We start from the raw sequence: 63111 nt of genomic DNA, 5'->3' as shown, positions 1-63111 counted from the left end.
TTTTACGAGCCACAGAGGCTAATTCGCATGCGCGCGCACACATGCGGGCAACACGACGAACAACAAGCCGCGCGGGCAGCTACTTTCAGAGTAACCAGAAGTCGTAGACTATTGCTCGATCAGCGCTTTCTCAGATGCACCTGATACAGCTGTTCACCCTATCCTCTGTTCCTTTCCCGCTCTCGCCCATCACGTAGCCTTAGCGTGTGCTTTGCGATCATGAGGAAGAGTACCCATCATGTAGTGCCTCTAGACGTAAATCATATGACATACTTTTTATTTTGTTCAGTTGTTGTTTATAGATCCGTGTGGTGGCGTGTTGAATTCCTCGTGTTTACAGCGTTGGCTGTCGCGCGGAACAAAGGCTCACCGGCGGCTCCCATCGAAGAGCGCGCGTTCGCACTGGCATTCAATAAAATAAAGAAGGCATTGAATTGATCACCTGCCGCATTTTTGTGTTGCGCGTTGCAGATTGATCTTCTCAACGTCATGCGGAGGCGCGAAAGGCATGGAGAGGAGGGAGAATCGTTTCTTAAAATTTGTGGCACAGAGGTGGCTTGAATAGCGCAGCGACGTGTGTACAATCACCGATCGCGACGGCATTCTGCCCACGATGCACGTGTTCCTTTGAATTTTTTGAAAAAAAAAGTGTAGGAGGTGGTTTAGGGGCCATTTAAAGTACAAATGTGTGGACGGACGTGCGGGTCTACGTGTTTCACACTTTTGTTTGTATTGTTTGTGTTGGAACGCGTTAGGCAGCATAAAACAACGTGCAGGTCTACGCGCACCTGTTTTTACTTGCGTTTAGCATTTTTTTTCTGCAGGTGCGTCATGTACAAGGTCGCTTCTACTATGTTTCTTGTGAGAACGGAGCCACGATTCCACGTGCACCATTGTTTGTGCGTTCGTAGAGGATCTGATTGGATATGTTTCAACGTGGCTTGGTCATGTGTATCTGTGTTTTAAATGCGAAGCATTTCTTAGCGAACTTCGAATACACTCAGCGTATCTATCTATCTATCTATCTATCTATCTATCTATCTATCTATCTATCTATCTATCTATCTATCTATCTATCTATCTATCTATCTATCTATCTATCTATCTATCTATCTATCTATCTATCTATCTATCTATCTATCTATCTATCTATCTAGCCGCCCACGACTTTTAGCACTCCTGGCCGTTTGTCTAATGGGATCAATACCAAACTTGGTATGATATTACATTGCTGTATGACGAGCATAAGTGACTAGACATAACATAAAAATTACGACATTTAGGACATGAATGTCATGATTTACCTGTCATGCGCTTGCTGCTCTTGCGGTGGTTTCATTCACACGATATGTTGCAAAACTGGTATGGTATGACATGACGGCATGGCAAACACAAGCGATGGACCCTAACATCATAATTATAACATGTGTGTCATGTAACAACACGACTACATGCCATTCTCACGAAGCGCTTGCGGCCGTTTCGCTAGATTCTCATGACCAAACTTGGTATTACGGGACGTGAATGTATGACGAAGGTATGTGATTGGTGCAAACATGATAATCATGAGATGCGTGTCATGTAAAACATGACTACGTGCTACGCTGATGATGCACTCGTGGCCGTTTCGCTCGCTTCACATGTACCAAATTCGGTATTACGTGACGCGAACGGACGACATAGGTAAAGGACATGTCCAAACATGATGATTATGACATGCGTGTCATGTAACAACATGAATACGTCCCACACTCCTGATTTGCTCGTGGCCGTTTCGCAACCTGCACCTATGCCAAAATTTGGTATTACGTCACGTGAATAGATGACGAAGGTATGCGACTGGTGTAAACATGATAATCATGAAATGCGTGTCATGTAAAAACAGTAATATACGCCACACTGAAGGCAACAACACACTTTGACGTGAGCCGGTGTGCGTTCGTGGTGGCTTTCGTTTTATCACGTCACGCAGGCGACGTCACGCGATGCGCCGATATCCCCCTAGTAGAGATCAGTGTATCTGCTCAATGACATTCATTGTAGTTCTGCATCCCATATGTTCGCAGGCGCACGTCACGCTGCCTTGCTTTGACGCATGCGCGTTTGAGAGCACACGGTGTCCCTCCGTTACGAAGAGAGGCAGACGCGGTGCTGTCTAAGTAACGTCTTGGCGCGAAAAGCAGCATGTAGCATTTCGCGCCGCTTTCCACCGGACTGCGCCGACGGACGCTGGTCGCACCGGTCACGCCTGGCGTCACACTATAGAGTGCTCGGGTTTTGATAGCGTAGCGTCGCTGCGCCCAGCCTGCGCATGCGTCAACGTTGCATAGGAGAATATTGGGCCTTTCTTGACCCGCTCGCCATTGTTGCGCTGGCTCCACATGTACCAAATTTGGTACCATGGGAAGTGAATGGACGACGAAGGTAAATGACACGTTCAAATATTACATTCATGATATGGATTTCATGTAAGACATGACTACATGCTACGCTAATAACACGCTCACGGCCGTTACGCTAGCTCTATATATACCAAAGTTGGTATCACATGACGTGAATAGATGACGAAGGTAAACGACACATCCAAACACGACAATCATGACACGGGAGTCATGTACCACATCATTTACGTCCGCCTCGTAACGTTGTGCTGATTTTAAAGCGACATATCAACATTTATCATTCGTGCTTCGCAAATAATCGATTCCCACTGTACGTGGGATCTGCCATTTTTTTATTCAATGAAGAAACTCGCTAGCAGACGCTGCCTGCGTCGGCGTTGCGAGACAAAAAAGAGGGGAGCATAGGAGAGGAAAGACTGTAAATGCCGCTGAGAAGGATGCCTAGAGAAGAGAAGGAGATCATCTGTGAGGAGAAATAAGGGGCGTGCATGCACTTCAGTGTGCATAAGCACACCTGATTGAGCTCGACCATAAGATGCTTCGCATCTAAACTACATTGGTTGAATAAACAGCCACTATCACTAGCACGAGTTCTGGGCCCGTGGTCATCGGAAACTCTTTAAAACATTGCTGTACGCGCACAAGTGCGCTCTTGAGAAAAGTCGAGAATATCGGGAAGATACTGATTTACTTAAAAATAACTGTTCGATCCTCTTGCTCATGTGTCTCGCGTTGTTTCTCGTGTTCCTAACATCATAATCATCATCAGCCTGACCACACCCACTTCCGGACAAAAAGGCCTTTACCATGATAAGGTTTGTCCCATGACCCACTCTGCCATCTTCTTGTCTTTTAATGTTACAGCTATCATTTTTCTCTCAATCGCTCGCTGCATTGTTCCCAAATTAAGCTCAACCCTCTTTGTAAGCCTACAGGCTTTTGCTCCGTAGGTAAGTACTCGCAAGATGCAGCTGTTATACACCTTCCGCTTGAAGGTTAGTGGCAGGTTAGTGGCAGATTACCATTTATGATTTGAGAATGCTTGCAGAGTTTGATTCACCCCATATCTATTCTTCCAGTTATTTCACTCTCATGGTTCGGCTCCATGGTTAATACTGTGCTATGTAGGCATACGTTTTTACTACTTACAGCATCTCTCCACCTATCGCAAAGTGCTCTTTTCTGCCGAGACTGTTGTACATTGGTTTAGTTATGCGCATAATAATTTTGAGACCTACTTTTCTGCTTTCCTTGTGCAGTTTTGTACGTTGTTTTAGTGATGCGCATATCAATTTGGAGACCCACTTTTCTGCTTTCTATGTGCAGTTTTGTAATCATGAGTTGTAATTGGTCCCCTGAGTCATCAAGGCAATTTCATCTGCGAATCGCAAGTTACGAAGATTCTCTCCAATAACTCTTGTCTCTAACTCTTCCCAATCTAGGGTCCTGAAAACCTCCTGCGAACATGCCTTGAACAGCATCGGAGAGATCATCTCTCGGCCTTACACCCTTTTTTATTGGCATTTTGTGGCTTTCTTCATGGAGAATTATGGGGATGTGGATTCACTGTAGATATATTTCAGTATGTTTATGCAGGATTCTTCGATGCTCTGATTTCGTAGCGCTTGCATTACTGCTGATGTCTCGACTGAGTCAAACGCCTTCTCGTAATTCATGGAGGCTACATGTGCATAGGTTTGTACTCCGCGCAAGTGCCTATTACCTGATTGATAGTATAAATATGGTTTATTGTGGAGTAGCCTGCACGAAATCCTGCTTGGTCTTTTGGTTGATCGAGCACTAATGTCACCTTAATTCTATTCACTATTATTTTTGTAAATAGTTTGTAGTGGGGGTCAGTAAGCTGATATACCTTTTTTTCAAGTCCTTGACGTCTACTTTCTTATGAATTACGGTGATGTTGACGTTCTTCCATGATTCTGGTACCCTTCCCGTCAAAAGACACTTCGCATATAAGTTGGCTAGCTCTAAGAAAATTTTCCACTACCTTTCAGAAGGTTCTTTATTAACTTAACCTCACTAGCGGCTTTGTCTATTTGCATTCCTTACAGGGTTTTCCTTACTTCCCCTGTCATTACTGGTAGAATGTCGACTTTCTCTGGATTAATATTGTTTCTCACGATATCATCCTGGTTGTTTCGGCTTCCCTACAGCTCTCTGTAGAACTCCTCCGCCATCTCGACTATCCCATCCATCATGATTATCACATTGCCTTCCTTGTTACTTAATGCATACATCCAATTTTTGCCTATGCTCAAGTTTTCCTTCGCGGCTTTTAGGCTACTGCCGATTTTTTACAGCCTGCAAAGGTCTCTCCGAAGTATACCTCCCGACATCGGTACTTTACGCCTATTCATTAACTTTCAAAGCTTATCTAGCTTTATTTTGTCGGTTGCACTTGAAAATTTCATGGTGTGCTGTCATTTAAGATTTTTCGGCTCCTCAGATACTTCGCAATTGTAATGTCTGGTGACTCTACCTCCAACTTCCATTGCACACTTTTAGGTGATACTAGCAAGACTATCATTCATTGTGTCAAAGCTAAGGTCGGTTACCTCGTCTAGTTTTTCGTATTTATTATGAAGCGTAACCATTAATTTCTGTGCTTTCGCTCTCACCCCTACTTCAACTATTGGCTTTTTGCGTATTAGGTTTTGTCTTTGCTTTTTTTAAATATAAGAGAATACGAGCTAGTAGCATTCTATGGTCTCTGCATCGGATCTCTTCGACTACCTAAACATACTGTACAATGCCTGGCTGTGCACAAAGAATGAATTTTATTTCATTTTCAGTTTTGCCATTAGCACTTCGCAGCGTCCACTTATGGTTAGCGCGTTTTCTGTAAGAAGGTATTCAAGATACTTAATTTATTACGTTCTGCAAACACTACTAATAACTCTCCTGAGGCATTTCTAGAGCCGATGCTCTGCCCCCCCCCCCCCTGCATAATCCCCGGCCTGTTTCTTGCCAAAGTTGCCCATCAGAACAGTATACTGTGACTTTATTAATGGCTTATTCTGCGTCTTCATAGTTGCATTCAACCAAACAATCATCATGGCTCAATGTAAGTGCGTAGGCGTGTACCACTTTAATCTTGTACCTTTTGTTAAACATAAGTATGATACTTGCAACCCTCTCACTGATGATATAGTATTCCTGTATGTTGCCCGCGATACTATTGTGCATAACAAACTTCACCATTAGTTCTTTTTTTGCCAATTATTCCACGTTAGCATAGGACGTGTCCCACCTTCAGCATTGTATAAGCCTCACCTGTCCTCCTAACTTCACGGAGCCCTATTATATCCTATTGAATACCCTCTAATTTCTATAATAGGACAGCTACACTAGCCTCTCTAGATCGCGTTCTAGAGAGGCTAGTGTAGCGTTGAAAGTAGCCAAGTCCAGACTTCCATGGCGCCCTGTCTGGACCCAGATATTCTTAACACCCTCCACTGCATAGCAGCTCTGACCACCTCTTTGTCTAGTTGCTTTGTAGCTGCTGGAGCTGAGGGCCATGGATTATTTGCTGTAGTCATGGAAGGTAGTGGCCAAGCACTGCACCAGAGTGGCCAATCCTGCTCTGGTGAGAAAGTGCCTTACTGGCAGGTGGTTGCCAGTGAGGCCGCAGCCCAGACCTCTTTCTTTTTATTCAAATTATTCTTTATCACGCGTTTTAGGTAATTATACAATTGGTAATGGTCCGGCGTCTGCATTCGAAATGAGTTTTGTCATTGCATGCTAAGCTGCTGCGCTAATTCTAAGTAGGGGGTTCTGTCACACTTTTTGAGCACCGTAGTACACTTAAAAAAAGGCAGTGCTCCTTACTAACTTCGAGGTAGTAAATTTTTGTCACAATATTCACTACATAAATAGTAACTCTAGGTAGTAGACCACAGACATTTACTACCTCTGGTTGCTTCTAAGGTAGTAAACGTCTGTGGTATACTACCTTCAGTTTCTACTTAGGTAGTGAATGTTGTGACAACAATTCACTACCTCAAAGTTAGTAAGTAGCACTGCCTTTTTTTTAAGAGTGTACAGCCCCTGACCGCCTATAAGCTCTCAGCTTCATCTGACTCTGCACGTTAAAGAACCCCAGGTGGTCTAAATTTCCGGAGCCCTCCACTACGGCGTCTCTCATAATCATATAGTGGTTTTGGGACGTTAAACCCCAAATATCAATCAATCATCTGACTCTTAGCTCGCTTAGCCTTCTTTTCCTAACTGCTTGAAAGCTGATGTTCTCTTAAAACATTGTCCCCGTATCTCTATGTATTCTGCAAATGTCGTCGAAAGACGATAGTCTTGCGTGTGAAGAGAGTGAACAATTATTTGATGTTCTGCGCAAAAAAAAAATCGGTGAATGGTATTTTGGAGGTGCTGCGTTAGAGTGCCTCGAGCGTGCGGCGGAGGCGAACGAGCGCATTATGCCACGTCACACGTGAGACATGAGCGCCATCTGACAGTCTTCTTGCAAAACAAAGCACGTGTTCTGAGACGAGTGTGCGCGCCCGTCTCAGAGGTGATAAGGTGAGGAACTCAAGGCGATGAGTAGGGGCCACCACCATCGCGTCTAAGCAAAGCGTTGGAAACACTCACATTTTCGTGCAAGCGTTAAGTGGTCAGTGCAGCGTGATAAGTGCTACGGTTTCTAAAATTACTTATGTATGCATTTTCTAGTAAAAGACTCACATGCAGGATATATACGTGTTGTTATGGTGCCCCAGACATGCGCAATATTTGCTTATTAATTGACAATTGTGCAAGTATGAACGCTAAACCTTGAGCAACATTGGTGGGCGCTGCGGATGAGGTCGGCCATTTCAAATACCTAGGGCCGTTAAGAGTGGACAAACAGACAAATGTACAGACAGACAGACAGACAGACAGACAGACAGACAGACAGACCAAAATGTTTGCGTCGAAGGTACCCAAGAAAGATTATCGTCTTTAAAAATTGGTTTTAAATCTGCATGTTACACCGCAATGTCGTCGAAAGACGATAGTCTTGCGTCTGGACAGAGTGAACAAATGGTTTATTTGATGTTCTGCGCGAGAAAATCAGTGAATGGTATTCTGGAGGCACTGCGTTAGAGTGCCTCGAGCGTGTAGCGGAGGCCAACGAGCGCATCGAGGCACGTTAGCTGGCAGTTATCTTCGAAAACAAAGGCGTGCAGCCCGCGGAGAAAGATGCGCGCCAATCTCCGAGGCGATAAGATGTAGAACGAAAAGCGAAAGGCAGGCGCCACCACCGTGACGTTGTAGCAAAGCGTTGGAAACACCTTTTTGAGCATCGCGTTGCACTGTCAACGCAGCGCGATAAACGCTACACTCCTTAGAGTTACTTGTGTGTCCTTCTTTAGTATAAAGGCAGGCATACAAAACTTCGAAGCGTTGTTGTGGTGCCCCAGATATGCGCAATAATTGCTTTTATATGACAATCGCACAGCTATGAATGCTAAACATTGAGCAGTATTGGTGGGCGCTGCGAATGAGGTTGGCCGTTTGGTGCCAGCTGAAGTATCGTTATGACGGACAAACAGACAAATGTACAGACAGACAGACAGACAGACAGACAGACAGAATAAAATTTCTCTGTCGAAGGTCCCCAAAAAAGACTATCGTCTTGAAAAACAACCTCCCCCCCCCCTCCTCATGGTTTCGAACTTCTGACCTTGCGATTATAGGCCAGCTTAGTGCCCTGGATGACCCTTTTTTTTACGCGTTTATTCTCTCTTAACCTCTTGTTGTCTCACTCAAATTTGACATTGTTGGTTTCAAAGTGTCCGCAATGTCCAAGTTTTGCTGATATCGAGATCTATAACACTGCTAGTTAGACATTTCTTGTTACCTGACAAGTTTCCCACACCTGTTTTGTGAAAAATCGGCTACTTCTATATCATTGTTACGTTGAGCGTATACGCCATGGGCCGTAGGAGGGGATGAAAATAAACGCGAAAAGTTTCTAACTGGTAAAGAATAGACAGGCGCTGCCTTTAAGGCAGTATCCTATTTTGTTTGCATTTGGGGTAGGAATCAAAACTCTCTTACATAAATATATATGTAGTGTGTGGCCTCAGTTGGGAGTCATATATACGTACTAATAATTATGTCTACGTTTAGTTTATTAACGTTAAATAGTTGATGACATGGTAAAGAGTGAGTAATTTCTAGTTCTAGAAAGCGGCGGAATGCAAAAAACAACATACGAAAGAAATGACGTTTTTGCATCACTCAACACACAGCGTCAGCTTGAATTGCTTGACCATGTTGACTCTCGGCACCAGAGTCATACACAACAATAAGTCCACGTGACTCGTTCCGTGTTTCTAACAGCTGTGTTAAAGTGCGGGCAAGTGCTCCGTAATTGTTGTATGATCGCCTTGGTGATCATACAACATTCAGGGTGGGGAACCTGTGGAAATGCGGAGGAAAAAGTTAAGATTAAAAATGTTCCGTAGCATATTTTATTCCAAAATGTATATATAGAGATAAGTACAAATTTCGACCGCATTATATCTCTACACCACTTGACCATTCTAACAAAGTTAGAGAATATAAGAACACATTTTTCCCCGCACAATCTCGCAATGAAATCATCTTACTAATGATGTTGCCATCGTCACCTCTAACACTGCCTTTTACTCTTTGTTATGATGTTTTGTGCACTTTATTTCATTGTCATAATTATTTCTTGTGTGGGGAGTCCAATGCTTGATACACTGTTATCTTTTTTTTCTGTTATGTTACAAGACCTGTGAATATGCATTTATTATAAGTTACGTAATATGTAACCCCCCCCCCCCACCTCTGTAATGCCTTTTGGCGCTGAGGGTACACTAAAAAATTAATAAATGAATAAAAATAAAAGATTAGCTCTTCTTCAGAGCGCTAACGTTTCTAATTGATGTTGAAGCGTGTACATTGTTTACGACGTGCTAACATTGTTGTTGATGAACATTTTTCGTTCAGGAATTTTATATTACTTTAATACTGGTAGCGTGGTCACACAAAATATTGTGCAAAAGAACTAGCCAGAGTCAGGTCTAGGCACTAACCTTTCCTTAGAGACCTTTAATAACAATAAACAAGTCGAATAGCTGCCGAGGAAACTACACGTCATTATAGAGGAAAGTGAGTAAGCTTTCACGTCATTATAGCGTTTCACGCTCTTAGTTCTGCAGAGAAAGGCGAACCTATTATCCTGCTCACACAAACTTCAGCGCGGTAACACCTCTGGGTGTATTTAACAGCGCTTATCTCATGATCCCGTTGACCTACTCTTTCGAGTGTTTTCACACAATGGGCTGTGCAACCTGCATGTGACACGACAGGAGGTCGGAAATTTCAGCACAATAATTTGTGAGCGGCAAGTATGCGCGCAGTTTTGTTGGGTGCCTCTGAGTCGTATACGTTTCGTAAACAAGCGTCATCCACGATGGTAATCTTCATTATACGTACAGCAAACGTAGAAAAAAGTAGGACCAAAAAATAACTGTGCTCGACACGCAGTACTTGCTAGGAAAAAATAATGAATGCAAAACACATGAATGTGTCCCGTAGTGACCTAGTGCTATCCGTTCCTGAATTTCATGTGTACCAAACTATTTTTGGATCTTGAAACACCAGCTATACTGCATGGCTGTAGTTGTCGAGCCAGTTTAGCGTTAGGTCGTAGGGTATGTGCGACGCGGCTGTCCTCTTTTCGAGACCACTCGATTGCGTTCCCAGCGGGTAGCATTGTTAAAACTGTGCCAACCGAATTTACATAAGTTATGCCTGCTTGTTTACCGATGATCTCAAATAATAAAATACGTATTCGATTCAGTTGTGCTATAAGTTGTGTTCCACGGCCCGTCCGGTTCAGTGAATAAGTTGAGATTGTCACGGCACAAAATGCTGTGTGGGCTGTCATCTTCGTTGCGGAGCTCTTCAGAAGCGCACAAACAATGGTGCGCACGACGCGTTCGTGGTTCAACGACCGGCAGAAGCAGGAAGCACGCGCATACATGACTGGGTGAACCGGAAGCTGGGCACGCTATAAGCTATGGTGAGCAGCGAAAAACGATCACGCATATCATTAAGTTTCTCGCATTAATCCGTGCAGGGTTTCAGTTTTTGCTTACCTCCAAGTGGACAGGAGAGGGAGTAATACCATATAACAGTGCGCTTCCTGCATGGGTCAAGTCGGAAGTGAGAGTGAACATGGCAAGGGCGCCATATAAAAGACGGCAGGGAGCTTGAATGGAGGCGCAGTGCATCTCTTGGATACTCCATCAGCAGCGATGATCATCACCATGATCCGAGGAAAAACGCTGTTCTGGGTAAGTATTGACTACCGTGATTAGCAGGAACCACAACTGAACACATTTTCTATGAAAAGCATATAGAATGACTTGACATGTCGTGGCCATCAATGTTCGATCTGACCACGCTTTTTGTTTTCCACATCAAAGTTACCTGTTAGCACCGAACAAGGATGCGCACAGGACCAGGAATTATTGCAGTAAAAAGTGCATAGACACTTGGTTCTTGAGCCTTGTTCAAGATTTACCATAATTCCTATTAGTTTGTTGTTCATTTTCTGCATTGTAACAAGCGCGTTAATTTTCTGTAATGACTACTTTTTGTAATATTATATTTACAAAATATAGTTAAGTAAGTAACACCTTAAAAGTACTTCTTGCCATTCAAATTTTGTGTTGTAGGTCAGCGCACAGAACACGAAGGGAAAAAAACAAGTGTTCTTTTTTTTCTTCGTACTTGTAGCGCTCAGTTGTAAGGAAGGTGTAGGGCCAAGCCTATAAAAATTACTAATTCATGGAATTAAACTTTCGTCATTTAGAGTCCCGTCGCAGAAGATGTCAAAGTGAAAAAAGGTGTTTCTGCAAACGAAATAAATGTTGCGAGAGGCTAAAGGGAACAATCAACACTGGACTTCTAAGAAACATTTTCGCAGAGAAAATTTTCCAGTATACAATTATCTGTTTTGCTTCAGCTCGACGAATGCAATGCATTTGTTAATGTGTAAAGTAAAAAAAATTATCTCTGAAAGTAATCTTGCCAAACCTGTTTCGGCCTACAGCTTGGCATATCCGATTACGAGTGGTAAAACATGAAAGTTTTCTATATAAGGTTAGTTATGAGTTTTTAGCTAATACTGATTCTTTTACTTTTCTTGTAAAAAGCATATGAATGTTACACTTCGGCAGTGTCGGATTTGTAGGCAGAACATATGGCGAGGCAAAAATATTTAGTTTTAAAGTCCTTTTGTAATTGTTTATCAGGAGGACGTTGTTACTTTTGATTTATAGTCGTCATGAGGCTTTTAAATTATGTGGCAGAATTCCGTGCGCAGCCGCTCAAGCGATTCCGTTTTTTCAAAAATCTATTAAGTCGTGCATAAAATGTACTGTATAAGGGTCGCACGAAGCGCAGTAGCTCGTCGGTTGTATCTATGATCGGTTGTTATTGTTTCTTTTGCTGCCTTTCTTCCGCATGTACATTCTACGAACATTCCTAACCTGATTCCGAGGAGTCATGACTACGTAGCTCTGTTAAGTATGACGATAGTTATAGCACGAGAACAAAACGACGACACAGAGACAAGAAGGACACGAAGGACACGAGCGCTAACTTCCAACCTTCGTGTCCTTCGTGTCCTTCTTGTCTCTGTGTCGTCGTTTTGTTCTCTCGCTATAACTATCGTCCTGCCACACCAACTAGCCCAAGCTGCAACAATTCTGTTAAGTAATTTGTTTTTCACCCTGCGTCACTTTTGGATCTAATCTTTTTCCTGGTGAGATAGCTCTGGTAATTCATCTTTATCTGCTCAAAAATCCTACATGCCAGTTCTTATTAGTGATCAGATGCAGTGCTTCTCGTGTATGATACTAAAGCATATCCTGTTTTGATATTTTCGAAAGTAACAATTTATTGTTTGATCAAGTTTCTGACTTCACGTGATTGGAGTTTCGGGTTCCAAGTCATCACGCTCTGTGTTTTTCGTTCCAGAACTCTGTTCCTAAGTTTTATAGTTTTGCTGCAGTAAACGTGAGTTTGTTCGATTCCTCAAGAATAGTTGTCAGTTTGGCCATAGATAAGTTGTCTTGTTGTGTCTTTAAGCCTTTTTAACGTGAAAGTTATACGTGCCCCATCATATGCGCATATTGACCATCGGCTCCAACAATATGGATGCCAAAATCATCATTACGCACTGAGGCCAAAGCCTGCTGCCAATATGGCAGTAACCAATAATATATATAGCACTCTTTCATTCGAATGCATGCTATTGTCACCTCGTTTGGTCAAACAGCAAAAAATACCATTAAATCGTCTTGCCACACTGCAGTGGCAAGCATTACAGGCTATTGCTGATGTACCTTGCAATGAATATAGGCGTTGTCTCTTTCTGAAGTTCAAAATTATCTGAGTTGACAAGCTACGTAAGTATCAGCCTGTATGTTCTTTTAAATGTGAAACGACTACGGTTGCTACTCATAAGGAGCATCGAAAACTTAATAACCAGCCAATCAACTCGCTAAAAGCAATAGACTAAATATTGGGCATTTCTGCGACCACGCACAAACTTTTTCCTACTGTGTTCCCTGAACAGTAAGCGAATCTAAATTATGTGGTGAAAACATACCTCATTGGGCGATGATGCAAGCTCTTACCAACAGTTTTTGAAGAAACCCGACGTTTCGGAACCACTTTGGTTCCTTCCTCACGGGAGACTGCAGGACTACAGAGAAGCGGCGTCTTCAAAGCATTCGCGGGGTGGATAAGGATCACCCTCTCTCTGTCGTTTTGCCGTGTAGTGCAGGCCATAAACTGTGTGTTTTTGTTGATGTTTTTCACATTGCTTTGTGTGTTTTTATCTTACATTGCAACAAGAACATGAAACATGAAACATGCAACATGAAAGTTCTTGTGATGTTGCAGCTGTTATTGTACGGAAATGGGGGGCCAGGCTAACTGCCTATACGCAGCTTTAGTTCCCCCCCCCCCCTCCTTGGTGTTCGTTGATCTTTGGTACCTATGTGGCTTGAACTTCACATTTCAAACAACGACATGTGACGTCGCCTGCCACCAACATTTGTGACGTCAACATAACGTCACTATGATGCCCCATAATATAAGGTCTCATGACGACGTCATCCCATGACATCATTGCATGGTCGAAGACATCGCTAAAAAGGGGGCAGTGCTGAACGAAGTGGAGTACAGAAAACTTCCCTAATGGTGCGTGGGGAGGTCGATACATTGACTAGTAAGAAAAGGCAAATTTTTGTCGTCACAACGTCTTTAGCGCAAGCGTGAGAGACCGTGTGAATTTATTTTAGATAGCGTTAATAGCTCTCTGTTCATTAAATGCTATACGTAAACATGCCAAATGGAATAAAAGAAAGTTCATCGGCAGTGCCTTTTTTTTTTACTCCGTCAACACTCCATCTAGCCAATTACGCCTGCTTATTTACGAACTTGATTTTTCTTACATTGCAATTTTTCTTTCAATTACGCGTCATAGTCGCCCATTGCTGCTGATACCTTATTTTAGAGTTTATTGCCTAAACGACCTAAGATATTTTACCTACATTTATAAATTATCTATACTGAACATTGATTGGCAGAGTTTTGTTTCCTTTAGTTGGTTTTCTTGTAAATATTAGCTGAAGATTTGTGCTTTCTTTGGTTAATATATTTTTTGCTACGCGACGAATCCTACTGTTTCATTTGTAATGGGGCTGAATTTAGAAATGTTCATTGAGAAGTGTGTCTTGAGGCCGACGCCTACTGGGGTGGGCCCTGCTGCACGGGAAAATAAACGTTTGTTGAAACACAACAGTGATAATCTCGGTGGCACCCAGGCCTGATACTGCAGGTAACGCCTAATAAATAATGAAACAATGTCATGCTAGAGTCTTAATAGGGTTTGAGTGTTCATCTCCCTATAGCTGCGCGATAAGCTTTTTGAGGGGGACTAGTATATGTATACCCATAATGAGCAGCATTTTATGTGCAGGCAACCCTTGCTCTGGCCCTCACAGTGTTCCACTCTTGTCGGGGTGGCTTCCATGGTGGAGGTGGAAGCCTCATCATTCTGACCGCGGGAGGCGGCCATGGAGGTGGCTTTGGCGGTGGATTTGGCGGTGGTTTTGGCGGAGGCTTCGGTGGTGGCTTCGGTGGTGGCTTCGGTGGTGGCTTCGGTGGTGGCTTCGGTGGTGGACACGGAGACACCTATGTGTCAGGTCCATCCTACGTGGTGAATACTATTCATCGCGTGAGTAAAATTGGCCATGGCGGACACGTCCTCGGTGCAGTTGGACCATGGAAGCCCTGGAAGTCCTGGTGGTAGCTCAGCTTTGACTCGCCGAACACCGAGACCAACATCAAGCATCAAACTTTGACGGCGTGTGTTCCTACTGGTGTTCATGGTTAATTTTTTTCTCGCTGTGTATGTCGAGTGAAAGAACATTTAACAGGCATACATTTGAACTAGTAGGAATCAGAAACTTCGTGCCATATTCGCTTGCACTCCTTTTCAATGACCGTCTCTTGCGTGTTTTATTTCATTTCTACCCATCCAGGAGTCGCACATGTGAAACCAGCCTGCTGCCTCACAAAGATAAAAAACAAATTAAAAAAGATGGGCTGGTTCTGCGCTTGTTTTCATTTAGCATTTTCGCCACTTATCTTTCGTTAAATGCTCAATTATTGTGCAACTCATACCTGAAGATTATGGCGTTTCACTGCTTCTCGCTTTCACAGCAATAATTTCTTGTGAATTAAAGACACATTTTCACGTACTTATCTTAATCACGCATGTGACCTTTCTTCCACCAGACTTCGAAATGAGCAGGCTTCATCTCTTTCGATTATTGCAGAGTGAAAATAAACTTCATAAATACTAGGTAATGTACCTGAGAACACCGATAAGCTCTTTAATAACTCTTCCATATTTTGAAGATGCACATTCAATTGTACATATGGGCTCATTCACTTGAGGCTGGTCACAGAAAGTTGAATAGCGAAACAAGACGTTAGAGTACGCTGTGCAGCAAGATATTAGCGCTCAGTAAAGGCGATGAGCCACAACTCACGCTAACTTTGAGTTTTGCATTATGTTGCTGTATCTCCCTTGTCATTGTTTCAAGAAAGTTTGATGCAACCTGTATCGTTACAGTCTGCGTTATACTCCAGAAGAAAAAAAAAAGGATGCGATTGTTTTTGGCGAGTCCTGACTTGTCACACACATAGAAGTATTTTGAAAAATAGCCGCTAACTCTATTTTAGTTATCATTGTGTTTTCTTCGGAGTATTGCGGGAGGCTTGACTCTCCAAATTTTGTTAACGTGTTCTTAAAGAGAGGTATATACGTGACAAGTGTGAGCGTAGGCAAAAGAAAAAAAAATATCCGACAACGGTGCACTGCTGCTTTTCTGCTTCATCTTTCAAAATCAACGAGAGAGTCAATTAGAGTAGTTTTCAGCGTAGCATATGACGTAAAATAGAAACAGAAGAAGCAACAGGGTGGAAGATAAATTTCATCTAAATTGAACAAGGATGACTAGCTCACCATGGCCATTTCTCTCTTTTATTTTAAGCGAAAGCAGAAAACCTCATGGTCATGTAAAACAGAGGTTACCTATCAAGCTTGGTGTTGGAGCTTCAAATCTAAAGTAAAAAAGGCTGGAGTCATTTTATTCGTCCCAAGTGGAGCTGACAGGCGCACTCCCGTTCGTTCTTGTCGGTATTTTCAAGTTCTGCTCCTTTGACGTTCTCAAAATGCATGGTGGACTTATACTTGCCACTCAATGCCGCGGCAACCCGTGGCAACCCAGCACCTAGATTAAAAGTACGTAATGATATATCAGCTAGAGGCATGGTACTCGACTGAAACTTTCGGCATGTTATTTGGTGTTGCATTGCATCCAGGATCAGCCGAACTTCGATTGCCGATGTCAGGTGACGACGTCACATAATAACGTCATTGTGTGGCGTCACCGCTCGTTCGGACGAGCTCGCGTTGGTTTTCATTTCGAGGAAGGACACAAATGGGTGGCGCAGGATAAAGCACGTGTGTCATTTACAACTCCGCTTTAAAGATAGGTCCTCATATGAAAATCTTCAATGCTCTTGAAGGAGATTAAAAGTACAGCTGTGTTCAAAAGTTCCCAGGTTTTATCGCGTGTAATACTAAGGCGGCGTGGTCTAGGAACCTTTGGCCGCCCCGGTGTATGTTATAAATGTTCTTAGTTATAGCCTGACGATAAAATCAACTTACATACGGTGCCTGATCAGTGTAATAAGTCCATGAACTAAGCTTTTTCATCGGATACAGCAAGAGCACGCACTCACGAATGCTGTCTGTGACAAGACTCCAATCAATGTTTTGACAAGACTCTAATCAATGATACTCCACTTTCCCTAATAAGTTTTGTTACTAGCACTTGTCCGACCCACTGAAGTATTTTAGTGGGTACTGCATCGTGCTGCTGAGCTATGTAAGCGGTATCAATCTCTAACTCGGCGGCTGCTTTTTGACGCGAGGAAAGTTCATGCCGTTCGTGCATTTACATTTAAATACCCACAAGGCGCGTCACGGGAGGTCAAAAAAGCCCACCTGTACCCCAATTCTCATAAAGACATTCACTGTGCACCGATTGTCTTATTATCTACAATAATAAAGCGGCAGCCTTAAATGCCGCCTCAAACGCAAAATTCATTCATCGGCGTCAACGTCTAGCGGCGTCGGGGATCACTAATGCAAACAATTTCACACCAGCATGAAATGACACCAGCATGAAATGATGACACCAGCATGAAATGTCTTGGTTACGTCACTGATCTCCAAATTCGTGCTGTTATTATGACACCATAAATATGTTGCTGGGACGTCCCGGCACGTTGGGTAGATGTATATGCTTAACTTGGGTCTCACACCCACCATAGGGGATTGGCGAAAAATCGGGTAGCTTAACAAAAAAGAAATATATATATATATATATATATATATATATATATATATGTTAACCAAAAAATATCAACAAAAATATTAATTTTTTTCGTAAATTATTCCTGACAAAAATTTAGATGAATTAGTTCCTACTGAATGAGCAATAAATTATTGATATCAAATAAAATTTTTCAGTAGTCTACATTGGTGAACTGAGAAGCTTTTAGAATTGAGGTTATTGAGTCAATCTCTTTTACTGTGCAATGAAATCTTGCACCGCCTCGCACACATTCCCGTTGCTGTGCCCTAGGGTATGTGCACGTAGGGATAGTGACGTTATGAAAGCTAATCCAAGGACTCGTAACGGAATTCATAGTGATACCTTTCTTAATGATGAAAACTTTCTACAAGAGATCAAAAAGTGTTCCACAGTTTCCTCTTCTACACAATAGGAACACAGCGGGGAAGGAGTCAAGCCTGCTCTAAACAAATAAATATTGAATGGAGAAATACGACAGCGTAATCGAGTGATTAAAACTTCCAGATGTCGGTTATGACATGAAGAGGTTTTCCAGAGTGCCATTAGATGGTTGAAGTCTGGAGAATTTTTTAAAGATGGTGTAGAGAATTCTGGCATTCATCATTTGCCGCTGAAATCTAGATGCTACTATAAAGGCTGTGGTAGGGGTAATATTCATACTTGGTCCGTGTAACGCCGCTTTCACTAGTGCATCAGCCGTTTCATTTAGACTTAGGCCTCTATGCCCTGGCACCCATACTAATCGCACCTGAGTTAAGTGATTCGGTAGTAAGGAGTCGAATTCGCTTAATGCTTTTGAATAACCGGATGCTGTGAGCGCACTGCAGACCGACAAGGAGTCCGTTATTACTACGGCGGAATCAATTGATGTCGGCAGTTTTCGAAGAGCCAGCACTACAGCTAAACTTTCTGCGATAAAGATAGGTGTGAAATCTGGAATTTGGAGGGAAAAGGACCAGTGTGGAACAGGGCAGTATATACCGATGCCACTCTTTTCGATTTTCTGGGAAGCGTCCGTCGCAATGACGATCTGTGCCTGCATTCCTGGCAGGTAGTCTTGTAAAGTAGCTCTCAACATATTATTCGGTAGGTGTTTAGCAATGTTAGAGAAAATGTCATCAAAGTATATTTTGAAAGAGCTTGTCGAGATACAAATTCTATAATGTTGGGTCCTATGATGATACCATCACATGGCATCGTGGCTTGGTGAAAAGTGGTCCGATCAAGGAGGCAATGCAAAACCAGGTGAGGTGTTCAATCTTAGAGGCAGTACTAAACCACGTTAAATGAAGAAAGCTTTCGAATGGTGGTGGCGCACGATCAATACATTGACTGAGAAGGAAACAAAATGAGAAAGAAGTCGTCTTAAAAGAAGCATAAGGGACTCTCTGTCCTTTTTGTTTAATTCATGGGTGCGTCAATAAAGTCAAAGTACTAATGACTGGAACATAATCTCAGTCCAATGCCAACGGGGCATAATCTTTTCACGCGACGAAACAACACTATGCAACTCGAATCCGATCGCAAGATCCTAAGTGTATATTTAGCCTAATCATCAAAGTAAAAGGACGTAGTAATGAAAAAAATGATACAGAGAAAACAAACAAGCATATCTAGCATATCTAGTGCACATTAGTTCATATTGGCATACCTGAAATACTGGCGTTCAAGAATAACAAATGAATCTGAAATGAAATGGTCGACATTTCCAGATCCCTCCAAAGTGGCGTGCCTCATATTCATAACGTAGCTGTAGCACGGGAAGCCCCCAAATATTTTTGGTAATTTACAAATAATTTTCCCGATAAAGTACGTGTATATAAAGTATTAGGAGCAGGTACAAAATGTACTGCTCTTTTCATGGTGAGAAATAATTCTGGCAAAAGGTTCAGAAATTTTCTGTCAGGTAAGATATTGTATTGCAAACTCCATACCCAATACTTTACTGCATATTAAAACTTTGTTATGAACCATATCTACCTGCAAAGTTTTATTTTGCTCCCCCTGAAAACTACATTGTATGACTGTTTTGGAGGAATGCAGTTTCACATTTGGATCAGTGAAACTTGCAAATGTATCGCGTAGAAAAAGTTCTTTTTGCAATATTATTTTGAGAAAATTTTGTGCGTAAAACATGAAATGAATCTGCTTTTCTTTTTTTTTTGCCAGAGAACCTAGAATGGTAACCGGCACACCTGAGACGCTTAAAATGACCCTCACACCAGCAGTGACAACAACAGCACTACCATACTTCCCCTGACGAGTCAAATGAGTGGAGGATAAAAGCATTCCACTGGCACCTTCATTGTATTCCAACCAAGTGGATCTCGACCCACGTGTGTATAATTGACGCATATTATAGTCATAAAGCGCATAAATCACACAAGAATTTTTTTGCATTCTGCTATTTTTAGTCAATTCTCGTTGATTCGAAGTTCCTCCTGTGGTGCTCCATCCATCACATTGATGTTTATAGAGTCTTTCGAAGAGAGGTGGTGAGAGTCATGACCCATGGCTGAATTCATGTTTCGCTTCGGGGTCTCGGCACGTAAAACTACAGAAATAGAATATATAAAAGAAATCTAGTGTTCTTTTAATAGCAACCCCATGTAATTGTTTGTATTTATTATTATGGCTTGAATGTCGTTTTATCTATTTATTCGTCCTAGAGCTTTGTGACATACATACCCTTTTTTGTCTTTCAGTTTCACTTCATTACATACTGCCTTGTGCAATGAATCTGTTAGCCTACCCACCCGTGGATTCAGATGCATTATTCATACATTTGCGTACAATATTCTTTTGACAATAATAATTAATTTTTTATTTATTTTTATTGGCACCAGAAGGGGCCGGAAATACAAAAGCACCCGTGCGATATTCGCAGTGGAAATTACTTAACGCAGTCAGTGTCATCTGCTTGAGAGCCCCTGAATCCAGACTAGACTTTTCCGTGATTTCAGGAATTATAACGTGTATACAAGAGTCTTTTTATTGTACCACAAAGGAGGTGGCAGTATGTCTGCAAGAAAGAAGCTCGCTCACGTGAGCTGATTCGTCCATCTGATGCCTACACTCAGAAATAACACTCGTATTATCATGAAGTGCCGCTGCTAGAAGCTATGCTCTCTATAGTGTTTACTTACGATGGCTTATTAAATTACATCGCAGAGCCTTGGCTTTTTATCACACCATTTAGACAAGCTTTACGATTCTTTTTGCTTCCGAAATTTTCTCACTACGATGCAAAGAGTGGCGGTAGCCTTCGTTTACATTTAGGCACAACTAATCGACAGCGGGAAAAATCTGCACTTCTTAATCAAGGAGCTCTTCATATGCGCTGTATACAGTTAGACTGCTGTTTTGGATTGCAGCTTACACGCAAGCAATATCTTTCAATGGCTTACCACTAAACGTTTTTGTGAGCCGAAGGCTTTGTGAATGTGAGCCCAGTGCTTCTAGCTTTAACCATCACAGAGTGGATCTGTGGTGCCATTTTTCTTTTCTTTGTATGACAGCTTTGTTTAGATTTACCATGCGCAGAACAAAATTTAACAAATCCCATGTATATTGAGAATCGATGTTATGCGAAGCACATAAATGGAAGGTGACTGTGTAGTAAAGTTTTGTCGAGGGAAACGTTACGAAATGACGCCAAAAATTTGTACAAACGTTGAACGCACAGACATACGTTGAACAGACGCATGTGTTTTATATAATGAGTTTTTTTACAATTGCGTCACAATGCCAGCAGTAACATGGTTATTAGCAACACCCCAATCTGTTAGCAGATATCTAGCGCTTGTGCTCGCGAGGTTTGTAGCCCTGGAAACCCCTATATATACAGAAATGAACTTCAGTGGATGACGCTGAACTACTATTTACACTAACCCGATGTGACGGCTGTATTATATAAGTACATATGTAATGTTTCTAAACATTAGGGTATCCTTTAGCTTCACAGGTGGACGATTGGGCGAGTTGGTGATTCATGATCGACGTATGTAACTGCGCGGTAGTAAACACGGACGACAAGAAGATACAGGGACAAGCGCAGCTTCACCTTTAGGAGTTGAACGCGATAGTTATATCTTGTTGCTATAGTGCGTACTTCAAACACTTAGTGCATGAAATACTTTCGAACTTGCTATGCACCCGCTACGTGGCCTAAAGGTATTAGTCGCAGTAACGTGTGTGTCTTTTGTAGTGGGTGAATGGCCTTAAAAAATTATCAAGATAATCACATGTTCTGACGCCCTGTGATAATGTACAGGCTGATTCACATTTAGAGAAAATATTGAAGTGCGTGATATTGTGATGAGGCCAGGTCTGAAACCACGTGCCATGAGCCGCTCGCACGTGCACAGATAATTCAAGAATGTAGTTTTTAACTGCGTCGCCTGCTTCAGCGGCTCTTGCATGCCGCATTGCTGGCAAGCGCGCGGATATTGTAGTTAGTGCAGGAACTCGAGTGATTATCTGCACTAAACGTACTACGACGCCAACTTCTAAACCTTTTTTTGTGATTATGAGGTGATATAAATGCAGAATTTGACGGCGTACCTTGTTTGCTCTCTCAAAACGTCGTGAGGCTGTGTGTGTCCACGAATATGCCTTCACTGTGCGTGGACCGCGGTACACTTGGACGAGTAAGACGCGACAGTTAGCATGAATTGTGCGTTGAATTGATTTTACTTTGCATAAAAAGCACTCAAGAGTAGGAGCCGAATCGATGCGCTGACTTAACACACTAAAACAAATGGAAACAAATTCAGGAATGTTTTAGCTGAGAACAAAGCCAGAATATGTCCTGTTACGGCGACAATTCATTACCACAAGACTCTTTAACCGGCTCCGAAATGTAGTGTAGTTTTTACAACAGAGTTCAGTAATCTTAAACCGCTCTTTTTCAGGTATATGACAAATGTCAAACCAGGCAAACAACACAGTACTGCTCTCTTCAGACAAGAAAAAAAGGTGGGAAAACGTAAGGCAGGGGCAGACGAGCCCCTGTTTTATTCAGCTCAATCGGGATCTTGTGTTGCCACGTCCCCATCGTCAACGAAGGAGACATGCTGTGGACATACTGACACCATGCATTCACTGCCGCCTAGAATGAGCGTTATCACTACCACCGGGGACAAGCACTTGGAAGCGTCACGCCTACATTTCTGTGCCGGGTGCGAGTCCTTTTTTTTTGTGCTCAAACATCGATGAGAATAAGCATGTTTAGGTGGTTCTATATTGAATCATTCCTGAAATAATTCTCACTTATTTTGTTTTGTTGAACTTGTGCAGCTGCTCAGCAGTCACAACTGCGTATTTGATTTAATTTGAAGTCAAAGAGAGGCCATGCATGTTTCGTGCTTAATTATCGTGTCTTCCTCATCCAAGCCTACTGCGGCGCGCACACAATGGAGAAACATTCGTGAACGCAGAGAGTGTCAAGATCTTTCGATAGAGAAAACAAAATATGCTGTCAAATACTTTTTTCTAGTGCTCCATTATTATAAGAAAAAAACTGAGAGGTTGGCATTGCACGACGTTTAGTGCAGACAAGCGTTAAAAGTTGGGCAAGTTGTTACACGAACATCTGAAAACAGCGCAGCGAACGGGAGACGAAGAAAGAAAGCATGCGCAAGGTTGTCGCTCTATGTCTCTTGGTATGCTGTGTTGTGGCTCAGATGTTTCTGAAAATGATTAGTGCAGAGTGTTGGCCCAGTTCCCGCATTGCCAATTATATCTGTGCGTTGGCTGAGAATGCGGTACACGGCCTACCTTAGTTGGCGACGCGGTTCATCTCTAGACACTTTAAGCGTCTGCGCACGCGTAAGCTGCTACCGGCGAGCGATTGCACCGCTAGGTGCATGGCGATGCCAGGCACTCCAAGATTTACCCTAAGTATGCAATAGCCTCTACACTTGTACCACGCAATACTACTGCAATATTTCTTCTTGTATTGTGAAGCATGTATACTGGACGAGTGTGTTTGTAAAGCATAATAGGGACTTTCACTGCATTTCCAAGCAGATGAAGCTTTTTTCGCTAGAATCACGAGCAGACGCGTGGCTCTGTGGTAGAACACCCGCGTGTCACGCAAACGACCCAAATTCGATCCCAACTTGCACCCAGAATTTTTGATTATTTATCTTATTTGCATTTTCTCAATTTTTCGCTCTCGCACAAGATGATTTGCCGACGCCAGAACTTCTGCAAAACCAGCTGTTTAACGCTATGACGTTAATATAAGATAGCCAGAACTGCAACTATAATTGACATTTCACGAAGATTAGGGTCTATTTGAAAAGCAGTTCTGAGAACTGGCGTGCTCTGTGGTAGACGACTTGATTTTCACACCAAATGTTTGGGTTCAATTTTAGCTGGTAGCACGACATTTATTCTTTGCATTCATTGGATCGGCGCTGGCGATGTCAACTTTTTCTTCACGATTTCCCATTAAAGTTGCAGATCTCTGCTCTCACCATTCCTGGGTATATATAAAACTGTCAATCAACATTGGCACATATATTCGTGCGGAACGTGTCTGGTCGAAATGGTTTGATGACATACGTTACGACATGTCGCATTACTCATTACTTACTAACACCGAGTGATATTCGTCGAAGCGAATGAGCCTCCCATACTAAATTTTGTTCACCCCAAGGTAAGGGGTTGATCAGGAGAACACCCAAGTGTAGGCGGCAAGACAGAGATAAATAGATACGTAGACAGACGCTAGAAAACCTGCAGAATGCAAAGAAATCCTTCGCAGTTTATAAATAGCCTTGTATTTCGAAATCGCAAACCCCTCAAAACCTTACCTCAACAATTGCGTTTTGTCGACCCGTCATTACACAAACTAAGACACCCTTATCTAACTTGACGCGCACGTGTGCGACGTATACAGTGAGCCTAAAACTGTTGTTCTGGTGCAAGAAGCGCGAAACAGCTACCGAGCTCTGAATGGCCTTAGCACCTATCCCCACCGCAGTTTACACCGCATTCGAGCGATCAAGCTAAGAAAATAAAAAAGAAAGATGGGAAAACGCCCACCGCACGCAAATAACAACAAATTATACTGCAGGAAAACACCAAAGTAGCATCGTGGCAACCTGCGGATGTTACTTTGATAGAAGACGTGCCTTGCTATACTGAGACACTTACGCAGACAGCGGGTCACCCCGTCTTATTTTGATGTAGGGCCCCCGCAAAGGGGCACAGGAGTGCGGAAAAAGGCACAGTTAGGTGATCAGCCATGCAGAGCCATTTCACTTTCTGATTAACAAGTAGCACCGAGCGCAACTGTCAGGAAGAAAACGTCGGGGCGTGTGATGTGCAAGTTGCACTGTGTTGAAAGCGAATGTCCCGCTTCTATATTTATTTACTGTCATTCTCATTTTTTGCTACTAGGAATGTTCCTCCCAATACTTCAGTGCTATGAGGCTCAGGAAAACGCCACTCCAACCAGCTCCTTTTTTTCTTCTCTTCTTTCCCTACGTCAGGTAAATCTCCTATATAAAGCCGAGGTCTCTGTGATGTTTCACAGCTCACACCTGCCCAGAAGCCTTCATACGACGGTGCTTCAACGCAACTCGCTCCTAGGATCATGAACTCACTGGTGAGCACGCGTTTAACAAGGCTGCAGTTATATAGCACATTAATGTGAGATACGGCTGCTAATGTGGTATCAATTTGCGCTAGAGTTACACCAAAATTTTTGCAACAAGTTATTCGTTGTTAAAGTTGTCATATTAGTGCTTTGTATTCTTTGTTGCGAATACTAATATTATAAAATAGCTCGAAAAGCCACAAAATAAAAGGCGGAATAACAGAAATATTCTTTGTGAAGTTTCCGTGCTAATAGGTTGAAGGTGATGCAGTACGAACTAGTCCGAACCACTACTCTTCTAAACAATGTTGGGGTTCATGAATAATGTGAAAAAGCGGTGTGCTACTGCCTCAATGGCATACGGCTTTTCTCACACTATTTGTGTTCCCATTAAACGCAGCAATACGTGATGGATGAAATTTCGCGTTACTGCCGCGTTTGCGATTGCATAAGAAATGTATGTGTGCCATCATTAGGTCCACAAATATTTTTATTTCAGTCCCAATAATTACTAAAGAACTCCCTTTAATGTTCTACAAAAGTTTCAAGGAGATACATAGTAAGAGTTTGAAATTTTTGCATCATTTACGGCATAAAAAAGATCCAGTAGATGCAATGATACAGCCAAAATTAAAACCCCTAAGGCGTCACACTAGTGGTACTGCTCTTGCATCTAACCATGTGACTTCAAGTCTAATCCTAAATAAACGCGTACTTAAAATTCTATCCGGACAAAAACAAAATAGCTTCATTGATACGCCTAGCATATGCACCATTGATTCACTCTAAGAGCTTGAGCGTTTGCTTCAGGTAAAATTTATAAAATAAGAGTGTTTTGACTAATTCACTCCAGAAGCATTTACATCTGCTGTGCCCATCGTTACTTGAACCTATTATGAAAAACAACGTTATATATACTGAATCACAACTTCTGTGCAGATGTCTGTCTATTCAGCAGCTGAGAGAAAGTAGGATGATGATGTTATAAGTACTAGTAAACTAGAGGAAGTGGACATTTCACCAGTAAGCAAAGGGGAATTAGGAAATGCCTTGGAGAGAACGCAAAGGGGCAAAGCCTCTGGCGAGAACCTGGTAACATTAGATTTGTTGAAAGACGGTGGGAATATTGTATTAGGATAACTAGTCACCCTGTACACGAAGGTTCTCTTGACGGTGATGGTACCAGAATATGTGGAGAATGTTGACGTTATCTTAATCCACAAGAAACGGGACGTCAAAGACTTCAAAAATTACATGACGATCGGCTTGCTGTAGATTGTCTTACACAAATAATACATAAGGAGCCAACGTTCAGTTCAATAAATCGTATGGCCAAATAGAATTTAGTAGAGGCTACTAAATAATCCACTATATTCATACTAACAATGAGGTGATAGAGAAATTTGTGGAATACAACCAACTCTTATAATATAGCCTTCCCAGGTTTCGAGAACGCATTTGATTCGGTCGCATGAGACATGAGATTTGGAACTTGGCAGAGTAATTTGCCTTGCATTCGATGTAGTCAGGCTCATGATAATAACTTTTTTCAAATTTTAGTCTTTCACTTGGTAACCTTCATTGCACTTATACGCATGTAAGAATTATTTCATCCCCATCCAATTCTTGCACTGTTATCATTGTTGACCGAATGTGATTCGTTGCAGGTGGTTGCAGTGGTTGTAATGTGTGGCCTCATGACCACAGTTCATTGCGGCGGCTTCGCTGGGGGACACAGCGTTATTGTTGTCAAGGGAATTCAGACAGGAGGTGGTGGCGGCGCAGGATTTGGCCATGGAAGCGCAGCGTCAGCCACTACCGCGGGATCTTCGCAGCCGCAGGTTGTTCAAGGACCCACTTATGTCGTCAAGACGCTGCACCAGGTGAGAAACTTGACATTGTTTGACATACGAAAATGGTCGACTGCAACCAATGAACGTTGTTCCGGTTAGCATTAACGATTGAGGAAAGTTGTAGCAAGGCAGGTAGCAGAACCATGCCGGAATAAGATCAGTGAACAAGTTTAAACGTGGATAGTTAAACTGATCAGTCATGTTTAATTGTAGAATACTTCGCGATGTTTACTTATTAACAGAACCTGCTGCTTAAACACATGACCAACACAGGCTAGTAAAAAAGGACCAAGGCAGACCTCCATATGGATGTAGTCGGAAACTGACGCAGCCCCATCGCGGTAGTCTAGTGGCTAAGCTACTCGTCTGCTGACCCGCAGGTCGCGGGATCGAATCCCGGCTGCATTTCCGATGGAGGCGAAAATATTGTAGGCCCGTGTGCTCAGATTTGAGGGCACGTTAAAGAACCCCAGGTTGTCAAAATTCTCATAGCCCTCCACTACGGCATCTCTTAAAATCATACCGCGGTTTTGGGACGTTAAACCTTACAAATCAATCAGAAATTGACGCACAGATGTGCTTCAGACCGCAAATTAAGCCTGTGCTGAAACTATTGCGAAAAATGAACGCGGCATGTGACGCCTATCTTATGAACAGCGCAGGAAAATAAAATATCTTTGTTTCCTGTGCTTACAAACACTGCTCGACGCACTCTCAAACGAGTCGTTTTTACCGTGCGAACTGAGCATGGCGTCATGCCGCGATAGCACCGCCGGGATAGCATGGCGAGCCCCCAGAGTTGACCTAGAGCGCATTCTTTGATCACCTACTGGAATAACTCGTTTACGGTAGTTGTGCAAATACAAAATAACTTTCAGGTCAAGAAGGTTTCTCACGGAGGAGCTGTCATCGGAGGTGGTTCGACTGGAGGTTATTCTGGCGGATACGGTGGCGGCTTCGGACATGGCGGTGGATACTCCCACGGCTTCGGTGGCGGCTTCGGTGGCGGCTTCTCTGGCAGCTACGGTAGCTTCGGAAAGAGCTATGGTGGTCTTGGTCACGGCGGATGGTGGTTCGTATGGTTATACTCAATGCATGTCTGCGGATGCACCTGGAAATATACCCTTTGTGGTGGTGGAGTAGCGGAGCGAACATGAAGGAATACATATCGAAAACATTGTTTGGTAGACTTACTCTGCTTTGTTTTTCAATTCTACGCTTCTAGTATTATAGGCCTCATCATAACGGCTCCCAATGAAGTCCATCATTCACCGCGTGGGCGATCTGTCTCACGCACAAAATGTAACCTGACGGGTGTTAACGTAATACAGAAACAGTGATTGTATGTCTCTTCACCAAAATTTTCTGCCATTTCTAATCGGCTACCGTTCGAATCAGTAAAACTTCATTTCTTTAAAACAATACAAGTGAAGTTGTGAATTCAGCTTAAGTTACCATCTCACGTCCATTACGTATCTCTAAAACAGTGATGAGAGTGCTGGTCATTGCGCGAAATTATCCACATTGTGTCAAAATTGCTAGATTCCGTTTATCTTTAGGAGTTGTTTTGTGGGAGCTCTGTGTTGAAAGTTCCTTGGGAAAAAAACTGTTCTATTTGCTGCTTGTTTCTTTCCTATGCATGAAGATAATATTTCTTTTTCTGTGCAGGTAATTTCCAGTCAACCGTGCTACGTATAAGCAAATACGACATCATCGTCTAGACAACAGCATCATAGCGACAGTTATCGACTGGAAATATGTATTATGCAAACGATGTAAATAAACGTCTACACACCATGTACAGGAAGTCTCATTATTATTAATTATGGAGGTTGCATTTTCCAAAAGCACGTAAGAGTTGTTATTGCTTTATGTGCTACAAAAGAGTGGTGGGGCAGACATCTTATACAGGATCTCTTTTTCATACGTGTGCACGGAGCATCGACTACATAGCGTGAGCAAGCTTCTGTATCAAGATTGGTCTTATCGCAAGAAAAGCATCAGAGGTGCCATAGTGGCCCAGGAGTTATTAATTAGGGTACTTTCTCATATAAAATAAAGAATGTCTCTTTAATGATATGTTTTTCATTCTGCTGTGAATATTATGGTCGCTGAACATTGATTTGGAAATCAATATACGCAATTACATATGCTTCAGAGGTTCTGACATAAGGCCTAGTGCAAAAGATAAACCTTTTAATCAAGTGAGTCAACGCCTCATGTCCCAAATAAAGTTCAAGAAGAAGAAGACAAAGTATACAGGAGGAAAAGCTGGGAGGTTAACAAGTCCAGGATAACCAGCCCACCTGCTTAGTACAGTCGGCTGAAATGAGAGCATGCGATAGAGACACAAATAAAAACAAGAAGGAGTAAATTATTTCAGTCAGTTCACTCAATTCAAAAAGTAGAGCAAAAGAACGCAGCTTGTTAGTTTTAATGAGGCAAAACCACGGTCCACAGATAACAAACACTGATTCATAAATGTGACGTAAAAAAATGTGTGCTGCGTATACGGACACGCTGTTACCATATTGCTGTCAGGGCTCCTTTATCGTTGATATATCAACGATAAAGGAGCCCCGATAAGCTGCCACCGACAGCTTTATTCCTGCTTTTTTTCCCCTGTAACTTGTAGCCTTGCGTTTTTTTTATTTCTAATTTGTTGTAAATTCTGAAACGTACTGTATCGTTAATGTTGGCCTTGTGAACTGTGACGAATGTTAGGCCAATGTGACCAATGTTTAAAATAGTCGCCCAAATTTGCAACAAACGGGTGGCCCACAGCTCAGTAGCACTTAAGATCACGATCGCTGAAGCTTTGTTGACACTGAACGCTCAATGTTCAAATCGAGGGACACGCGCATCGTGAATGACAAAACAATGTGGGTGCTTTGAGCATTACCCACTAAAAAGGAAAATTCTTTTTGGCGTAAACGCCTTTTTCTATTTTGAGAGCAGCCCGACAACACAGAGAGAGGCAGGAGTTAAGAACAATAGCTCTGTCAGTTATAGTTGTCTGTCCGACCCGTAATTGTTCTGCGATGTTTATAATACATGGAACGTCACAATAGATGGAACGTCAATAGACGGAGTGTCACGAAAGGCACCTCGCTGTGTCCTACCAGGGGCAATGTCGCAGGGTGCTGAACACTCAGATGAGCACTCTTTTACTTTAAACCAAAAGTAAAATACCTTAAAGGCAATGTTTGTTGGTCACAATCGGACACAAGTGCCCTCGCGTGCAGTGCTATCAAACAACACAAGCATATAGAGTTTCTAAATTTTGTATCTGGAATCAAGATCCTTGAAATTTAGCTCATAGCGAAACAAATTCCTATAATAAGTCAGGATGTTATTTCACACAGGCGCACGTGTAGTCTTTCGGTGCATTGTGTAGAATGTTTAAGGGAATACATGAGGTGCTCTCATAGAGATGACAAACCACTAATATGCATGTCGCGGGATCACATGCCCACAGCTGCGGGCACTTTTTAGATGCAAGCGATATTGATTGAGGCCCAGGTACCTATATTTCTGCTCGAGATTTTCGAAGCCATCTCCTATGGTGTCTCTCATAATCATATAGTGGTTTTGGATTGTTAAACTCCAACAAAGCCTATCATACACCAAAACTAGCTAGAAACATATTGAAGTGTCTTGGATGAATACAAGTTCTCATATTGTCATAATCCTAACAAAGGACCACGAAATAAACCACGAAGACAACGTTGTGCATAAAAAAAGTTTTCGATCATGGTATACTCTACAATGTGTCACGAGAGAGATGATATATAAAGATAAAAAAAGCTCGAAAGAATAAACGCTTGATTTACCGGTTTGTGCCAACAGGCGAAAGCCATTTAGCCTAAGGTCAATAATTGTTTATTGCTGGGGCCCTTATCACCCACTTAGATTACACTTTTTTTAATTTTGTGGTATGATTCATGTGACGGAGTCACTGAAAACGTGTGATGATCAGCGTTTCATGTAGAATACAATATAGGTTAATTGTACGGAGGCAAAGCTCTCTGCTTTTAAATAAAGTGCGTGCACCCTCTCGCACTGCACCCTCCGTTCCACCCTCTCTCTTTTCTCTCTCTACAAAGCCGATAGCGCAGCTATAGGTATGAGTAGTTGCAGTATTAAGACCTTTTCTGAAGACTTAAAAAACCATGGTAGCACACAGGGCATTTCACAAGGTTCACAAAGGCCGATTCTCATCAGACGGTGTCAGAAGAAAAACGCTGACGGACAAGACGATTTACTAAGAAAGAGAAAAAAAAACGCCAGGCCTGCGCGGAGCGCGCAGCAAAGTCAATGCTAAAGCTCGATGAGTGGCCTTTCAGAGCCATTTTCTAATCAATCTTTGGGTAACTACTACAAGTACACTTGCTCGGAATCCACGATACCATATATAAGAAAGGAGGAAAAATAACATTATTTTGGTGCTGCGGAACGCGAATCATAATTATTGTCTACTTGGCCGGCATTCACTCTGCTATATTCATCAATAATCGAAAGAGTGTCGTATCCACTACACACTTATTTGATTGATATGTGGGGTTCAACGTCTCATAACCACCATATGATCATGAGAGACGCCGTAGTGGAGGGCTCCGGAAATTTCGACCACCTGGAGTTCTTTAACATGAACACAAATCAGAGCACATAGACCTGCAGCATTTTCGCCTCCATTAAAAATGCAGCCACCACCACCGGGCTTTGATCCCGGGACCAGCGGGTCAGCAGCCGAGTACCTTAGCCACGAGACCACTGCGGCGGGGCCGCTACACACGTATTATGCCTGAAGAATTATGCCTGAAGTGGGTATGCATCACAGTTAAGCTATGATCCAGAACAAGCTTTTGTAATGAGTTGAAGCATTGGATGACCCACTCGTTACAGAATTCACAATGTGTAACGCCTGGTGGTTCCTTTGATATTCTGAAACGCTTTATTACTGACATTACCGTGACTCCTTTGCCGTAACCAAGCCTGCCTAAGCCCAGTCGGGAAACAGCACCCCCGTGGCTCAGTGGTAGAATACTAGGCTAGCACGCAGGCGACCCGGGATTGAATCCAATTGTGTCCTTGGCGACTTATTTCCTGCAATAGTGGTTACGGACACCGGCGGTGGACAACTACGGAGCCGCACGTGAACCGTGTTCTGATCTCGTAAAAACTTTCCTGCAAAAAAAGTGCTCGGATAGCACTAGTGACGCAAGATTCGTAGAAACACCAGCAAAGCTATAGTGTTCTACCTAGCAAACTTTTTTCCTGTAAATCCTAAGATTTCGCTTGATAGCGACGTGATTAGCTCTTACGTGGTGTCTGATGGGAAGACGTCACATCACAGGCTGGTAGGTGAGGTTGCATAATTTTAGTCACATGACTAATTGTTACGTTGTTAATGGTGGAAACATGTCATGTGGCTAGCTGCTACATGACGGGATTTTATTGTCGCGTCACTTACTGTTAGGTGCTTTTATCTGCAACACGTTACGTGACAAGTTGTTATGAGATGTTACGCGACTTTAGTCACATGACTAGCTATTAAGTCATTTTGGGTAGGAACATGCCACGTGAGTAGCTATTACATGAATTTAGTCACAGCACTAGCTGTTACATGGTTTATGACGGGAACGTACCACGTGACTACCTGCTCCACGGTGTTGCAATATTTTATTAACATTATTACTTGTAACGAGATGTTACGTAATCTTTAGTCACGTGACTAGCTGTTACATAGCTGGAGATGAAAATTCTTGAGGCCTGTGTATTCAGATTTAGGAGTACGTTAAAAACCCCACATGATCGAAATTAGCAGAGCCCTCCACACGCCGGCTCTACATCATATCGTGGTTCTTGGAGGTTAAACCCTCATAATTTATTACTAATAATATTACTAGTTATCCCATATTGTTACATTGATGTTGGAGTAGATGCATGACGTTAAGTGATGTTTCGTCAGATGACCGAATGTTAAGCGAATACTTTCAGTTACTTGAGTAGGGACGTGACTGTCTGATTTTAGTTGCATGCTGCTATGTGCTTATTATTCACATAAATGTTCTGACGCACTGTAGCGTGATTTCAGTCAAGTGGCTAGTTGGTCCGGGATGTTGCGTGATTTTCGTTACCTGACGAGACGTTACGTAATCTTGGGTTGAATTATCATTTCTATTATGCATGATTTTAGTCCCGTGACTGATTGTTAAGTGGTGTTTCGTAATTTTCAGTCATTTAACCGACTCGCACATTATAGTAAAATATTCCCCATCAGAGAAATAGTCGCACGCTTTGTGGGAGTGACGCGTAACTTGAAGAGGAAGGAGCTAACGCGTACCGGTTAATGATGATGTTAGTTTCTGTTCGCACGAAAAGCTTGAATATCTCCACGCTTAAAACGCCTAGCGTACTTACTCCGTCGTCATTTATATGTTTCTGTCACTTCCACTCACACAGTGGAGATGTGTTCGGTTGTTAAATTGCGTCTATGATGTTTTCATTGTGTTTAAATATATTTTGCCCCAATATCCATCTGAATTAGGCGCTTAGTTTTGAGAGGTGATGAATTCTAGTGAAGCAAAAAATATTAAGAATATTGCTGGTGTTCAACGTTAAAGCACAACGATATAATTATTTTGATCACCTGAGGTTGTTTACGTGCGCCTTCTTCTAAGCACACTGGTATTAAGCATTTTTACCTTCATCAAAAAGTCTGAACGAAGCGTACAGTTCAATTCTGTGAATTTGAATAAAGCGGTAAAACAACATCACTTCACTGCGTTCGAAAAATTACGAAGATATTGCTGTGCTACCCGTAAAAAACAATTCTATAGAAACATTAATTTTTAAAACTAAAGCCCATGCCTAATTCACTGTTAACTGCTAACCACAAAATTACCAAGTTGTTCCGCTTGACCAAAAAGTGTGGTACTGGGCCAGATACTCCAGATAACACTGAAGATCGCCGCCTCAGGTGCACAGCAAACGGAGCATGAAGCTGAAAGGTGTCGTACAAGATGAGACCAGAAGTAGCGAAAAGCCTCGTATGCGTTTTCGCTTCACTAATGCAGCGGTTACCGCAACTTCCGAGTGCACGCAACGAGGAAGTAAAAAGCTGAACGTACGGACACGTATAACTAGAATAACGTTTTTGAAGGCGACAAAACGTTTTCGTTTTCGGCATAAGTACAGGTTGCTATGGAGATCCATACTTCACTCAAATGTTCTCCGTAATGGGCGGAGTGTCCTAGTAGTCAAACACGATCAGGAAAACAGGCCTCCGCCAGCAAAAACAACACGACCCCCGACGGTTATTCGGGTTCACACTCCTGCCCAGACAATCATGCCACGCAACAATGCGCGCTCTCGGCCTGTGAACCAAATCTGCGATTCTATCGGAGGTAACGTCGGGTGCACGAACAATAAAATAAGGAAATACTACGCAAAGAAGGTAAGCACAATAGTATGAACGGAAGAGAATGTGAGTGAAAGCTAAATGACCGGCCTCAGGGGCTGGCACGGAAGTTCACGCACATACGTCAGCTCCCACTTTCTTATTGCTTGAGAGTGCGCTATATAACAGGGGCATAGGAAGCCAAGCGCGACAGTTGAAACTCGAGCAGTGGCCACTGCGTGAATCGACAACTCGTCTAGCATCTGCGAGAAATATGAACGCTTGGGTGAGTTGACGTGGCTACAGTCGACACCGTTAACGCTTGTGACATATCATAGCATGAATATTTGCATGCGCGAGTATAGTAATGACCAACTCCGTACATTGCGCGCCCTAGGTGACATTCATGTAATAATTTAGCTTTTTAGAAAAACATCGAAACCCGTCAACCCGAAGGCGTTTGCCAAATTTTATTTCACTCGATCCACTTGTTTCGAGCAGTGCCACCATTGCTGCCCGAAGAAGACACAAGTTCAGGAAAGGTCGAAAGCTTCGAGTGATCAAAAATAGTTCATCAGCAAAATTATGGTGAAGCCAACATTTCGGACAATGCAATTGACGAAGACCAGCCTTGACGAAGGCAAGCCCATTTGTCAAAAAGTTCGCTCCAGTGACATTCTCTGTCAACCGATTATTCATCGCAGCTGCTGTCTGGGGCTTTTAAAGAGCGTGCGCCTGCACCCACGCCACTGTTCTCGAGGCATTTCTTTTTTTGCCTCAGCTAGTTCAAGTGAATGCCTTGCCAGTGCATCTTCAGATCTGATGACAGCGTAATCTTTCCTCATGGTGGAGTGCTGCACTTGTATTGAAAGCCAAGCGATGTTTACTTTGTTTTTCGCCACAGTGCTAAATTCATCATTTAGACGATGTGCTGATATTTATAGTGATTATGGTTATTTGCAGCTATGAAATTATGCATAATTGGGGTTGAACAGACAGTCAATGGTTAATGGTATAATTAAAGCATACGTAAAGCAGTATCTACGGCACTACGTTTGAACATGAGAGATCACTGTTACAATTGTGCACATTTTTGTATGTGATAGTCGCTTAATAACGTGGTAGCTCAACCCACTCTACAACTCGTAGCTTGTAGTTTTTGTTAGTAGCAGTTGTAGTATTTGGTAATTTAGCTCTTGGTATTTACCGTTACAAGGTCATCGTATTAGCACTCGGTGTCTTCGCAACAACGGCAACAGCAGGGGGCTACGGCGGTGGCCATGGTGCCATCATCTTGGCCGGGCATGGTGGTGGTTATGGCGGAGGCGGACATGGCGGTTACAGCAAAGTGGTGCCTGGACCCTCATTCCTAGTGAGCACTGTGCACCATGTGCACAAGATTAGCCACGGTGGGCCCGTTCTTGGTGGCTATGACTTGGTAGGCCACGGTGGAGGACATGGAGGAGGCTACGGAGGTGGCTACGGCGGATATGGTGGACATGGATGGTAATACATAAAGAAGTATTGGTCACATTCTATAACTGGTTTAGCGGTTTGGTGATGAAGTGCACGCAGTAAGATGGCAAGCCAGCATGTCTGTCTGCCAGCTTGGTGGCTATGTGCCACCAGCGCAAACCACTTATCCTAATTACTATGTTTTAACGAAGGCAGCAAACTATCTATAATTGTTACTTCTCACTACAATTTTGGATTATGGTGCAGGCTTCAGAAGTGATCAAGCAAATGGCGACCGCTGTTTCACACATGAACTGTAAGGTTGCACTTTAGCTGTTACTCGGTTTGTTCTTGGGTGTTCGAATACGGACAAGGAAGTCAATGTCCATACCAGCTTCGAAACACAGAGCACTTCTACCCAGAAGCTCTATAGAAGCACTCGTGAACAACACCACGACAACTGTCATGTGATAGCGTAGAAGACTGTGAGGCATCACCTCCGGCTGTTTGTCAGAGATCATGGAACCTTTCATTTAAATTTTTCATTTTTCTTCCCATGTATGCATCTGTCATGAGCCAACTGCCTAATGATCACGTGAGGCTATGACTTTCAAGAGGTCACTGCGCTTCGTATTTGAACGAAGTGTACAAAAATACACATGGGCCCGAGCTTCAATGTTCAGCTAAAGCCATTGACAAAAAGAATGATAAGAACTCTTTGCAGGGTAGAATGCACTTAACAAGGGGTCCGAGCCACCGCCTTTTTATTCACTAAGTTTTATAAAATAAGTTGTCTCAATAAGGTAAAATCGATGAGCTAGTTGCTGTTTGAATACTTTATGTTAAAAAAATGTCAGCTCTGACACTTTCGCAACCCTGATTTCGCATGCACTTCCTCTTAATGACGCTCATGTATCAGCCTGATGTAATAGAACGTAGCACGAAAGTATCTTCCGAATAGCGTTTCTAAAGAATATTCGCCATACGCAAGAAAGGACAATTGGTAGCGAACAAGGAAATTTACAAAACGCGAAAACATTTTACGTGTCTCATTGACAAGGTCGGTCCTATATTGTAGCTAAATATTGTTTTACAACACGCTATAGGTAAAGTCAACAAGAGAGTTTGTTGGTACAGTTCCATTTTAGATAAAAGGGGCGTGACAACATTGACAAAGTATTACTATAACACAAAAACTTACTTGTATTCGAAATGTTTATTGACTCGAAACAGAAGGAAGGTGAATGCAAAGGAACTTCACAGTCACGACAACAATCTTTTCAAGTTACAAGAACAGACGAAAAAAACAATTGACTGAATAATCTAAGGTGTTGAAAGTTTGTTTAGGCAATCTTTTTGTTTTCTCTTGCTTTTTTGCAAGCTGACAAGTTGTGGCCACTGCTCAGTAGGTTTGAGTTCGCCTTAATTTTAAACGCTTTTTTATTTGTAACCTTGGTCTTTGTTGTTTCAGTGTTAAATAAAATCAAGAAAGTTGTTCTCGTTCCATTCAACTTAAAGGACGTCTGTAAAAGTCAGCACATGCACTGACATATTCTGGCGTGCGTTATGCTAGTGGTATCAACATTTTATTGCCAAATCCAGCTTGAATGTTGCAAAATCCTACTTTTCTGGTGATCTGGCCTTCTCTATATCTCAAAATTGCCAACACTTACTAGTTATAACACCTTTGGGTTACAAATGTTTTCACACAAATCATCGACTCATACGTGCTTTTGCTGTCTTTGTGTTTTTTTTTCAGGTAATTCAGCTCACCTGAATGATCTGCGCTCTCAGTACACATTCGCCAATCATTCTGAAGTTGATGCACAAGTGCCAGCGCATTTCAAAACATTTCCCTTGCAAAAATAAGGCTGTACATAGGCAATAAAGAAAGCTTTTTTTTTGGTCTCAGAAGATTTTATGAATAAGTAGAATCACCAAAGTCATTATCTGGAACGTACGTGCGCGAATTGAAACGTTATAATATCAAAAGATGGCCGTAGTTCACATGTCTTTTGGTCACTTCATTTTTTCAGTGGAAGTAAGGTGCATTGTGAAGCACTCGGGCTCAGCCATCGTTCGGCATCAGTATTTTAAATTAGAAGACCTCCTGCCATTGCGTACTGAGTACCGAATCTGTTGAGTACCAAATCTAACGGCAAAAACATCTAACAAAAAAGTAATTCCACCAAAAACTTACATGATGAATTGAACTAGTTGGAGTAAATGTCATTTGTATCATTTGATAAATCGCTGAGCTTGGTTGTGGACATGTCGATGTGTACGACAATTGGAGGCGCATACTTTACTGATACAGACCTATAACGCGGAGGTAAGAATGTGACTACCATTTACGCAGTGTAGCGACGAACCACAAGTCACCAATCGGAGCAGAGATAGTGCACAAAAAAAAATATGCAGCACGGAAGAAGGCGTGATCATTGTTTGCCTGACTATCCGATCGCCTGGTATATACATTCAGAAGATTTGAGAGCTTGTATACTCGAATGATTCCTCCTAATAGACCACAAACGACTTTTTGTTCGGGCACTGTGGATCTCGAAGCCACGATACATACCACTCCGAGGGGCACCAATCCAACACCCGACGACACAGCCACACGAATGATATACCACAATATTAATTACGTCAGACGCAGTCGTATGAATCGTAATACTGCGAAAATACTGCGGTCCTTTTATGACGTGCTGTGCAGTCAAGGGGAGGCAAAAGGAAACAGCAGACAACCTTGTACAAGGTTGGCCAGTGTGAAAATTTTAAAATTATATGGACACCCTCAGTGAGTTCCTTGACGTCGCCGTCATGCAACGCATCAAGTCGAAATCGAAAACAGCGCCCCGTGCATCATAAGTTCTCCACACAAGAAATAGGGACTAACTCGGCTGGAGAAATAAAACAAGCCGGTCATTTCGGTTGCACGAACGACGCATGCAATAATGTCTACTCAAGCGCGAGCTTTGCGTCGATGGCTTCTTAGGCAGGAAGGAAACGCTCCATTTCTTTTTCTTCGGGGCAAAGGAGCATGAAGGAGTGACGTTGTAAGGGGGGAAATGGCTGAGCGTTGAACGAGGAAACACTACGACATTTATCATAAGATTGCGGTAGTGGACGCTGGCGGGCGCTATACAGGCAGACATAAGTAGATTTTTTGATACACCTTTTCACATGCTGCCCTCTTATCGCTTAGTTTTTGTTGATACGACAGTCAGCCCTAAAACCATTGCGCTTCCTCGAGCGACCGCAGGAGTTTCCTCCTGGCTTTATTGTACAATATTTAAATTTGTTGCCATCGAATTGCTTGTCTCGCTCTTGCGACAGGACTGATATTTTTAAAGAACGAAGCAGTTTAAAGAAGGCGTCAGTCCGTGAGATGCGAAGAGAAAGTGATGATTATCACGAACCAGGTAAGGTCAACAAGCACGCTCTTCGTCCTCTTCTTGATCACCATCGTCCTCTTCATTTTGTGCATCGCTCCCAGAACACATGCTCTGATTTCGCTGCCGGGGTGTGCAATAAATCTGATGGGTGAGAGAAAATTCAGCGAGATAGAGCAAAATAAATATAGAGGCAGAGAGAAATTCAGGGGGGTGTATGGTTTATCCGTCTGTCGTAGGAATCGGCATAACAAGAAAGTAAACCGTGTCTTTGCTAATGTTGTTGATTGTTTATTATACACTGATGAATGAGATATTGCACAATGTATATTGGTGTTTGCTTGCCACAGAAGCGAAAGCACCCACGTGGACGCTTAGTGGCTCATCTACATCCCAAGTACTGCATGCGTTCATGATCTTGACTCAACTATTGTGGTAGCGATGTATTTAACACAACTGGACAATACATACTGCGAATCCCATGCTTGGATGGCGTCGACAAGCACGTAATAGACAGTGGCATTTCATATGTACTCATTCCATTCACAGTGCCGTCATGTGACGATGAAAACTCTAAGGCGTGCGCTCCCTAGAAATAGGGTAAATTGTACCTGTGCTCAGGCATATGCGACACAGCACTTCCGGAACGTGATAAGCAGAGATCACAGCTGAAAGCGTGAAAGTGGTAAAGGTGTTCCGCAAACCACTGGCAGCTCACTGCACAAAATCACTTGCTCCAGAAAATTCATCCATCCCCGTCATTGCCTTTTTTGCCGCTTATGGTAGCACTTTTATTAGCATCAGGCGGCAGAGAAACGCCGTTGATGCCTGTTGAAGCTACACTACTTGGTCGCCGATTCATCCCGCTAACACAATGCGAATGGAAAAGCACGTAATACGTCGTCTACAGGCATATTCATCCTGTACAATGAATTGAACCGGTCATAGTGCTTACTACAACAACGCATTTAGTGCCCCCGTTGCACTGAAACTACTGAAGCCCTCCCTGCCGGCACCCGTTTGTGTGCTGATGTAGTGCTTTGCTTCCACGCTTTTGTACGGCGACACCACCCCGCCAAATATCACCACAGTGAGAAAGAGGTGTGCGAGATACAAGGTCCGTGTGCAAAGCCTCTTGTATGTGTGCCTGTGGCGAAGTTGGTAAAAAACCTAACCCTTACGATGATGATGATATATGTTGTTTAATGGTGCAAGGGCCATTGATGGCCAAAGAGCGCCAGGAATTGATATTGGATCGGAGCAATGGGTATGTTAAATGGCTGTAAAAGGGCCTAAGATTCTGCGCTCTAAAGGTGCGTAAGACATATATTTATTAAAATCATGGAAGTGAAGTGAAGCATGCCTGGTGAGAATGAGTTCTGAATAATCATGACACCATAGAATAGGAGTGTTATATTGGCACCGATGCCTCACCAGCGCCCTTGGTCCCAAGGGCCGGGAGACAGGTGCTCTCTTTGGATGTAGCATCCGCAGCAGCAGCGTCTTTTCAGAGGCCGTGCTACCGATCACTTGAATAGACAACATAAAAAGTATTTACTTCCTTTAAGAATGCATTCAATGCATTATATTTAAAAAGAGGTTCGCGACCAATAAACATAGCTGGGTGAACGGGTATGTGTTCCTTGAACGCTAGTGGAAAATGTTTTTTCCTGTAAGCCTCTAGCTCAGAGCATTCAAGGAGTATGTGGAGTACGGTAAGTGGACGGCCACATCTGTGACAGCTGGGTGGGTAACCACCGGACAAAAGGTGTGTGTGCGTGCTTTGTGTGCGTCCTGTTCTAAGCCGACAGAGGCTGACCTCTGTGCGGCGCGTTTTCGACGTGGGTGGCCAGTTACCGAGGTATGGTTTGATCAAGTGTAACTTGTTATGAGTTTGTAGATCCCATAACTTCTGCCAGTAAGCCCTGAGCTTTTCTCGTATGTTTGGTTTTAGGTCCATTATAGGGACAGCAACTGAAGAGTTGGCAGTGCTTCCGTTGATTGACGTGGCGAGCTGGTCAGCCAACACATTTCCTTCGATTTTGCGGTGTCTTGGCACCCAGCACACGACGATATGTTGCTTGGAAGCATAGGCCGCGCAGAGTATTGAATAGAGGGATATAATTACAGGGTTTCTGTGTTTCTTTTAACTTTTCAACGCTTTTACGGCACTCAGGGAGTCTGTGTATATAACTACCTTTGGCGTATTCAATTCTTTGATGTAGCCCCGCCGCGGTGGTCTAGTGGCTAAGGTACTCGGCTGCTGACCCACAGGTCGCGGGTTCGATTCCCGGCTGCGGCGGCTGCATTTCCGATGGAGGCGGAAGTGTTGTAGGCCCGTGTGCTCAGATTTGGACGCACGTTAAAGAACCCCAGGTGGTCAAAATTTCCGGAGCCCTTCACTACGGCGTCTCTCATAATCATATGGTGATTTTGAGACGTCAAACCCCACAAATCAATCAATTCTTGGATGTATTTAACGGCTACTAATAACGTGTAAGTGTCAGCTGTGAAAAGGCTTATGCTGGTAGACAGAACGCCGGCATCCGAGAAGGATGGGCCGACCGCCGCATAGGACACGCCAGTATGGGACTTGGATGCATCAGTATAATATTCTGAACAGTCATGTTTATGTTGCAGCTCTATGAAATACATCGGAATGTGTATGGGGGAGGCATGCTTTGTGAGAGCTACGAAAGATGTGTCACTGTCTATAACCTGCCACTGCCATGGCGGGAGCCACAGAGCTGGGGGGGGGGGGGGCTGAGGTGGTATTCAAGCACTGGGGCATCTGTTTCTTCAGTTAGGTCTCTAACACTTAGCGATAAAGGGCGTGCCATTGCGGGCCGATCGCAAAAAAAATGAGAGCTGGACAGGTCGTTGATAGTGGAATATGCAGGTTGCTCACGGTTCGCATTTACTTTAAAGAAATATATGAAGGAAGAATATGTTGATGGAGTGACCACTCGTCCGATTCCACATAAAGGCTCTCAACTAAGCTTGTTCTAAAGGCGCCCGTGGACAGGGGGATGCCTTGATGATGAACAGGGTCCAACATTTTCAGAGTGCTTGGCGGGGCAGAGTGATAGACTATTGCCCCATACTCTAGGCGTGAGCGTATAAGGCTTCTATACAGATTCATGAGGCACTTTCTGTCGCTGCCCCACGTTGTTCGTGACAGCACCTTTAGGATATTTATTGTTTTCAAGCATTTATTTTTAATATGTTTTATGTGCGGTACAAAGGTTAACTTCGCATCTAAAATTATACCTAGGAACTTATGTTCTCTGTTTACGGGTAGACGCTCACCCATAAGGACCACTTCAAGATCAGGGTGCAAGCCTCTTTCCGTGAAAAAAGGACACAGGTGCTTTTCTGAAGGTTAAGTTTGAACCCGTTTTCATCAGCCCATTTGGATACCTTGTTAAGGGCAAGTCGAACCTGTCGCTCACAGATCCCAAGAGAACACGATTGAAAACCTATCTGCACATCGTCGACATATGTTGAACAAAAGATATTACGTGGGATGTACCGACGGAGAGAATTCATTTTTATAATAAAGAGCGTACAGCTGAGCCCCCCACTCTGTGGCACTCCGGTTTCCTGTACAAATGTTCGGGACAGAACATTGCTCACTCTAACACGGAATGTACGATCAGACGGATTGGTTTCAATGACACTGAACATATTACCGTGTATACCTAAGTGTGAGAGGTCACTCAATATTCCAAACATCCACGTAGTATCGTAGGCCTTCTCTATGTCGAGGAACACAGATAAGAAAAACTGATTATGAACAAAAGCCTCACGTATGTGTGCCTCAATACATATAAGATGGTCGGTGGTAGATCGGCCCTCTCTAAACCCGCACTGGTATGGGTCGAGCAATTTGTTTGTTTTTAAGTAGTGGAGAAAGCGGCAATTAATCATTTTATCAAATAGTTCGCAGAAGCAGCTTGTTAACGCTTTAGGTCTGTAACTTGATACAGTAGAGGAATCCTTTCCCTGCTTCAAAATTGGAATTACAACAGCCTTCCAGGAGGAGGGGATCACACCTAAAAACCATATGTGATTATGAAGAGAGAGGAGGGTTTTTTTTAGTTTCGGAGGGTAGTTCCTTCAGCATCGCGTACATTACGTTGTCAGAACCTGGGGTAGATGTATTACAGCAGCTGAGTGCTGTTCGCCATTTTGCTAAGCAGAATGGTTCATTATATGCCTCATTTCTTGCGGATTTTTTTTTCTAACTTTTGTTTTTCTATTCGTGCTTTGTAATTCTGGAAGGTTTCGGAGTAGTGTGAGGAGCTCTATATGTGTTCGAAATGTGTGCCAAGAAAGTTGGCTTGATCCTCCAAGCTTTCCCTAAGGCTTTTTACTAGTGGAAGGGAATACGTTTGTTGGCCCTTAACTTTCTTTACCTTATTCCACACGTTTCCCTCATCTATGTATGAGTTGATACTCGATATAAACTTTGTCCAGCTCTCTCGTCTAGCTTGTCGACGCGTTCTCATTGCCTGCGATTTGACCCGCTTAAAATTTTCCAGGTTTTCTGCTGTTGGAGAATCACGAAGCAACGCTCATGTTTTGTTGTTTTGTTCTGAGTGGTCCGCGCTTTCCTGCATGCGTCGTTCCACCATGGGACTCGCCATTTAGAAGACATGCCACTCATTTTGGCAATACATTTAGATGCGGTATGAAGTATAAAAGCTGTAAAACACGTGACAGCGTCATCCATGGTCAGGGCAGACAGCTCAGTCCATGTCATGTGTGTAAGAGTTCTATACTCTTCCCAATCAGCTGAGTCAATCTTCCATCGAAGAACCTGCGGGGGTAGTTGATTTTTGTTCGGCGCACTCAGGATGATTGGGAAGTGGTCACTCCCATAAGGGTTTTTAAGAACGTTCCACTTAAAAACAGGTAAAAGGGACGGTGATGAAAGGCCAAGATCTATAGAGGAGTACGTGTTGTTTGCAAGGCTAAAATACGTAGGTTCCTTTATATTTAAAAGACAAACTAGAAGAGAAAAGGAGCTGCTCAATCAGACGTCCTGGCGCATCACAGTGAGCATCGCCCCACAGGACATTGTGTGCATTAAAATCACCTAGAACCAGAAATGGCTCTGGGAGTTCATCTATCAACAATTCTAGATCACGTCTGTGTAGCTGTTGATGCGGCGGTATGTACACAGAACATATGGTAATGAGTTTATTAAAAAGTACAGCTCGAATGGCCACTGCCTCAAGGGCCGTTTGGAGCTTCAAATTCTGGCATGCTATACTTCGATCAGCTATAATGGCCGCACCACCAGATGGTACGACAGCATCCTCCCAGTCCTTTCGGAAAATAATATATTGCCGTAGGAAGTCCTTGTGCTTGGGAGTTAAGTGCGTTTCTTGCACACATAGCACTTTCGTGTTAAACTTACTCAGAAGTTCTTGGACGTCATCTAAATTTCTAAGTATTCCCCTTACGTTCCACTGTATGATTTAGTTCATAGTGGAAAAAAAAGGAAAAAGTGCCGTGTGCAGAGCAGACGGAGATTAGCTCATTTTACAGGGCCTTTATCAGGCCCTGTAATCGGCGTTTTGTCTATTTTTTGGGTGGTCGAGAGAAGCTCGCTGCTCCTTCGGCACTTCCTGCGCCGTTTAGCTTGAACTGGTGTCCATAGTCTCCTGCGAGGCACTGGACGCCGGCTCTACAGAGCGATCTGTACGTCGCTTTGACTTCGCCTCGATCAACGAAGTCTTTGTCCCCACAGGGCTGGGGGTCGATGAGGCCCCCTTGCCCTCGTGATTGCCCTGGCTGCTGCCAGAGCTTGTAGAGGTCACTGGTGTGGACAGGCTGAATGTGGGCAGGGCAGCGCAGGCTGCTCCCGCCGTAGGGGCTTGTGGCGTTGGCCTCGGCACGCTAGGCGCAGTCCGGGCAATTGCCAAGGGCCTTTGTGGTGCCGCCCCTCGTTGCACCACTACGGCGAAAGGTGTTTTTAGTGCCAATGATGACGAGATACGTTGTCTTGCTTCCCTGAATATGATATTTGCCTTAACTTTAATACTTATTATTTCTTTTTTTCTTTTTTCCAGGCTGGGCACGTTCTTGAGTATGCGGGGTGACTACCTTCGCAGTTAGCACAGAGGACCTCGTCATGACTGCATTCATCAGCACTGTGGCCGGTCGTGCCACACTCAGCACACATCAGCTGCCCTCGGAAGTTCTGGGATGCATGACCAAATCGCTGGCATTTGAAACAACGCCTCGGGTTTGGAATGAAGGGTCGGACATGGAGTTTTATATATCCAGTTTCGAAAGTGTCAGGTAAAGTGGTTGAGCTGAAGGTGAGTATCAAGTGCTTTGTTGCTAGTTCGTTGTTGTTACGTCCAATTTTGATGCGCTGGACATGTATCACACCTTGGTTCTTCCATCCATCAAGGAGCTCTTCTTCACTCGGTATCATCAAATCTTCGTCCGATACCACGCCCTTCACTGTATTCATGGTACGGTGTGCGCTCACAGAGACGGGGATGTTACCAAAGGCTACAAGGTGCGAGAGTTTATTGTACTGTTCCTCGACTTTTAATTCGAGAAGCAAATCTCCACTTGCCATCTTCCTGGCCTTATTACCGGTTCCAATGGTCTCTCTCAAGCACTTGGCCACAAGGAAGGGTGAGATTGCTCAAGCTTTTGTAGATGATTGTTCGCCGTGGAGGACATGGTATTTTGGGAAAGTTTCTCTGTTTTTGGGCCAAAGTAGTGAAGTTGCGTCACTGCGTACCCTTTTCGAGGCATGATCAATTAGAGAGGGGGTCGAGGATCCCAAGAGAAAATGTGGATTTTTCGGTAACGGCGCCTACCATCCACCACGGAGTCTAACAAGGGGACGTGGCAGAGCATGTGGACATGTCTGCTCAACGCCAGCAGTACGCAGTTACTATAACCCAGTATAGTTTACCCTAGTTTGGATAGCCACACAAGGTTAACCATTGCCTCCAGGAAAAACAGGAGTAAGTTGAAGAGAGGAGAAAACAGGAAAGATTGAAAGTGAGAGGGAAAGACGAAGATGAAGAGAGGGAGAGACAGGAAAAGGCGACAGTCGGTTTCCCCTCGGTGGGTCAGCCCAGGGGTGCCGTCTACGTGAAGCCGGGGCCAAAGGGGTGTGTTGCTGCCTCTGGGGGGCCTTAAAACTCCAATCACCCAGCATTGGTTCAACCCCCAGGATCCCCTTTTCCCCGGACACGGCTCAGCCACGCACGGCTAAGCGTGGGAGGGAGTCGAAACTCCCCCGTTAGCTCGTGTCCATGGTGTCGCTACGCACCAAACGCCTACTTGTGCAGGCGCCCCTGCGGGAGCCTAACCCTTATCGTCGCGGACAAAGTGGTCGTGCCTTCGAATACCCCGTCATCGAAATCAAAGATTTTTTTCCTTCTTTGTTGTCTGTTCGTGCACACTTTATGATTTCACTTGGATGATGAGAAGGATATCAGAAAAGTCGTGATGGACGCCAGGAAAAAAATATTTCCTAGTTGGGTGATGGCTCAAAGCTGTACTTCTTCACAAATTATTTTGTCGGTAACACTTCTACATTCTGTTTAAGTCTATTTTTTTTGCTAAGAGATACCACCGCAAGAACTACTTCCATTCATATGCTCTTGCACACTTTCTTGGGGGGTTCGCTGGAGCTCGATATTCAGAGCAATTGAAAGCGAAATATCGGGAAGGCAATGTACCAACCATTACCACAACCCCGCTAATGTTTTCTTACACTGATCCTGACTAGGCAATTGATTCAAAGTTTTCGTCTCTTTCAAAGGTTCTCGTTGTTAGGACTTTAGCGCTTTAGAAGCTCTGAAAACAACTGAAGCCTCTAACGGCTCCCACGATGCATTTCTATTTTAGTTATCGCTTCATACGCATGCGAATGACACAGATGCCCACTAAGCTATACCACAAAGGAACATACAACGCGTACAGTGGTCAACACGCACGTTAAGAGTGATGGGTAGTGGTCGAAATTTCCGCAGCCCTCCAACACAGCGTTTCTCATAATTATGTGGTGGTTTTGGTACGTTAAACTCCACTTGTCAGTGAATCATCACAACTTTGGAGCGTCGTGCTCGAAACGGCACAAGTGACATCTGCAGTTCCGCTCGGGATGCATCTGAGCATGCGCGGCGCCAGTCATGTGCTTGCTTCGCAGTTTGCATCTTATTTGATCGCCCAGGCCGCGAGAACTGCTTTGGCTGTCAGAAGCGCTGTCAACTGTAAACACACATAAAAGTGCAACCATATTGATTCACAAATTTTATACGGTGAACTTATTCTACATTTGTGGGATCATTTGACAAAGACGACGGTACGCCTCGTTTTTTTTTTTTCGTGTTCAACAGTTGAGAGAGCTTTCGATGGTGACGAAAGCGGTTGTTGCATCTGTGATTGTAAAAAAGATAAAGAATGCAATGAAGGCACGTCGTTTGCACCTCGCATGCTCATATGTGACGTACGCAACTCCAGATAGCGCACGCGCAGTTCCGAGCACGATAATCCATCGTTCTGGACATGAGAATGGACCATTGTACTGGGCGGCCGCCTTGTAAGTGCGTTCACCCCGAGCACGGAGCACGCAAGCGGGCAAGCGGATTGTCTAAGCGGAGAGGCAGCAAGTGCGCGTAACACTGACCGGGTAGCCGTGGACCGCCACGACGAGCGGCGCGAGATAGATGGTGGCGCAAGTGCAATCAGCGCCAGAAGTGGAGTTATCGGCGCGTCGTCTGCTACCGTTTCTCCTCCTTCACAGCGAGCTGCGTAATCTACCTTGTGAGCGTGGTTTCACAAGAGCGCGCGCGCGACGACGTGGGATGAAGTGGGACGAACCGTAGCGGACGATGCGCATTAAACTACGCGCATCGATTGCGCCATAATACTTCGCGCAGCCCCCGCTTTGTGGTCCGAGGAGCTCTGCCACGCAAACCGTGTTACCTGTAACAGTGGCCGTGCCTGTACACATTACGCTCACACTGGCACACATCGCACACGTATATACAGGCCCCCAGCAGGGTTGCCAACCATAGGGTAATTACCCTACTTGTACGATTTTCCGAAGTTTTTTGGATAGCTTAGGCTAGTAAGGTGGTGACGTAGGGTCATTTCAACGTAGGGTCATTTCAACGTCATTGAAAAATGTAGAACATCCGTGAGACACATCCGTAGGTTACGTCCTGGAGAGATATGAATTGGAATTTTCTTAATACTAACGTCCCCAGCGCAAAAGACGAAAGAATATTACGTCAAACACTCTTGTGCTAGGTTTATTTAGCTTTTTTTTCTAGGTGATTTCTTCCTTCTCATCGTTTCCAATCTGTTCGTTTCACGGCAAGAGTTTTAAATTTTGAGAAAATGGTCGGTTTCAGTTGTTACAGCGACAGATTTAGATGCGTCATACACGGAAAGGGATGGGCGGCACCAACGCGGATGTTGCAAGGAAATCATCATATAGCAACGCCGCATCATCATGTCATTGGGGCATGGCATATCGCAAGAACTTTCGATCACATTATGAAGTCATTGTGACATCACTGTGGTATCGCAATGTGACGCGATTGACGGCGCGATCAGATGTCATCGTCGTACAGTCATATGAGGTGGGCCGATGCCGGAGGCACCTAGACGTCTGAACGTCATAGTGTACGTTGTCTATACGTTATGACTGTTACGTGGCATTATTTGTGGGTGTAGGGTAAGACGTAGGGTAATAAAAAGTTGTGTTCAGTAAAGTGCGGTGTTCTTGGTTTTGGCGTGGGTGTTTTTTTCCCAATTTGGTTGGGAACACTTGCGCCTACTGTGACTCACATAGCAAGGTCAATCCAAATAGGCCACGAAAGTCGGAACAAAAAGTGGTCCGAAACCTATTGTGACAGACAACCGTCACACAATCGCGTGACGGTTGACGCGCGAGTAGGGGAGGAAGGAACAAATAACAAAATCAAGAAAAACGTTTCAACGCTTATTTTTAAAAGCTTTAATTTTATTTGTTACAAAAGCTTAGATTATTGTATTAAAACTTTTGTCTTTGGTATGTGGTTGAGCGCCCAACTTTTTCGTTTGATTTTAGAAACAGCGGCAAATGCAGGCAGTCTGGTATTAGGGCCAACGGTTTTGGGGGCGTATGGCAGTATGCTTTCAGAGCTTGTGTTAGTGCGGCGTGTTCTTTGTTTCGGTGCATAATCATGTCAACGAGGCATCGCTCACTTTTTTGTCGTGGTTTCATGCGTACCTTCAGCATTTTATTATTTTTATGTGTTGTTTACTGGTGTGGCATTTCAGAGCTCAACTAGCTCACAGAATGTGTAGATAGCCACACCTATGACTAACCTGCTTTCGCTGGCGCACGGCCGGCATGCTCTCATCTTTGGTGGCTGTGAACGCGACAGGCTAACCAACAAGACGCTGTACTGTAAAGCTGCCAAAGTATTATTTTCGAAGCTGCTGTCTCACTGCAGTGCTTTTCAGCGATTGACCAACGTGAGTTTTTGAACTATTATGCTATTGTGCTCGTGAACAGTTGTCTCACAATTGCCTCTGTGAAGTTTCTTGTGCGTATTGCAAGTACGTCATTTGGCTAATAAAACACTTTGCTTCCTAAATTTTTGTATTTTTTTGTCGCATGCAATTAGCGAGGAACAAGGCACAATAAAATTCTAAGGCACACAACAGGTCAGCAATCAAGAAAAGTTTCAATTTCACGCCATATAGAGCAAGCGCGTGACGTCGCTACCACTCCCAGTTGTGACGTGATATATTTATTTTTTGCTGTTATCTGTCGCCTCCTCACGTAAATGGCGACGATGGCAACGAGCCACCGACTACTGAATAAATGGGCTTCTACAGAAATTACGCTACCACTCTACATATACCTTGTACATAGGACGCACGAAGAAGGCCCATTCAGTAGTACATATGCACAACTCATACAGAAAGACTTATAGAAACACGCGCGCACACACACACACTTACATGCATACACGTGTACACAATTTCGATCCTAGCAAACAACGAAAGGAACAAAATTAGTTTAAAATAATGAAAATAGTAATATGATTAGTGAAATGAGCCTGGCGCTGCTTTGACCACACAAGCTTGTGATACAAGTGCCCAAATATATGTTTTAGGGGCTGTGCTCCAGACTTGGTATTACGTCTTTGACACAAGGCTTTAGGAGAGTTACGGTGGATTAAAGAAAAAAAGAGCCAAAGGTACGACAAATGATTGTTTTTTTTATAGATTCTAAGATATAAATATGGATATTCCTCATTCATTAAATCCCTCACCACAGTCGTTAAAAATATGCACTTGGAATAATTGAATTTTATACTGATTTGTTATTGTATAAACCGCGAAACCTAATTTTATTTCATGAACAAAACTGTGGACCATCCTTTACTATATATTGCCTTTGAATTAGGCGCAAAATCACAACAAAGAGATTTTTACTGCTATTGTGAGTCTTTCTTCACCCCCACAATAAATAAGGTTTCTCAATCAAATAGACGCTGCGCCTTCAAAAACAAATACATACATTTCAACTGATAAATCGCAAAATGAACCACACACAGCAACAATAATATGACAAAGAACCAGCTGTAAATTGTATTTTTTCCCAAGAGTTCCAAGGTGACCAGAATATGCGACATTCTGTTGCACATAGCTTACTTAAAGATGTTTACTGACGCTCTATTTTGATGTTTTTGCAATGTTCTCTAGCTCTTTTACGCTCTCCGCGAGTTAGCGTTTTTTATTCGTATACGTAACCCTATTTGCTGTGATGTCCCACCTTAGGCATATTCTAAATAAAAAAAATGGGGGGACCCTTAAGCTACGCCTTTAAGAGTTGAACGTGATAGCAATATCCGGTGCCTATAGGACGTACTGAGTCAAATTGGCTTGTGTCAGCGAAGCTTTCGCATACGGCTGCATACTGTGTAATGGGTAGCACGCTTTAAAAGACAGGCCACTGTGGGCATGAAATCTTTTCGAGATTGCTATACACTTACTACGTGGCTTAAAAGAAAAAGCGCAGTAACGTGTGTGCGTTTTATAGTGGGTGGCACGCTTTAAACCATGAAGTCATGTAATCATATGTTCTGGTGCCCGATAGCAATATACGCTTGTACCACGCACTGTGGTACTACATGTTGCATTGTAAAGCATGTACACAGAACGTGTGTTTCTTTAAAGCATACACGGTTGTTTCTCAGCCACTGCATTTCCAAACAGACGCGTGGTTCTGTAGTAGAACAACCAAACGACCCGGATTGGATCCTCAATCAGACCCAGAACTTTTTAATCATTGAGCTTATATCCGTCCATCCGTCCGTCCGTCCGTCCGTCAATCCATTCATCCGTTCATTCATCCGTCCATTCATCCGCCCATCCGTCCACCCGTCCATCCGTCCGTTCACCCATTCATCCGCCTACGAAATTTAGCTCTCCTGGTCTTTTGAATAATGGTATCGACACCAAAATTGGTATGACATAACATGATTGCATGGCGAGCATAAGTGGATAGTCAAGACATCAAGATTAGGACATATATGTCATGAACGTCATGATTTACTGTTCATGGTCTTGCGGCTCTTGCAGTGGTTTCGTTCTCATGACATATCGCAAAACTGATATGGTATAACGACTGCATGGCAAACACAAGTGAAAGACACATACGTAGAAATCATTATATGCATGTCTTGAAAGTCATGAATACAATCCCCGCTCATAGTGTGCTCGCGGTTGTTTCGCTAGCTTCACACATACCAAATTTGGTATTGCAAGACGTGAATGAATGATAAAGATATGTGACTGGCGCAAACTTGACAATCATTAGGTGCGTGTCATGTAAGAACATGACTATACATGCCACGCTTATCATGCACTCCTCCCGGTTGTTTCACTAGCTTCACATTGCGGTATGCGTGTCATGTAAAAAATGACTAAATGCTACGCTCATAGCGCACTCGCGTCCGTTTCGCTAGCTCCACATATGCCAAATTTGGTATTCCGTGACGTAGATTGGTAACGAAGGTGAATGACGCGTCCAATCATGATAGTCGTGAAATGGAAGTTATGTGTGGCATAATTAACGCCTGCCTCGTAACGTTGTGCTGATTTTAAAGTGGCAAATCAAACTTCCTCGTCCGTGCTTCGCATATCATCGATTCCCTCTGTACGTGGGATCTACCATTTTTTTATTTGTTTCATTTGCATCTGCGACTTTTTGGTCACGCACAAGATGATTTTTCGCTCAGAGCCAACGACAACGCCGCAGACACCGACACCAACGCCGGAATTTCTGCAAAACGAGCTCTTTAACGCTATCTAGTTAATAAAGAAGTAATAAGAATATGTGAGGGTTTACATCTCACAAGCACGATATGATTATGAGAGACACCGTGGTGGAGGGCTCCGAAAATTTCGATTATCTGGTGTTCTTTAAAGTGCAATGACATAGCCCCGTACACGGGCCTCTGCCATTTCGACTGCGTAGAAATGCGACCGCCGTGGCGGGGATGGAACCTGTGACCTTCCTACGAGCAACCAAGCACCCTAGCCATCACTCCACTGAGGTGGACGTAATAAACCAGTAAGGCTTTAAAATTTGTGGTAGTTGTTTTTGAGCTCACAATATTTCTTCAATAACTGCACACGAAATGAAATACTGACGGTTATTTCTATTACATATGCATACTTATTGAACGAAGCTTCATAATAAAACATTAGCGTCGAAGCTTCTGTAGCCCTTTAAAAAGATTTACTTCGTTCCATGCAGGTGTGTTACACCAGCAAAAAAAAAAAAAAGGAGGACCTATAAAGACTGCTGAATCTATGCATTAGTGACTCTTCTGTTTGTTAACACCACTGCATCTTCACATACATGAAATTATTCAATATGTTGTTTTGAAATATCATGTCCCAGCTGTTGTATATTGCATATTGTGCTGTTAAAATTGTACGCCGCTGTATGTGCTGCAGCCATCTTACGCTCGGTGACTTGAACACTACGGGCTCTGTTAGATACTTCTAAAGGTTAAGGAGTAGCCTGCGCCTTATTTGTGTGCCAATATCTTCCTACTTTACGTCAAGAATCAAAACGGGCGAGAGAGAGAATAAAAAAAAACGTTCATTAGTTGTTCCACGCAAATAAATCGGCAAAAAACACTTTTACGAATAGATGCGCCATCTGCAGGCACGCTTTCCAACGGCGAACGAAAAATGATTGTTTTGGTTGCCGTGTGATGGCAGCAGGTTATAAATGGCGCCTTGAGATATTACGTTCTTGTCCTATATATTTAAATAAATAAGTAGCACTTTATTTTACTTCTTGGACACATTTATCGCTCTACCTACTTAGGTTGACATCGCCACATGTCACGCGGACAGAAGAAAGAATGCGCAAAATGGTGTTGCAAGGCGCCAAAAAAAATCATAAATGTTATTCTTTTTTTTACACACAGTAAATAATATATGTCGGACAAACGCAGAGCTGCATTAATGTTTGTTTTAAAAAACAGGAGATGTCTAACAAAACACTGGCTCTTGGCATTGCAAACCACGTGGTTTTGTGTATTTTTACTAGCCCTTTAATTGGTTTTGCACACACGCGAACCAGATGCATAGAAAATTTGCAGAATCATACTATATAAAACTTGGGGGCATATGGAAGGGGGGGGGGGGGGGGGGGCGTAAGTGAAATGTCCCCCAGCCGCCACGACAACAAATCTCATATATTAAAGCAGTCCCACTTGCTCATTAACGAAGTGCACCATGAGTCCTGCTCATGACTGGCTTTGTTGTCTCTATTTGGCAAATTTCATTCAAAAAATCTTGGCTGTGAGTCATCGCTGGGTCATGCTTTCCTCCCTGTGTCCGTGTCAAATGTTGTGCTCTTTTCGCACGATAACTCAAAACTAACTAGCCCCTTTGCTGTCCTGTTTCATGTTAAAGTAATGCGCAATTATTATTTTAAATTTGATGGTGGTTTTGAACTTTAGACATCCTGAAAAGCGTATTGCATTTTTGTTTACTCTGTGCATGCCTATTCCGCACGAAGTGTCTTCATTATACCACCAGCAGAAAAAATCTGCGGGGGTTTCGCGTCCTTAGAACGAGACCTAAGTAGGCAAGCTTGATCGCTTATGAGTCGAGTCACTCGAACTCACTCACTCCAATCAGACCGTGAATTTCAGTGAGTCATTGGGAGTTATATATTGGTGCTTTTGAGTATGAGAAAGTCCGGTTGAGATATTTTAATGAGTCTGAGTATGAGCGAATCCTGTTGAGTGAAATATTGGCAGGCCTGAGTCAAAATAAGCACGATGCGCAAATAATATTTCTATCAGTCTGAGTGTGTTTCACTTTCTTTCTTCCAAACAACACCCCCTCATCTTCAACTTTAATATCGGTCTTATGTGGGTTCACATTTGTAATCGCGTCCTTTTCCACTTATTTCAACGCAGTAGCGTTCAAACGCCACCTGCATTTATTGATTAGAGGCGTGAGCAACGGCTGGAAGGGATGCCTTAAACTTCCCCCGAAAATTTTATATGAGAAGCTCTCGGAAAAAATATTGTGATAAGAAAACGATAAGAATAAAAAGATAGGAAGAAGCGTGTTGTAGGTATATTGTATCTCAAGGGCTGTATACGTATTTTAAAGGCAAAAGAAAGTAGGAAGTAGGTATGGTGTTGATGTTGTCTTTACGGCTGTCAATAAGCTATAGGATTTGTGCCGCTGAGCATAGCGAGAATACTCAAGTAGAAAAGGAGGTAAGAAGTGGACCGATATTTGTTTCGTATCACACGGCAACAAATTCACTGATTGTCGTAGAAGTGTTGAATATATGGTCCCTTTCAGCTGAGGCTGCGTCGACGGCAGACCACGGCATTATCCAGAGATTATTAGAACACAAGAAATTTCTAACCGGAGGCTCACCTATTGTGTATATTTACATTGTTGAGATTGTAACTGCACGCCCGATTTTGCTGAGTGCGCAGTTTTTCACCGGTGTAGTAATGAAGAAATGCGTGTGATGATTGTGGCATGGCATATCAATCCTATAGTGGTAGCACATGCGTGAGCCAACCATAGATTAACCTACATAAATCTTTCCCATAGATCACCATTTTTTCCTCATTGACAGGTTCAGTCAATGCGTTGGCATACGCAGATCAGTTTTCGTGTCTACTGCCGTTGTTGACAGTCAGCGTTTTCGGTCGTCTTGAATCTTGAGCAATATTGGAGGGTGCTGCGGATGGGGTTGGCCGTTTGAGGTATCGTCAAGGGCGGACAGACAGACAGACAGACAGACAGGCAGACAGACAGGCAGGCAGGCAGACAGGCTGGCACACCAAAATTTTTTTCATCTAAGGTCCCCAAGAAAGACTATCGTCTTCAAAAGCAATAGTGTAATCCCGTCACACACGCATCACCTTCTCAACTGGTCGCCTAGTTTCGATTCTCGGTGCATCCCTCCAGCATGTTATAATGAAACTACTACCCTGCGAGTAACATTGGCCGTTCCAAGCTATTCTGGAGTAGCCTGTTGAAAGTACAGTGAAGTCTCCACATTGCCCTATTTCTCCCTTTGCGAATCAGTGAAAGGCTCCCGACGTGTCCCTAAGTCAATACGCGAACCTGTAGCATTTGCTCCCTTTGTTGATGCTTTTGTTGCAGACGATCAATAAATATATCTGAGGGCTTTTTAACGAGCGTGCCTTTAAAACAACCGCTCACCGCAATTTACATGTTTTGTCACCTGGTGCAATTTCGAGTTTTTTCCACGCAATATCTTACATGTATTGAGGAGAATACTCTCATTACAAGAATTTTTTAAGTACTTGAATTAACAAATACGGTAGCTATGTGGTAGCTCACCTTCTTGCAACACCAACGGCCTGTGTTCAGTTCTCACTGGAACGGAAGACTCATAAAGAGTTTTTATTTTTTTATTTTTTTGACACATTTTCAAGCCGTACCTTGGCTTTGTGGTGCAGCCCCTGCTTGCCACGCACATAGCCTGGGTTCGATTCTTGATCGAAACGAATATTTTTATTACTTTATTTGCACCTTTCTTGATTTTTGAGCACAGACAAGGCCATGTTTTTTTCCGCTCACAACCAAGGATGCCGACGCCCGAATTTCTTCAAAAGAAAAGCTTTCATTCTATCGTGTTATAAACGGCCAGAACACAAACTTTAGAGCATATTCAGTATCGCACACAGATAATCTGCGGTTATTAGGGGTTGCAGCGCAAGCACGAAAGTGCTAGAGGAAAAGCGTATGAAAGCCGAAGAATGGAATGCAAAGAGGAACAACACATAACACGGATAAAATGAAATTCAACCAAGTAGCCCAAATAGCCGTTTTTCTATAATCTGTGGCCTCCTTTGATGCTGACTTTTTGCTGCTTTGTTCGGCACAATGAAAAGCAACAAACGTATGTGTATATATATATATATATATATATATATATATATATATATATATATATATATATATATATATATATATATATATAGTCAAGTAGATATTCCGTGAGCGGTCACAACGTGGTTTATTTCAACGTTTCGGCCTAGCGTCTGGCCTTCATCAGGATCCTGATGAAGGCCAGACTGATGATCCTGATGATGATAATAGGCCGAAACGTCGAAATAAACTATGTTGTGACCCCTCGCGGAGGATCTACTTGACTATATGCAACGCTACGGCCACTCAACCACGATGCCTGCCTATTATATATATATATATATATATATATATATATATATATATATATATATATATATATATATATATATATATATATATATATATATAAGGGAAAGAAGTGTATACCTAAGGGCTCGTTTTTCCGTCTTTTGACGCAATAATAGCGAGACATAACACACAATAATGCCAAAGAATGTATAGGGGAAGGTATGAGAACCATTGTAATGTAAATAAGAACAAAGATAAGTGGCTGAAAAAAAATACCTTGCCGTGAACAGGAATCGTGTTCACGGCAAGTTATTTTTTCATACACTTTTCTTTTTTCTTGTTTACAATACAATGGTTCTTGTACCTTCCCCTATACATTCCTTGGCATTATTGTCTGGTAGATCATTATATATATATATATATATATATATATATATATATATATATATATATATATATATATATATATATATACGGATGCTTTTAGGCACATAGCAACTTCGCAGTTTATGGGAAGAGGAGGGGGCTTTTGTAAACGTGCGCCATGCCTCGCTGCACCAGAATTCAGGTCACAGTTGCGCACTTCAAAATAAACTTTTGGTTCAGAGCTCTTTTAACTACAAAGTAATTGTAATCAACGTTGAGCGTATTTTCGCCTAGCGTTTAACAACAAAGGTCCCCAATATGACAATCAGTTTAAAAACCCTAGATGGTCAAAATTTTCGGAGCCCTGCACTACGGCGTCTGTCATAATCATATGGTAGATTTGGGACGTTAAACACTACACGTAAATCAATCGGTATGAAAATCAACAGCGCGTAGATCATTCTTGAGGCACATAACAAATTCATTGTTTTTTTTTACATTTTCTCAATGCACTTGTAAAGAAATTTAGTACGTAAGACACACAGTCACACACAAATTAGCTGCTAGTCATATCGCTGCTATCGCATCTGAATCCGATATGGGTGTCACCCATATCGCTGATATCGCATCCGCGTAATACGGATATGGGCTCAGGCATACGAATGCACTTTTTCTTATTTCTCGTTGGTACTGTCACAGCCCGATGAATCATTTTTAAAAGTAATTCTACTTGAGATCGGTCTGTGTCTACAATAGGTTTAAAAGCTGTCCTGTAGTCTCCGCACCCCTATATAGCACTGTCCAAATTGTATTGCATAAATGGCAAACATGGTACGGTAGGTTGTCTGATGGAAACATATGCGAAGATAACCATTCTTTTGTTGCATTCACAGGTCTTGCTGCACTGTTAAGCGTAATGCGTATGGAGTGCATCGAGCTTTCAAAACCTACGGTCGCTTATTCTGAAAGAGGCCTTCTAACTTTTCCAGAGACTGGTTTCTTTTTTGCCTTCACTACCTTACCTAGAGGTCCTATCAGGACTCGGCAACTCAGCACTAGTCCCGTTTTCAAAGAACATGCACGCTCGTAGCGGTCGCCAAGCATCTTAAGATCCGGTTCAATGGAGTGAGGTTCACGTGAAAGTTGGCATTTATAGGCTTTCACAAATTTTTACAAATAAAAAAATCATACCCCTGTAGATAAATTTTCTTTTGTTTATATATCTTTTTTATTCCTTATTTTGTAAATTTTAAATCTGGCGAAGCGCGGGAAGTGATTGACTTTAGCTCGTAGCAACCGCCTCCGCTCCTTTTCACCTCTCGCTCAGTGATATTACAAGTTGGATCATGCTCGGTTATCTCGCTCGGTTAGCGTGCATGCCATCTACAGGAAAGATGAAGTCAACAAGTGGTGGCGGGCAGAGAACGGAAGATACAGTGAGCTACGCCGAAGTCAACCATGCATTCATCGAAGATGGTTTACTCAGGTAACTTAGATTTTCCGCGTCTCGGCGGTGTGCTAACCCGGAGATTTCTACATCCACAAAAGTTTTCGAGCATTTTTTAAAGGCCGCGGGAGAGGACAAGTATTTAGACTCATCAATTCAGCAGGTATTGATTTTTCAAGAGTACATGAGTAAACCCAGTTCTCTACAAGCCTGAGTGGACAGACAAAGGTGCAGTGTCACTTGACTAATTAGTGAAGACGGCAGCCAAGCTGCTGTCGGGAAATTTGTTTTTGAAAGGCTTGAATTTGAGTTGGCTCGGCTATGTAGTCTTAGCTTTTTTTAACTTTTGGAGTGTAGTTCAAATGATGTCAAGTAATTATAGGCTGCTTCCTGTTCATAAAATTTTTGTAGCCACGGTTTGAAAATTCGTGAGTCTTCTAATACTGTCACTCCAATACACGTGATGGACTAAATGCTTCTAAAAATTATTGCAGGGAATGTCGCTCGATCCAATGTTTAGAGAAGCCAGCTTTTCTTCGTCAAGACGATACTGTTGCATGTCCTGACGAAGAGAAGTGAACTTGCCGAAACACTGTTTGCAGCGACGTTCTTTCTCCAAAAACTTCCGATCCCTTCAAGTCTATTCGTGCCTCTTCTCTTTAGTGCTGTTTGGTACCGACGTTTTAGTAAAAAAACTATGTGCAACGTCATAACGAAAGTGATTGAGTCAAATACAACGTGTCCCACTCGCGATCGTTAATAATTTTTGAAACGGTTCAGATATTCTGAATTTAACGTTTGCTCATTATGTCCGTATGTCAGTTCAAAGTTAAACCTGCCTTGGCATTGGCATTTTGACACTAGGTATATGTCTGGTGCTTTCTATACAAAACGTGCAATAAAAAGTTCATTTTATTTTTGATAATCAAGTTTAGTCTTACTGGGGAAATCAGTCAGCTTGACTATCGCCTCTTCAGAACACGCGAACAAAATAAAAAAATGGCTAACAAAATTTTAGAAATGGCCGCATCACACAAGCGGCGAGCGGACCTGAAAAAGGCACGAGCACAATCCGCTTGCATGCGAAGTGGGAAAGGAGGGCTTCCGCGGGAACCCTCCTCTGGAATTTTCGTCCTTTCCCTCTACATAGTGACCTCACTAGTGACATCATGACACAAATTTTCTGTTCGTAATTTATCACCTGCGGTAAAAACGGCTTTCCCGCTGCGTATCAGAATGCTAGAGCGAATACATGGGAGGTACAGGGAGTTTCCGCCCCCTGGTCCTATCTCCTCCTCACCATTATTTTTTTTACAGCAAAAGCTTTTATGAGCTCAGACCACGGGTCACGGGCGGAGCCATAGCTGTCCGCCACCACCACCGGTTTCAGTAACCACTATCGCAAGAAATAATAAACATCAAGAACACAATGGTATTAGAACTCGGGTCGGCTGTGTGCAGCCAAGTATTCTACCACTGAGCCACGTCGGTGCATGCCACTCGTTTCTAAACTGGCCGTAAGCAGTCTTGATGCCGGGATCGAAATCGCGTTAATATGAGTAATAAGCGTTCCAGAATATAAAAAGCCCACCAGGCGTCCCACATTGTGAATTACGCAACAATTGCGTCGTGCAATGCTCTAACCCACTACAAACTTGTTATTGAATACTTATAACTGTGGCGTATACGTACTTCAGGCACAATTCTTCATTGTGGTCAGCCACCGTGTGAAACAAAGTGCACGCAATTCCGAGCAAGTGAGCAGCGTATTCCACGCTTCTCCGAAGACTGACAAAGGATAACATAGTGAATGCTGGCCTACTACACAAAACTTTATGATTATTCATGACTTAGTTGGTACTCAGTAAGTGTGCTTGTACCAGTTACCCAAAGAGTGTTCAGAAAAAAAGCTTTCAAAGGCCGTTCGTCAAGCTTTCGCTCTGACCCGCAGGTCACGGGATCGAATCCCGGCTACGACGGCTGCGTTTCCGATGGAGGCGGAAATGTCTTAGGCCAGTGTGCTCAAATTTAGGTGCACGTTAAAGAACCCTCAGGTGGTCGAAATTTCCTCAGTCCTGCACTACGGCGTCTCTGGTGATATATGGTGGTATTGGGACTTTAAACCCCACGTATCAATCAAATCCAGCTTTCGCTGTGACTGTGCGGCGTGTCCTAGGCAGGCCTAGCATTTTTTTTTCTAAAACGCGAGGAAAATGTCAGCACCATAAGCACTGAGCCTATCAAGATTTCGTACTTTTCGGCTAGAAGTTGCTATCTCCGCTTGCACAATGAAAAAAGCCCAAAACAAAGTGACTTCAGTTGGTTGTGCACAATCATCAAGCGAGAGAATGCGGTACTTTTCGAGTGCATGGTAAAGCAGGTGAAAGAAAATTCACAGCTCATATCTAACGTCGTACAATGACAAATCGAGAACTCATTTCCACATGACATTCCGTGAACAGACCACTGGCGTCCCACATTTTGCGGAAAGATGCGAGAATAACGCGCATGTTGTTTGTGCATTCAGGTCTTGTTTACAGGTCCGTTTGAGAAAAATAAGGTAGCTTGGTCACCTATCTTTCCGAAGATCTCGTTGAACATGGGACTGTATATGCCGAGGAGTCCTTTTTGTTGCATGCTGTGGTCCTCTTGGCTTGCGTCAGGGTTCGTGTCATAGCGCAGCTTGTGTAGACCGCATGTTTTGTCACTGTGGAAGCGAAGAGTTTCGAGCCACTTACATCCGAATAGAGCTGGGCAGCTGTTGCCTACGACGTACAACGGTAGGCCGCAGAATTGGTCCATGTTCCGCCGGGGCACGTATAAGTCCAATTCCCTACACAAAGGTGAAGCGGTGAGCACTGTTAGGGTGAACACACGAGCCCGTGGCAGATGGCACTATCAGCACTGCGTAACAGCTATCGCCGGAAACATTGCACATGCGCAGCATGTGCTCTGCGATGCACTCTTTCTACCGCGCGTACCACGCAATGGATACACTTGTTGGTCGCCTCGCTGCGGTGGTCTAGTGGCTAAGGTACTCGGTTGCTGACCCGCAGGTTGCGGAATCCAATCCCGGCTGCGGCGGCTGCATTTCCGATGGAGGTGGAAATGTTGTAGGCCCGTGTGCTGAGATTTGGGCGCACGTTAAAGAACCACAGGTGGTCGAAATTTCCGAAGCCCTCCACTACGGCGTCTTTATTAATCATACGGAGATTTTGGGACGTTAAACTCCACATATCATCAACGCTTGTTCATTATCCACTGGCCGCACTTTTGTCGGCTAAGCTGGCGCATCCTGCATTTCAAGGTCTATCTGAGTTGAAAATTGGTGCATAAATTCCAAACTCAGTATACAACAGTTTACGTTTGAAATATTTAATAAAAAAAACTGCAAAAAAGAAGGAAACAGCTCAAAATTAAGGAAGCTTCAGCTTAGCAGACAAATATGCGGTAGCAGACGACGAACAATTGTATCAATGTCGTATTGCAGAGCACATGCTACGTATTTGCAATGTTTCTGGCGATGGCTTCTACATGGTGCTGATAGCATAAAATAATTAGTGAAAAGTTAAGAGAGGCGACTCCTAGAGACCTCTGCGGCTGGTTTGGGTTCAGCAGTGCTTCAAACGGTCGTTGGAAACATTTGCACATCATAAATAGGAGACTGCAAAAGAGAATGCCTCGAAAGCCATTTTCTTGCAGCTAGGAATAATATGCAGCCTCCGAGACCACTTATATGTACGTTCTCGTCTCTGAGGTCATTCTTTATTATTTTTTGTTTTTACGCATAGTTTCCAGGCATCGATTAGCTCCGTGTAGGCTGTACCACTAGAGCGGGAAACACACGATGCCACTGTGTGTCTGTGCCCACATTTTAAATAAAACACAAGATATCTTTGAGGAGCCAAAACTTTTATTTCCAAGTGATATTTTTTGTAAGCACTTGCCCACATTGTTAATGTTTGATGAACGTGGGCACGCAGACAGAGGCTCATTGCACTGCAAGACGCGAAAGTACAGGTGCCATATCATAGGTATGGGTTACACACAAGCAATATATATAAAGGCAATATCATAGAAAGACACACAGAGCAGAAAAATTCAATAAATGGACACTAATAAACATATAGTGCTCAACACAACAAGGCCGTAATTTCCGCAGCACTTGACACTGCCATGAACAGAAAAAAGAACAGAAAAATCTTGGCTACGCTTCCTTTCCCACCTTCACACAAATTTTCTCCAACACGTTTTGCATGGCTCTTTCGCGAAAAGGTCCAAAGCAGTTGCCGCAGCAAAAACAAAGCAATTAGGCGCCATGCAAGCTGTTAACAAGGCAGGAGTGTTTATTCAAAGATTACGTCTTAGTTGTAGCTAACAAGCGCTTTCACAGATTCACCACTTCTTTCTTATTGCACTCGTT

General features: G+C 43.1%; 3 protein-coding genes across 3 annotated transcripts; all 3 read left to right on the top strand.

The window, feature by feature from the left end:
• The first annotated feature begins 10591 nt into the window (after nt 1-10591).
• LOC142775930 (uncharacterized) lies at nt 10592-15245 on the top strand. The gene is made up of 2 exons (XM_075878467.1): nt 10592-10750; nt 14452-15245. Exons 1-2 carry the CDS (start codon nt 10712-10714, stop codon nt 14782-14784), a joined length of 372 nt encoding a protein of 123 aa, XP_075734582.1. The 5' UTR covers nt 10592-10711; the 3' UTR covers nt 14785-15245.
• A 9707-nt stretch (nt 15246-24952) lies between these two features.
• On the top strand, nt 24953-28688 carry LOC119187629 (uncharacterized). Its single transcript, XM_037435717.2, has 4 exons — nt 24953-25043; nt 26702-26917; nt 27766-27959; nt 28556-28688. Exons 1-4 carry the CDS (start codon nt 25032-25034, stop codon nt 28557-28559), a joined length of 426 nt encoding a protein of 141 aa, XP_037291614.1. The 5' UTR covers nt 24953-25031; the 3' UTR covers nt 28560-28688.
• A 5802-nt stretch (nt 28689-34490) lies between these two features.
• LOC119187630 (uncharacterized) lies at nt 34491-37650 on the top strand. The gene is made up of 3 exons (XM_037435718.2): nt 34491-34575; nt 35506-35795; nt 37504-37650. The coding sequence occupies exons 1-3, from the start codon at nt 34564-34566 to the stop codon at nt 37505-37507; spliced, it is 306 nt and encodes a 101-aa protein (XP_037291615.1). The 5' UTR covers nt 34491-34563; the 3' UTR covers nt 37508-37650.
• The last annotated feature ends 25461 nt before the right edge of the window (nt 37651-63111 follow it).

This window comes from Rhipicephalus microplus, chromosome X (assembly GCF_043290135.1).
Source record: "Rhipicephalus microplus isolate Deutch F79 chromosome X, USDA_Rmic, whole genome shotgun sequence".
Lineage (NCBI taxonomy): Eukaryota > Metazoa > Arthropoda > Arachnida > Ixodida > Ixodidae > Rhipicephalus > Rhipicephalus microplus.
This window is presented reverse-complemented; position numbering and strand designations above follow the sequence as displayed.

Excerpts from the sequence above, each read along its gene's own strand:
- LOC142775930 (XM_075878467.1), top strand. The coding sequence starts at position 10,712 with ATGATCATCACCATGATCCGAGGAAAAACGCTGTTCTGG. Across the intron at positions 10,751-14,451 it reads GAGGAAAAACGCTGTTCTGG|GCAACCCTTGCTCTGGCCCT; the intron begins GTAAGTATTGAC and ends TTTTATGTGCAG.
- LOC119187629 (XM_037435717.2), top strand. Across the intron at positions 26,918-27,765 it reads TCGTCAAGACGCTGCACCAG|GTCAAGAAGGTTTCTCACGG; the intron begins GTGAGAAACTTG and ends AATAACTTTCAG.